Source organism: Sarcophilus harrisii, chromosome 3 (genome assembly GCF_902635505.1).
Source record: "Sarcophilus harrisii chromosome 3, mSarHar1.11, whole genome shotgun sequence".
Lineage (NCBI taxonomy): Eukaryota > Metazoa > Chordata > Mammalia > Dasyuromorphia > Dasyuridae > Sarcophilus > Sarcophilus harrisii.
Window position 1 is genome coordinate 520,853,119 of NC_045428.1, and position 72,089 is coordinate 520,925,207.

Here is a 72,089-nt window from a genome sequence, read left to right on the forward strand (position 1 = left end):
ATCTTGGTATATGGTGTTAGGTATGGGTCTATGCCTGCTTTATGCCATAGTGTCTTCCAATTTTCCCAGAAGTTTTTGTCAAATAGTGAATTCTTATCCCTAAAACTGGGATCTTTGGGTTTATCAAATACTAGATTGTTATAGTCATTGACTGTTTTGTTCTGTGAGCCTAACCTATTCCACTGATCATCTTCTCTATTTCTTAGTCAGTACCAAATGGTTTTGGTGATATCTGCTTTATAATATAGTTTTAGATCTGGTACAGCTAGGCCACCTTCATTTGCTTTTCTCTTCATTAATTTCTTTGAAATTCTTGATCTTTTGTTCTTCCAGATGAATTTTGTTATTTTTTTCTAGGTCAGTAAAATGGTTTCTTGGGAGTTTGATTGGTATAGCACTAAATAAATAGATTAGTTTAAGGAGTATTGTCATCTTTATTATATTCGCTCAGCCTATCCAAGAGCACTTGATACTTTTTCAATTGCTTAGAACTGACTTTATTTGTATGGAAAGTGTGTTGTAGTTTTGCTCATATAGTTCCTGACTTTCCCTTGACAGATTCCCAAATATTTTATACTATAGGCAGTTATTTTAAATGGAATTTCTCTTTGTATCTCTTGCTGTTGGATTTTGTTAGTGATGTATAAAAATGCTGATGATTTATGTGGGTTTATTTTGTATCCTGCAACTTTGCTAAAGTTGTGGATTACTTCTAATAGTTTTTTAGTTTATTCTCTAGGGTTCTCTAAATATACCATCATATCATCTGCAAAGAGTGATAATTTGTTTTTCTCATTACTTACTCTAATTCCTTTAATCTCTTTTTCTTCTCATTGCTGAAGCTAGCATTTTTAATACAATATTGAATAGTAACGGTGATAGTGGGCAACCTTGTTTCACCCCTGATCAAATTGGGAATGGTTACAGTTTATCCCCATTACATATGATGCTTGCTGATGGTTTTAAATAGATGCTACTGACTGTTTTAAGGAAAAGTCCATTTATTCCTATACTCTCTAGTGTTTTTAATAGGAATGGATGTTGGATTTTATCAAATGCTTTTTCTGCATCTATTGAGATAATCATATGGCTTTTGTTAATTTGGTTATTGATATAGTCAATTATACTAATAGTTTTCTTAATATTGAACCAGTCCTGCATTCCTGGCATAAGTCCTACTTGGTCGCGGTGTATTATCCTGGGGATGATTTTCTGTAATCTCTTTGCTAATATTTTACTTAAGATTTTTGTACCAATATTCATGAGGGAGATAGGTCTATAAGTTTCTTTCTCTGTTTTTGTCCTATCTGGTTTAGGTATCAGTACCATGTCTGTGTCATAAAAGGAATTTGGTAGGAGTCCTTCATTCCCTATTTGAGATTACCTATTTCTTGGGAATTTGAATGTATGTTTGCAAATTCCCTACCCACCCTTTCTCTATCCTAAATTCTAGTCTTTCTGGAGAAAGATCAGGTTCATTGTATTTTATTTCTGTAGCAAAAATGAAGTGAATTAACTGTTAATCCAAGTAGAATCATCAGCTTTATCATCCTGACAGAGCACAGGAGTTAAGGGAATGAAAGCAACAGCTGTTATGACTAAACTAGTAAAGGTGATTCTCAGAGAATTCCTTTGATGCCCAGGTCAGGTCCTCAATATTCATTGAATGAATGAAATATTTAATATAATAGAATTTAGAGAATTTACATTTTACTGGCTGTGAAAACATGGACACATATATAAACACAATTATGTGCTGCATATTTTAAGGGAAGCAGGGGAACACTATCATCTAAGAAGATTCATAAAAGTCTCTTTGTAGAAGGTATGCAATAGATGATTAATTGGACCCCTATTTTATTGCACTACTATTTTATTCCAATTGGTATTAATCAATTTGATTAATGGATTTGATTCCATAGAGTTGGTAACTTTAAATTTTGATAGTAGGTATCAGATCTGTGAATGTTAGCTTGTGAATTCACTTGCTTAATCATAGCTAACTAGAAGATCTTCATTTTAAATTTTTGCCTTATTATGACTAAACTCATCAAAGTAGCAGTGATTCAATTACATGGAAAGCCTCCCAGGTATTTTTGTTATGCATGTCCCTCATTATCCCTCTACTGCCCAACATGGGAGATAACCATGAGGATTTGACCAATGAGAAACCTGGTTGCTAGCCTGTGGCTCATTGTGAAGGATTGTGAAGGGTTTTTAATACAAGACAAAGACGTGTTTTTTTTTTTTTTTTTTTTTTTTTTTTTTTAATCCTAAAGACTATAGAGAGCTATTGAAGTTTCTGAGCAAGGGAATGACATCATCAGCCCTGTGCTTTTAGAATATCAATTTAGCAGCTGTATGGAGAATAGATTGGAGGAGAGAGAGCATACAAAGACTAGTTAAAAGGATATCATAACAGTCCTGAGTCTAGTATTGCCATCTGACACATAAAACTCTATCCTTGTCTAAATTCTTAGATTTGTAGTGAGAATTTTGCTGTGGAACATAAAACTATTGCCCTATCAGTGTTGTATGGATCTGTTACTATCAATTCTGTTTCCTGGCACTCCTCCTTTAAAACTAAATTGTTTGACTTGCATTGACTTCCTACTTAAATTTTACTTCCAACTTGGTGGTAGGTAAAAGTACAAAAATCACACCACAATTTGCCTAGTGAATTTAAAAAGCACTTTACAATATACAAAACAGTGCTCACATGAACAATGTGAATGAATTATGTCCTGACATTTTTATTGGAATAGTATCCATTAGGTAGCAGTCTAGCCTTCCGTGCAACTCTAATGGAGACACATCTACTTAATAAAATAACTACTCTATTTAAAAGGAAAGAATAAGAAAAATTCAAAATCAAAATAAAGCCAAGTAAAAGAGAAAATGTCAACAGCAATATTCTTAAAGATTTTTGATCTGTATGTGACAATTGCTCATTTTTCTTATAATTTTCCTATTCTTTTGATTTATCATATTTTCTTTTATATTTTCTCCTATTTCAAATTTCCTTATTTCTATAGAAGGTACCACCAGCATGTCAGTCATCCTACTTTATAAACATGAAGTTATCTTTGACTCTTCCCTCTTTCTTAGCTCCCATAGCCAATTATTTGATCAATTTCTCACTGTCCAATGGTTCTTATATTCTTCCCCTTCTTTCTACTTTTGCCATCCTTACCATGCCCTTATTATCTTTTATTTGAATGATTGGAATTATTTTCTTGCTTCCCTTTCCTTTATAATCTATACCCTCCATGCCAATTGACAAAATAATCTTTATAAGCCAAATTTTTTTTCTGTGCCAGGCTCAAAAACATTAGAGGGTCCCTGCATTCTTCTAGGAAAAAGTATAAACTCCTCAATCCTCTACTATCTCTCTCTAGAGTATCTTTCCATGCTGTCCATTATTCTCCTTTATACAAATTATGTTCAGTTTATCAAGAAACATTTATGAAGCATGTACCCTGTTCCATTCATTATGCAGACATTGAAGACACAAAGATAATTCCAGATCTCAAAGAGGTTATGTTCTCTTGGTGGAAAGGGCATGTATATTAGATAGATAAATTTAAAAATAGACAACATACTCTTTAGGGAGTTGGGAGGCACTAGGTGAGGCTAAGAGAGCAGTCAAGCTAAGCCTAGTGGCTTACCTAACATTTCTAGACTCCACCTCAGCAGAAAGTCTCTTCCCCTCAGAGCTAGTGTTATCTCTGAGATTTTCTTCCTTTAACATTGTATATATCTTGTATGTACATTGTTATTTTCATACTGTTTCTCCCATTAGAATATGAGCTCCTTGGGGTCAGACACAGTTGCTTTTGCCTTTCTTGGTAACCCTAGCATTTAGTCTGGTATTGCAGTAAAAGCTTAATAAATACTTGTTGACTGACTAAACTTGGAAAGACTGGAACTCTAACCTTAACTTGTCTTCAGAAGCAAGATTTTCTTAGTAGAGGTTGTGTCGTGAATGTGAGAAAGACAGTGGCCAGATTTACCCTTAATGCCTTGAGAGGCATTTAAAAAAAATTAAGCTTTCCCTCTCAGATGGAAGCTTAGTTTTTTATAGAGTTCCCTGAACATATAGGAATTTTCCCACAGGAGTTAAGGACCCTGGGTTGATTGGAAGTCATCCCCTTACCTTTCCTGTGAGAAACCAAATTGATTTGCTTTAAGGTTTATGTAGTAACACTGGTACACTGGCTCTAAGAGACTGGGCTCTTCACCTTCTCTGTCTCCCTTGAAGTGGCCTCTTTACTATGGACTCCACACACAGAGGCTGGATTTCCTCAATTACTGACTTAAAAAGGAGAAATCAAGCTTCCTATTTCAGAAAAAAAAATCTTAGTCAACTACAGAGTTCTCTAACTAACTGGAACTCTCCACAAGGATTAGGAAACTACAGTATTCTGGAAGTCAGCTTCTCGTTCTCTAGTGAAAAATCAACTTTCTTGGGTGAAAAACTTACATAATTTCCTTAGCATTTAAAACCATTTAAGAGGCATCGGAACATTTTGGGGTATCCTTTCCTCTGTAGGTAGACCAAAATTTTCATGGGGATCCCTGAATCATTAGTAATCCATTTTTGAGGTCTAATCAAATCTCCTCTAGTTCCCTGTTATTTCAAAGGGTACTTGAAATTTCCTCCATTGGATCCCTGACACTCCAAGGTCATCCCACTGGAATTCCAATACGTTCTTAGGGAAGGTAGAAATTATACCCCAGAAAATGAAGTCAGGAAGAGGCAGCCAGAGAATATATAAGAGATCCATGCTGGGAAGTGACAAAATTGTGAGGGTACTGAAGAATTGATACTCAAGGTACCTGAAGGAGAGGGAAATACTAAAGGCATGGGGGGGAAAAAAACCTAACTAATCTTATTAATACTAGAAAAAAGTGAACCGATCTAAGCGCTACCAACCTATATACTTTCCTATTCATCCAAGCTGTAGGTGTCACAAACCAAACTAACATTTACTAAACACTTTGTGCAATGTCCTAGACATAAATCAAGGATATCTTTGATGAGGGTTTTTGGCAGGGAACAAGCGGGCTTTTGCAATATTCAATGGACCTCATTGTTAGAATTCTTACAAGATGCTAAGTCAGTGGAATTGATAAAGACAATGGTTGTTTAGCAGGGTGCTTAATAGTTCTCTAGATGTACTTAGTATTTACTATAGTTCCACAAGATTCACACCTTTAAGAAAACATATATAAGCTAGGAGCCTCAACCAGGATTCAGTCCGGGAGATTCACAAGCCAGGATTCAGTTGAGGAGATTCACAAGTCAGAGACTGCAGTCAGGCAGAATGAAGGAAGACAGAGAAGTGGCGGCAGCATGTCCTGTGGAGAACACTGAAACCAAGATCCAGAAGGCCTTCAGAAAACTAGTTGAGCCCCAAGTGAAGGGGATAAGATTTTGGAAGAGACAATAAAGGATTGGACTTAAACTCCTGGCTGCATTTGGGGTGATTACTCTGCCTCCAGAAGCCCCCCAAGAAACCTGCTCCCAGAAAATATTATACTTTAGAGAAGAATATTATACCTCATAGTTGCCATTTGCAATGGATTGATGATACAAGGCTCTTATGTACTTTTTATTTGATTTTGAAAAAGCATTTGATTCAGTTGAATAGAAAGCTGCCTTAAAGGCTCTCTTCAATAAATTGCCTCCTATTTATACATTAAAATCATTTAGGATTCCTTGAAAGATAGAATGACAAAAGTTAACCTTTTCTAAGACCCTCTTATCATCATACACTAGACAAAAAACAAAGAGATTTATTTTCTTCATTATGATAGAGAAGTTGATGGGAATACAAAGGTAAAAATGAAATAATCTTTAACTTCAAAGAACTTGAAGTTCTGTGAGGGGGATACAACTTGTGGACAAAGATAATTTGAAGAGTGAAAGATTTCTTATAAAAAATGCTATCTGATTTGAATGCTTAGCATAGTGTCTTAGCACAGTGCTAGAAATATAGTAGACACTTATCCATTTGTTTATTAATGGATCCATTGAGAGGTGAGAGCAAAGGATTCTAAGATGTAGAGGTGAGGAGCATTTGGGTTCTAAGCATGGGATATACAACTTGTATGAAGGTAGGAAACAGAAGGTGAAATTCAGGGAACCACCAATAGACAGACTTCTCTTTAAACAATAGGGTGGTCGTTTGTTGGAATCTTTTACAAAGTGTGAAGACATTGGAGTTGATTTGATCTGATTTTGGGCCAGAACTTGAAACAAGGTATTAGGTGGAACTGATTGAACAATGCTTGTGTTCACACCTTTAGAGAGCTCAAGTATCTAAGTACTCAATGGAGTTCACATGAGAGTTCAGGGCTAGTATGAGAGCTGAATTCACACCTCCCTTTTAGGACCAGAGAGCACTCTGGGAGATAACCTATAATCCCTGCCTCAAGAAGGCGGAGTTAACCTTTGGGAGATCACATAAATGAAGGAAGCTCTTGGAGCAAAGGGGAATTTCTCCAGAACATCAACAGGGCTCTGAGAAAGAACACTCTGGAAGAAAAGACTACTCGCCACAGACTGGAGATTGAGAAGCCACGAGTCGGAGCTGACTGGAGACTGAAGAAAGCAGAGGCAAGAGCCAAGGACAAAGCTACAAGATCTCTTGGAGCCAGGAAAACCACCAACAGTCGTTCATGTTTCATTGGCCCTATTTTACATACTTGGGCTTAGAGAAATAAAATGGCTTGCTAAAATTATCTGATACTAGATTGTCATTGGTGAAACCCTGGGACACCCAACTAGATCTCTGACCTCCAGTCCAGATTCTTTTTCACTGCGCAGAATCTCAATCACTCACAAAGTAAGCATTAAACTAGGGCTGGCTGCAGTATTGAACTTTTCTTGCTTCATTTATTTTGGTATTGATATTAGTTAAATTACTTAAATTTGAGAAAGATGAAAATCAATAGAATTAACTTGTAAAATTAAATTCCCTGTATGCTGCTTTCCCTAAAAATAAGGATTTTAATATCACAAGCTATATTTGCTAAGGAGATCTAAATTAATGGATCAAACTGAACATTGTTTGAATATATAAGAAAGTGCCTCCTTCATCCATGAATGTCAGAATATGTTGGTGAATCTACTCCTAAAGAATCCATTCTGCAAGCTTCAACTGAATTTGATGTCTCTACTTAACCATTTTTATAGATTAAGGAACTGGGCTATGAATGCTATAAAACTTTGCTTAGTTCATGGTCTTCAAGTATGTAAAGGGTTAGGAACTAAAAGATGGTAAACAGCCATTTTCCATCTCTGTTGAGAATGAATGAAATTTATGGTGGAACAGATTGAATACTGCCGTGGCAGTCAGGAAACCCAGGCTGATGTCCCATGGCTGCCACTACTTGGGCACGTAGCTCTGTGTTGGGTTTCTTACATATAAAATAAGAAGCTTGTATAAAATAATTTCTAAAATCCTTCCTAGCTCTAATGATCTATTAACATAATAGGCCCTTATCTGCCATAATCAAATCAAGGAAATATTTATTAAAACACTTGATATGTTCAAGGTTCTCGGAACAAAGACAAACCAAAATTGATTGGAGGATTTAGCAAAGTACTTCTCCACATCATTTAAAGAGGGTTCCTGGTCCAATCTCTTTCAATTTCTCTGATAATACCTTAAGGAGGTTACTTTTAAGTGTGTATGTGAGGGAGGACTGATTTTTTTTTTCTACTTTCTACCCGCCATTGAAATTTACTTAGAAGTGATTAGTCCTAATTGAGAGAAAGTGGGAAGGGGCGGTATAGATCATCACTCTTCTTAGGTAAAAAACAAACCAAAATAAATCATTAACTTTACCTTTTAAACTTCCATAAACATTTCTTAAATTTTATATAATATGCATATTTTTCTACAAGATTATCAAAGTGAACTTTGATATTTAAAAAAAAAACAAACCTCTAAATTTCTAGCTGTTCATTTCATTAATCTGGATGACTGGAAGGATAGTGATACTTTTGATAGAAGAGAGATGAGTTTGGGGAAAATGGCTACTCATCTTATATAAATCACCATATCCCACACACCCACAAGGTGACCTGGGGAAATAGGATGGGGGAATGATGTTGGGAGGAGGAGGATTTTCTCAGTGGCACTTAAACAGCTGCTGTTGTACGGACCAGTAAGGTTATAATTGTCCTAAGAGACTATCAGTAGTCTCAGAATGGGGAGATTGGAAGCTTTCATTGTGGGGGGAAAAGGCAGTGGAAGTTTAGAAGGTTAAGGAAATGTGAGGTTGTATTGAAGACACAGTCCTGTGACTAGCAGGGAGGGCAACATGTGAATAATTTTCCCACCTTCTGATTGTTACCATAATGCTTACAGTTATGCTCCAGCATCTACTTTGGAAACCATTGTATCAGACAGTGGAATTTGTAATGAGAAAAACTCCATTTGAATCCTCATACCTTGGAACCAAGTCATGTCAACTTTGCAGGTCAGTCTCCCTGACAAGATCTCAAAGGGTGAGTAGAGAAAAACCGAAGAATTTATAAAATTATTCCTAGGGGCAGGCAGGAAGAAGGCTCTGATAATAGAGGTCAGTTTAGTTCTATAGTCCCACCCTCTGGAGGAAATTCAGTTAGAAATCCAAGTTTGGTCAAGATCCTGAGGTTAAATTTTCCCTGTAAAATAACTTTTGGTCCATGGCTTTGCTACTGCCTTCTTTGGAGTCAATCTGCCTAGGAAAAAGGTACTCTGCTTTATGATGTCTTTTCCCATACCCCTCTCCCATGGCATGTGGTATTTCTTCTGACTCCATTATACTCCTGACCCTATTTCTCTTCATAGCTCACTAACTCTTTTAGGGGGTTAAGTTCCTTTAAGGATTTAGCCTGTCAGCTAAGGGCTTGCCTTAACCTCAAGGAATGCTTCCTTTCTACTGGGTAATGGTGAGTTCCACTGAGGAACTTGTCTTTCATATACTCACTCTCCTGTTCTATGGGAATTCTTCACATGATCAGACCCCAACATTTAGTGCCTGTCATCATCCGGTATCTACATCAGCACCTCATGCTCATATAGAAAGTAATAGGTTCCTTTTAGTGCTAAATATTGCCTCTTCATTAGGAAACTCAGCAGTAACTACATCAATTCATGAGCATTTTAAGATGGACAAATGGCATGAAAGACGTCATTTATTTCTGGTTCAAGCAGACAAACAGATGGATAGATGAATAGATAGATAGATAAAGCATTTATTAAGTGCTTACAATGTGTCCAGCACTGTGCTAAGTATTGAAAATGCAAATACCAATACAAAAAGAAAAAAGATAGTTCACACTCTCAAGTAACTTACATAATAATTCTAATGGAGGGTTGAGGAGACAATATAAAAGTGAGCTGGAAAGTGTTGAGGAGGGATAAGGTATCTGATTGGCAGCAGGGTAAAAAACATATGAAGAGCAAGGAGTAGAATCAATTATGTTAGCTAATGTTAATTATCTTTTCCCATGTATAATACTGACTACCCATTGCCTGAAGGCCAGGAAGATTACAACTCATCCCTCTCCAGGATTCTCTGGTACTTTTTTTTTTTTTTTTTTTAAACTTGGAGCAATTAGGGTTAAGTGAACTTGTCCAGGGTTACACAGCTAAGAAATGTTAAGTGTCTGAGTCAGATTTGAACTCAGGTCCTCCTGACTTCAGGGCTGGTGTTCTATCCACTGTGTTACCTAGCTGTCCCTGGTTCTCTGGTACTTTTAAGGGAGTTGAGAGTATCTGGGCTCTCCACAAAAAATCTATGACTCCATTGAAAGTGTGTATGGAGGGATCTGATGCTCTCTTGTTCCAGTTAGCCATTAACAATCAGCTTTGCTTTTACAAGAAAATATTTATTCAAAGGTATAATCACAAATATGTAAAATAATCCCCCCATCATGTAGAAGGCATAATATTTCCTCCCTCCTTTCCTTCTATTTCCCCCAAGCCACTTCAATCTTTAGGAAAAGGAGGAGAATTAGGCTCATAGTTAAGCTCATTCCCTAGAGAACCCAATTCAGTTTTGATCCCCAACCACTCCTTTGGTTCTAGGTACCCTGGTTCCTCTGGGTTTCTTTGCTGGATGGATTAGTTGAAATCTCCCACCTTGAATCCCAGTTCAAAGATCGCCATGGCCCAAATCCCTGGATACTGAGATGGAAATATGAAGGAGAACAGAGATCTCATGATCACTTTTCTGAGTCTTGGGGAGAAGAGGACATGGGGGAAGGTATCTTTCCTATGTTATGGTGTTCATATTGTTAATGAATTGTAATCTTTACCTCTAGAAGCAGCAGGAAAGAACATGAAGGGAAATGTATAATGCAAAATGAATGACCACCTTAGTTTCATTAGTTTTAAAAATGCCACCTGTTTCAGTTATACAGTCAATCAAAGGAGGCTGGTCCCACTCATGTGATAAGGGATAAAGAGAACCCTCACTTTAACAGATATGGGAATGCTCAGGCAAGCTCCTTTAGGGGTCTCCATGTTGGGTGAATTGGTCATGTTCCAAAGACCCCATTACACTTGTGCAAGTATTTTATCTTCCTAATGTAATCTTTTAAAGAGCTGATTTTCTCTTATACTATTATCACTCAAAGAATTGGTGCAAGACACCTGGTGCAAGGAGTCTTTGTGAATTTGATTCAATCTAGTCTGAGCTCCAGAGACCAGGTAGGTCTCTATGAGGTAGGAAATCTGTCTTCACCCTAGTTTTTTGATCATGAGATGGACCCTCACCACTTCAGAGTAGGTTTTTGTGTCAAAGAATTACATCATAGTAATTTCCTGATATGTCCCCCTCCCCTTTGAACTCTCTCTTAAAACAAAGATAACTAGTTAAGAAAAAACAACCAATGCAGTGGCCAACTTAGTGCCCTCAGTGCTACACTGCATGCCCAGTCTTTCATGTATCTACTGAGAGAAAGTCAGTATATTTATTTCATCATCTGGATTCTGCTATCAAGACTGGTGATTTTAATTTACCTAAATTCAGTTGCCTTTTAGTGTTGCTGAAAATCCTTTCTTCACTCATCCTCATTAGGATTTACTTTTTTATATATACTTAGCAGTGTCTGTTCATTTCCTTCAGAATTCAAGAATATCAATCAATCAATTAGAAATTTGGAAGAACAAGCTTTGATGACTTTGAAATTTAATTCATTGGATCAAAAGTGTTGGCTGTAGTGCCCCCTGAGTGAGGAGGGCACTGCCCTAGAGCAGAAAAAAGATTTTATGCATTCTGCCATTTGGTCCCTACAACTTCAGGAAGATATTTTAAAATCTATTCTTTTATAGTATCTTGTTTCCCAGCATTTATGTTTTTGAGGTATGGCAAGGAGAGTAGACTCACAGTGACAGAAACCTTTGGGGAAAGTTCATAGTTACTCAAACTTCTGTTGGAACTCTTTGGTGATTTCTTTCTCAACCAGGAAAATAGCAGCCATACTGTCTGCCTGCAGTCTTGTTCATTTTTTCCTCTTCCCCCGAGTTCCCAGTAGGGAAGTCCTGACTTTGAAAAAAGGACAAAGACTGCACTGAAGGACTAAAAGCATCCTCGAATCCATAATGGTATGTTTAAAAACCAGGATGTTCCACTGTCCATTAAGAGACTCCTCCTTGCTTATGATTGGCTGACACCATGGATTAAACATAATAGTTTGTGGGCTTTCTTTCACTTCTGTTTTTTATGGATAAGCTGCAAGACGTGAAGAGTAAGCAGATAAAAAACAGAGGAGACTGACAAGGAAGCCACTTGGAGAAAGAAAGTCATGAGTAGGTAAAAAAAAAAAATCCATTTTGGTCTTTGCCTTGTTAGCTACTTCAATTCTAAAATCCTTTATCTTTTTAAGCTTGTTTTTTTTATACAGTTCTTTTACATCACAGTAATTTCCTGATATGTCCCTCCTCTGATCTCTTGCAACAAAGACAACCAGTTAAGAAGAAACAATCAACGTAGTGGCTAATTTAGTGCCTTCGGTACTTCACTGCATACCCAGTTCTTCATGTCTCTACTGAGAGAGGGTAAGTATATTTCATCATCTGGTCTCTGGTATCAAGATTGGTGATTTTAATTTACCTAAATTCAGCTGTCTTTTAGTGTTGAAAATCCTTTCTTTACTCATCCTTATTAGGATTTACATATATATATATATATATATATATATATATACACAACACAGTCTGTTCTTTTCCTTCAGAATTTAATTTCAGAATTGATTTAATCAATCAATCAGAAATTTGGAGGAATAGGCACTGGTGACTTTGAAATTTAATTCATTGAATCAAAAGATCATAGATTTAGAGCTGGAAGGGACCTCAAGGTCATCTATTTCAATTTCCTCATTTTGCACATGAAGAAATTGAGGCTTACAGAAATTAAGTAATTGTCCAGTCACATAACTGATAAGTAGCAGAGTTTGGATTTCAGTCCAGTCCTCCAGAGAAAGCACTTTTCCCACTGTACTATGCCATCAGTGGGATTGTCAAAGCAAAGGCAGAGAAGGGGAAAAAAAGAGAAATAACTTTGTTTCCCTTTGCTCTTCACTCATTTTCTCCTTCAGTGTGGAGGTAAATGTTTGCGGGGTGCTGGCCACGTATATGTGATTTGAAGCAAATGTTCAAAGTGGGACTTTGATAAAGGGAGTTCCCCAAGTTCATAGGATTTGGTATTGGAAAGGATCTTACAGAATATCTAGTTCAGTCCTAATCCTTTATAGAGGAAGCAATTGAAGTTTTGAAAATTTAAGTATTTTGTCTACAGTCATAAAGGTAACCTTAGCAGACTCAGAATTTGAATTCAAGTCCTCAGACTTTAGATCTAGTGTTTGTGACACTGCACTCTGAATTTCCAACACAATAGAAGAGGTATTACGAGTTGAAGAGTCCTTCAGATAGTTTCTATATTAATCTGAGATTGGAATCTGCCTGAAAACAAGTTATTAATAACTTAAATGTAAGATTTCTATTTCTTTTTTTGAAATTAGAAAGGTTATATCTTCAGAATGTTTTAAATGGTGATATAAGTAAACAACATTTTTAAATATTCATAGAAAGAAGGAATGTCAACAGCCTCACTCATAGTGAAGCTCTAGTCTCACTCATACATGAAAATTACTCACTATGGCATACCAAATACAGTCATCAGCCTTCTCTGGAAGTCTTTCAATGACAAAGGAGATAGATAAGATATCCGGTTCCCCAATTAGATTGTTCTCATTGCAAAACTGGCTATGTGCCAGTCACTGTATGAGGTAATGGGGATATAGAATAAAAGTCATAAGAATGCTAATTCCTGTTCTTACATTATTTTGGGGGTAAATTTTAAGATCTGTTTTTATTACATACATATGTGTATATATATGTGTGTGTGTGTGTGTGTGTGTGTGTGTGTGTGTATATATATATATATATATATATATATATATATATATATAGTTTTCAACATTCACTTTTATAGGATTTTGATTTCCATTTTTTCTCTTTCCCTTTCTCTTTTTGCCAAGATGGCAAATGATCTAATATAGGTTATATATGTACAATCGTATTAAATGTGTTTCTAATTTAATCATGTTGTAAAAGAAGAATCAGAACAAAAAGGAAAAACCATGAGAAAGGAAAAACAAACACAAAAAAAGTGAAAATAGTATGCTTCAACTTGCATTCAGAAGCCATAGTTCTTTTTTTGGATTTGGATAGTATTTTCTATCATGAGTCATTTGAATTTGTCTTGGATCATTATATTGCTGAGAAGTAGTAAGTCTGTCCAAGTTGATCATTTGCTGTTACTATGTACAATATTCTCTTGATTCTGCTTACTTCACTTTGTATCAGTTTATGTAAGCTTTTCCAGGTTTTTCTGAAATTTTCTTGCTCATAATTTCTTATAGAACAATAGAATTCCATCATATTCATATACCACAATTTTTCAGCTACCCCCTAAGTGATGCTGCACTTATATTCTATTGGAAGACAAAATAGCAAAAGGAAGCTGAAATGGAGGAGGTCCCTGCATGAGGAAGCCTGATAGCCAAATCTAAAGAGTGAAACTTGTCTGGTTCATGGGCCCCTCCTCAAAATGGAGGTTCTAAGAGAAACTCCACTGGGGAAAGGAAGGACAAACGGTTATTAAAGGCAGCCAAAGTATGGTGGCAAATCTGGAGAAAGTCCTAATTGTTAAGCAGTTCTTCCTAACATCTCGCTTAAGTCTTCCTCTTTCCTACTTCTACCCATTGCTCCTAGTCCTGCCTTCTGTGGGCAAATACAACTTTAATACACCTTTCACATGACAGCCCTTCAAACAACTATTATCTCTCCTTTATGTTTTCTTCTCCAGGTTAAATGTTCTCAGTTCCTGGCAGCTAATTCAATAAATCCAATAAACATTTATTAAATCCCTGTTATATGCCAAGCACTGTGCTAAATGCTGAGGATACAATTAATAAAAAGAAGGCAGTTCCTACTCTCAAAGAGTTTATAATCTAAAAGACATATGACACAGGCTTATTGCTTTTCACTATTCTGGCTGCTCAACTCTGGACACTCTTCAGTTTATCACTATCCCTCCTGAACTGTGATATCCAGAACTGAATACAATCTTTAGATTTTGTCTTTGAAGGGAGTCTGATTTCTCTCCATGAAATCCAGAAATGTAATTGCTTTGATATCTACCACATTCATTTATTCATTTAACATCTCTTCCATGCAACTTATTCTATGACAAGATGAGAGAATTCCTGAAAATAAAAATAAAGATCCTGTTCCTGTTCTCAAAGAGCTTCCACCCTAGCAATGCCAAATAAAGACCATATAATAAAAATACAAATAAGAAGATTTAAGTGCATAATTAATTGAAGGTGATATGAAATCAGATGCAAGAGCAATCACTTTCAGCGAGAGGAATCAAGGAATTCTATTTGGGGAAGGTACAATTTAAACAGAGCTTTGTAGCTGAATAGCAATAGACAAAGAGGCAAGAGGATTCCAGGAATAAGAAGATAAGCAAGGACAACAGGCAAGAAATTGTGAGATATATTTAGGGAACAATGAGTAATCAGAATTTGGTGAAATAGACAGTCCATGAGGGGAAGTGCTTGGAAGTGTAACTGGACAAAGTAAACTTGAAGAAAGCCACAAGTGCTGGGTTAAAGCCTTTGACTGTTCTCTAATAATAGGAAGCCATTATAATAGGATTCTCAGTTGTATCTCAGGCTTGACTTTTGTGGAGAAGCTACTTCTTTTTTCTCTAACTTGTATGTGTGTGTGCTGTTTTTGCTGACTTATTCGATTTAGTTGTTGGGGAAGGTCTAATCAGAATTGGGTTTAGGAGCAGGCAAGGTAGGCTCAGATACAACTCATGGGGGAATAGTGAAGCAAATGCAACAAGAGTCATTTTAAAATTTATTTTTTAATCTTAAAAAACATTTTAATGCCAGAAAATTATTTAAGATCACCAGAGGATGAAGGGAAAAATGTTGACATTTGTCTTTCATATGTTGTTGATTTATCCAAGAGTTGCCCAAAAGTGTGCTCCCATAACCTCCTTTCCACCCATGTCCTCTCAATGATGGAAATACCCACAAGGCAGGGGAATAATGATATACTCTATTGCTCTGTATATAGACTACTTGCTCTTCATACTCCACCTCTAAATTTGGCTTTTACCAATCTTTAGGGGAATGGAATGAAATAGCATTTATTGTTTACTATGCCAAATACTGGGGATAAAAACAAAACAAACCCAAAACCAAAAAACAAACCCAAATCATTCTTTATTTTCAAAAAGTCCTCATTCTAGTTGGTGAGGGTCAGAGTGAGGAAGGAAAGTACATATACGAGAGTTCAGCTATAAGATGGATAGTAAGACTTGGAGCCATAGTATAATGTTAGGAAGGGAAGATGTCAATAGTCTCTGGGCTGATGAAGTTTAGACTAGAGCCATTGGGGGATTAGCTTACACTAATCTAGTGGGCTCCATCCCTAAAATGGGCTCATAGAGAGATCTATGATTAACATTATTGTTCAGTGTTCATCATTGGTTGTATGTCTATGAAACATGGATCTATGATCTTGTTCACTTAGAAACTCCTCCCTCCTGAGGATTCTCTTTCCTGATGTAGATTTCTTATGATTTTGCATTTCCTTAAACTCAGACAAAGTAGAGACCTTGGGATGGAGAACTTTTTAAGCCAAGGATTCTACTCACTGGTCTTTGAACATGGGGATCTTAGACTATTAGAACTGAAAGGAACTTGAAGCACCATCTTGTTCATTTCCTTTATTTTAAAGAGAAACCAAGGACCAGAGAGAGTGAGTGACTTGTAGAAGTCCACATAGCAAGTTAGTGGAAGAGTAAAAAAGTAGAACCTAGTGTCCTGCCTCCCACTTACAAAAGCAAATTAAAAGATAGTAAAAGTAAGAAAAGAATCATGTCCTTTATGTACCTTTAATACATGCTACTGGGGTGGCTGAGGTTATAGGTAGATTTTCTGAATTCAGGAGTTTTGAGCTGAAGTAAGATGATAAAATACAATGGATGTCTACACTAAAGTTGGCACTAATATGATGAGCCTCTGGGCTTGGGGGGCCATCAGGCTGTCTAAGGGGAGATAAACTAGCCCAGACTGGAAACAAAGGAAGTTAAAAAGGTAGGAGGAGGGAGAGGTACCCAACTCACGAGCATAGTGGAGAAGTCAGAGAAGAAAAAAAAAAAAAAAGAAAAGAAAACTGATATAATTGACTAAAAATTTTCCAAAATTCTGATAAGGGCTATTTTTAAAATAGGGCACTTTTAATCAAGAAAAAAAAATTGTCCAGAGATCTTCTATTTCCACTTTATTTAAAGAGTGTATTTTACTTTTTTTAGCGCAAAATGGAAGAACTGTCCACTTTCTTAGGATTTGGACTTCCACTTTTTTTTTTCTGCTTCAGTAAATATTTCCTTCCCAAGAAGATATGACAGGGTTTCATTGTACAGAAGTATGATAGGCTCTAAATAAAATATTCATATTGAACTTGAAAATCCCTTAAGAACTTTTAAAAATACCACTTATAACAGGATACAATATATGTTGTCAGTTTACTATCTTATGACCACAAATTTAGAGTGGAAGGGACCTTAGAGATGCAACCGTCGAATATTACAAATGAGGAAACTGAGAAGTTAAGTGATCTTTTTCAAGGTCACATGGATAATGTCAGAGGCAAGATTTGTAGCTGTCATATACTCAGAAAGTAAGACAATTTTTCACTATGTCTCAGAAGTATAAGGAAGGAGGATTTCTCATCCCTCACTTCCAACTGATATAGTCACACTTGATGAGTCTTTTATGTGTAAACAAGATGTGTTTAAGATGTCTCTGACTAATCCTATTATCAAGTGTAAATACCTCTCAAACTGAGTCAAGCAGGGAACAATTTTATTGACTGAAAAAATAAATTAACCATGCTTCTGGGGGTGATAAACAGCTAAGCCCCAAGGAGCTTAGGACAGTCAAACCTTGGAGCCAGAGCCAGAGGATCTTTATTCTTATACTAAAGGGCACAGGGCAGAAGCAGATAATTTTATCTTCCTTGTCCTTTTTTACACCTAACATAGAACTTAGAAGGAGAGCTGTTGAACTAGTAGGAGATATTACATCTATTGGAGAAGAGAGAAATATACTACATTTAGAGATACAGAGAGAGTCATTAGAAAGAAGCAGATTCAAAGAATGGGACTTTTGGCAGTCAAGAATAAGTAAAATATTTATAGATAAACAATTATGACCCAATGGAAATGTTTCACCTATCCAGATAAGACTAAGGATTCTACAAAGAAAGAGCCTATTTTGAATTATCTTTGCCATACATGTTTCCTTACGATCATTTAAATAAAAAGACCACTCAAAATATGTTGGGACAGAGAACAAGAATCTAGTTCCTACATAACCTTTGTCACCCACTTCTCTAACTCTTTCTTGAATGCTTTTCTCTTCCCTAAAATCTTTTGCTTTTTAGATCTAATAAAGAAATTTTTCTAAACTTATACTATTTTCCCCTTCTCATAGATATTTTTCTCCCTTCATGCCCCATTCCCAAATTTTCCAAATCTTTTTTTCATTCCTATTGTAATTTAATTTTGTTCCCATTCTCATCACCTCAATGGTATGCATTTTTGAGAGTGTGTCTCAGGTTCATAGGAGGAATATTTTATAACTATTGTTATTATTCCATTTTAATAAGTACTTTATTAAGAGCTAACTGTGTCTACTGGCAGTTGTTAATTAGAAGCACACAGATGGGGACTTGTGAGGAGGAATAATCACACTCAGAGTTCCATAGAGTCTGATGTGTCAGCTACTCTCTAGGACCCTTTCCACAAGTATACTGAGGGACTAACCCAGAGAGGATCCTACAGTAGCACAAAACTGGACAGGACCTCAGAGCTTGTCTTTTCCAATTCCTAGTCACTCTGAGGAATATAAAGATACAAACCACTTAGGAAAAACTTTTGATGGAGTCACCATTTTGGTGGGGGATGGTGTTGAGTGATGAGGTGGGCAAATGGTGAGTAGACATAATTACCTTGGTCAGGGCAAAATGGTGAAGGCAAATTGTGTTAACTTTTTTTTTTTATTTTTGACCTCAGAGCTCTTCAAATGTGTGTTCCCCTTAAACACATGCCTACTAAGTGATACTTCATGCTCTGCACTTTTCCTATGACACATGATTTCTGCCTGTTAAAACTCAACTGATCTCTGTCTCCTCAGAATCTTTCACTTAGATTTTCTAACTTATAAATGAATCTATGCTGAAGTATCAGTGTTAATAAACTAATGAGTTTCCCTCCTAGATAACATATTTGCATCTTAATAAGAGAGTACACTAATTATTGCCTTTCCAAAGGATTCTCTAATGATGGGAATTTCAGAGATTGAGGCAATCTGAGTAAGGATGGAATGGGCAGGCATATTTGTGGGTGTATTGCAGGCAGCTGGTATATGCTATGAGAGCTAATTTTTAAATTTTCAGTGTGAGCTTATTGTTCTGTTGATTGTCTAGACTTATGAAATTGATGGGGAAAGTATTAGTAATGTAGATTAAACTTAAAAGTGTGTAATGAGAGGGGTTTTTTTTGAGCTCATGGTTAAATATTTTCCAGCATACTCCTAGATACATTGTGTATTTTTTAGTCAGTTGGCTTTTTGGTGGCCCTAAAATCATAACCTATGTGGCCAGGTTTGACCCTTATATAATCTTGAAAGAGTAGGACCAGTGGGGTGAGAAACTATATGGCAGTCCTTGGGAGTCACCAGGTATTCAGCCTCTATCATGTGGCCCATTCCTGGTCTAGTAACTGGAACACTGAATTGGATGGATATGAGATAAGAGAATGGCTATGGGGTCTTAAATTAGTCATTATAAATGTTAGATTGATTTCTTTAACTAATATAATGAAGTAAACTCAAGATATGTAAATGTTGTTCAGTAGTTTTTTAGTTGTGTCCAACTCTCTGTGATTCTACTTAGAATTTTCTTGGCTAAGATACTGGAGTGGTGTGGCCTTCCCTTTTCTGGCCCATTTTATAGATGAGGAAACGGAGGCAATCAGGGTTAAGTGGTTTGCTCAGGATTACATAGCTAAGAAATGTCTGAGGTTAGATTTGAATTTAGGATGATGAATCTTAACTCCAGGCTTAGCACTCTATCCACCTAGCTGCTAAGACATGCAAATACATTGTGAACATTTCTCTTCTAATAGAGAGATAGAGAACTATGAGTGTAGGATGTTGCAAACACTCAGAGATTCTATGTTTATAGTTTTTGCTTAACTTTTCATTTGTTAGATTAGACGATTCCAAAGGGGAAAAAACAGAGTGCATCTCGAGAAATTACTGAGATGTGAAAAATAAAAGGAATTAATATGTTTCTTTAAAACGGATATAAGCAGTCCAGATATATATATGGAACAGCATAAGCAAAGACATACAGACATGAAGATGTATGGATAGGTGGGTAGGGTGTATGAGAAATGGAAAAGAGTGCAGTTTGGCCATAGCATGGGGTGTGAGATAAAGCAGGAAAGGCAATGTTAGCAGGGAACCTGTGCCAGGGTAAAGGAAGCTGCATGCCAGAAATCATCTTAGGTTGTTTCCTCATACATTCCAAGAAAAAAAAGGTTTTTAGCAGGGTCCATATTATGTGTGAGCCAGGATAAGATAGTAAGATTCACACTAGTAAGAATGTTTAAAGTTTGCAAAGCGTTTATATATGTTCTCATTTTAATATCACAACAACCCTGAAAGTTTGATTCTATTAATATTCCCATTTTACAGATGAGTAAACAGCTTGAAAGAGTTTGACTTGCCCAGAGTCATACATCTAATAAGTGTCTGAAGCTGGATTTGAACTCAGATAACTTCAGCTGTTCGCCTGATGCTCTATGTATTCTTTGTAAAAGGGAGAGAAAGACCAGATAAGGGAGCTTAGTAGCAGTTCCTCCATGATGGGTGGTTTGATGCTCCCTCCCACTTCCCTCTGGGCTATTTTTGTATGTCCCTGGCTGCTGGCCTTCGGGGAAAGACAGTCAGGAGTCTGTGTGGCTTATCTGTGTCCTGTCATGTGTCTGGGTGTGGGTCCATGGTTGGATGCTCAGTGGCTCTATAGCTGGGACAGGGAATCCAGGACTGGAATGACAAGGATGGGCAGCTGAGAGCAGGATAGCTGACTTGCTAAAACTGAACTAGGGACCCTGTCACTTGGAGAGGACAGGGGAAGGGGGCAGATAGGGTAGCAAATTGTTGAGAGCATCATTGTTTGTCCTTCATTCTTGAAGAGGACCAACGACATCAGAAAGGTGGTGTTTTAAGCTACAAGTGAATTGAATCTAAGTGATGGAGGACTGTGCAAAGTCACCACCCTTACTTTATCCTTTGGAGCCATCTGGGTCCAGTGGACAGATGTACATCAGGATGCCTGGCTCTGGAGGCAGTAGGGAGACCTTGGCCCTTTTAAACTAAGGTCTTTTAATAAGTCTCAGGCAACTGAGGCAGCATCCAAACATTGATTAAAACTAGGTAAGAAATGAGACATAGAATGGTCTCTTTTACCTAGTCAAAAAATATAGGCAAAAGAAATCCAAACCAGTCAGCTTGCATTAAGGAAGCAATGAATAGTTTTGCAAAGCATTAAGGAAAGGGTTGACAGTGAGGAAGTGAAGGCATTGAGTATAGATAACTCCTTAAAAATCATCTTTGACCATCTGTCATGTGGAAAAGGGATTAGATTTGTTAGAAGTAAGGAAAACCTTCTTAACAATTAGAGCTGTCCTTCAGGTCTCAAGCAGAGGCTGAATGACCCCTTGTTCTGCATGATGTAGAGAGGAGATTCTTGGCCAATTTACAAGTTAGACAAGATGACAGCTGAACTGCCTTTCCTGCTTTGAGGTTCTGTGAATAGATATCCTCATATAGCCTTCCCTTGGGGCTATGGGGAAGGAGCTGATGTTTACTAGCAAGCAGGAAGAGTAAGACTGGAGAGCTGAACAAGTAGGAAGAAGGGAATCATTATAGATTTAGAGCTGGGAAGAATCCTGAAGATCTTTGAAGTAATTAAGTGGTACTGTAGATATAGTATTGGGTCTGGAATCAGGAAAATATGAGTGGAAATCTGACCTCAGACACTTACTAGCTAGCTGTGTGACTCTAAGCAAGTTGCTCAACTTCCATCTGACTCAGTTTCCTCAACTACAAAATGGGAATAATAAAAACATCTACTTCTCAGAATTATTGTGAGGATTAAATAACTCCTGCTAGATGACAACTTTTTGGTTTCAGGCCTCCTAAGCACCCTTAAAAATTGTGGACCCCCAAAGAACTTTTGTTTATTGTGAATGATATCTACTAATATTTACATTGTTTGAAATTTAAAATAAGATTGTACAATACCTATGAATTTACTTAAAATTACAATAATAAACCCATTACATGTAATATAAATAACACTTCTAATGAAAAATAATTATTTCAAAACAAAACAAAACAAAAAAGAGTAATAGCATTATTTTGCATATTTTTGCAAATCTTTTTTAATGCCTGATAGAAGACTCTGGATTCTCCTACCTCCTTTTATTGCTATATTGTTGTTTTAGTTGAAGTATGTTAAAAAAAAATTGGCCTCATACAGATATGCAGCTGGAAAGGGGAAGAGTATTTTAATAAACAAACAATATCTTAGCTTTCTTATAAAAATTGTTTTGACCCATGAAAGGCTCTTGGAGATTCCTAGGGGACCACACTTTGAGAACTACTGGTCCAGATTTTTTTTTTTTTTTTTTGCTCAGGGTTCTAGCTTTCTCTTCCTGCTTGGGAGTCAAGCAAGTTTAATTCCTCCCTGTCTAAAAAGAAAGGCTACTTTCATCTTTTACAGACAAGACCTAGACTTAATTCTAGAGAATGATGTGTAGGTTGATGTTACTAATGCCCACCCCTCCACACAGTTTACAAACCTATACTACCTTCATACCTATACTTTGGCCTCTCTGAAAATAAAAAGCATATATATCCATACTCCTAAAATAATATAGGAAGGGAGACTCCAATACCAAGAGCAAGATATCACAAAATATATTTGTAATCGCACTGGCACACTTTGTACTAGAAGATGATTCCATACTAGGGCCCACTGGGCTGAATTTGCAAAATAGAAAATAGAATAAAGTGAAGTAGTTGACTTTTAAGCAATGAAGACAAGAAAGATTAGTATTGTTAGTATCTGTAAAATATCTGTGTTGGAAGAATACAGTCTTTGGGAAATTAAAAAACTTTCCAAATTACCTGTGTCAACTTCTCATAAGAATGTTCCCATTGATACCATGTTATTTGGAAACTTTCTCTGTTTTTGTGCATATCAGATGTCATTGTGATGGGTCATACATCATTATGCTCTATATAATTATCAAAGTTCCTTCTTCAAAAGAACAAACAAAAATTATAGTGTGTAAATAAAAAGCAATTTGGCCTAGTAGATTGAGCAGTTCAATCAATGATTACTACCCCTCCATTTTTTCTAATAAATTCTATTCTTGATCATTAAAAAAAGAAAAGAAACTAGTCAGTATGAGATCACCATACATACGTGCCTTTAGAGAAATAGAAAGTCCAGTTACACATTTCTCTTTCCCTAGAGTTCCTTTAAATTCTCATGGAATAAGGGATTATGGAGTGGGTAAAGAACCTTAAAAAATCTCAGAGTAATTTTTTGGGAAAATTGTCCCATATAGCTTCTTACAACAGAGAAATAGCAAAGGACTATTAGAGTATGAACTCTTTGAGGACAGGAACTGTCTTTTGCCTTTCTTTATATCCCCAACTCTTAATACAAGACCTAGCAAATGTTGCTGTTGTTGTGTTATTTTTAGTTGGACACAGCTCTTCCTGACACCATTTGTCAGGGGTTTTCTTGGTAGAGTGGTTTGTCACATTCTTCTCCAGGCCAATGAGGAACTGAGGCCAAAAAAAAAAAAAAAAAAGGTTTTAAGTGTTCTGCCCAGGGTAGCACAGCCTGCATTTGAACTCAGGAGGATGAGTCTTTTTGATTCCAAGCTCAGTGCTCTATCCCCTGTGCCATCTCACTGTCCTTCTCACCCAAACAGTAGGTGCTTAATGAATGTTAATTGACTGATTGACTATGAAATGTCAAAATGTCCTGGTTAACCAGGGCTGGTTCACTGCCTACATATATCCAACAAACTAAATACTAAAGAAAATAGCTCTGAGGTAGGAAGAAGAATAACAAGGGACACCCAGACATTCAAAAGGAGAAAACATCTAGGATTTGTTGCCAACAAAAAAACAGATGATCTCAATATCTAATCATAAATGCACAAGATTTTAATTACATTTAATGTCATAAATATTACTAACAATGAGATGATACTCAAGACTAAGAAAAAATTAAGAATCTGGATGCTTATACCTTTTCCAAAAGGAACAAGATAAGTTTAAAAAACGGTAGGGCTATAGGTAACATGTTGCTTAAGAATATATTTTCTTTTTTTTATTAAAGCTTTTTATTTACAAAACATATGCATGAGTAATTTTTCAACATTGACCCTTGCAAAATCTTGTATTCCAGTTTTTCCTCTCCTTCCCCCAATCCCCTTTCCTAGATGGCAGGTAATTCAATATATGTTACATATGTTAAATTTAATATATGTTTACATACTTAAACAATTATCTTGCTGCACAAGAAAAATCATATTAAGAAGGGAAAAAGAAACGGAGAAAGAAAATAAAATGCAAGCAAACAACAACAGAAAGAGTGAAAATGCTATGTTGTAGTCCACACTCAGTTCCCACACTCCTTTCTCTGGGTGTAGATGACTCTTTATCACAAGATTATTGGAACTGATCTGAATCATCTCATTGTTGGAAAGAGCCACATCTGTCAGAATTGATCATCATATAGTCCTCTTATTGCCATGTATAATGATGTCCTGGTTCTGATCATTTCACTTAGCATCGTTCATGTAAGTCTCCCCAGGCCTCTCTACAACTATCCTATTGATCATAAGAATATATTTTCATGTGAAGAAATCCAGGGTAAGATTAAATTATGGGTGAAAATCAATGGAAGCACAAACAAGAATGATATTCTCATCAGATTATGCTACAGACTAGCTGGACAAAAATAGAAAATAGATGAGGAAATTGGTAAACTTCACATTAATAGGAAAGTTTGATTATACTACTATACTATACTACTACTTTATGAGTTGTCTTTTGCCAAGAACAGAAAAGCTAATAATTTCTTGGTCTGGTTTAATTTCATCCTGTAAAAGAAGGAAATATTTTATTTTGGATCTGATTGCTAGAGTGGAAATGATGGGTCTCTTTGGAAAAAGGAACAATTCCATTCTAGAATTTATGTCTGTGAAAAGAACATAAGAGGAAAGCTAGACATGATGTGAGATTGAAGGAAACAGATTTTATAGGAAAGATCCCATTGAATAAATTTGTACAGAATGAGTCAACCTAGAAGGAATGTTAAGCTCTGGAGACTGACATTTTGCGTAACACAAAATGAAAGAATACTGAGAGGAAATGATGCTTCATGGCTTCAAATCATGGAATGACAGTCTCTAAGAGCTAAAACTGAAGGTGATCGTTTGGGCAGTGGAGTACAGAGTATTACTACTGCTCAGGGTACCACCATCCTCCCAGCCACCTAGGCTTGCAATCTTGTGTTATCCTCAACTTTCCCTCACTGTGTCTCTTTTTCAACTCTGCCATATTCAATCAGTTGTTAAGTCCAGTCATAACATCTTTCTCTAATATGCCCTCCGTTATCCTCCAACCCTGACAGTGGTCTGATGTAGACTCTCATTACCTGAACTCTGACAATAACCAGCTCATGGATCTATCAGCCTCAAGTCTCTCCCCTCTTCAGCCCATCTTCCATTTAGCTTCCAAAGCCATTTTCCTAAAGCACAGATCTGACCATGTCACCCCACTATTCAATAAAATCCACTGGTTTCCTGTTAGCTCAAAGAATAATCAAGTCCCTGGATTGACTTTTAAAGCTCTTTAGGATCTGGTCCCAACCTACCTTTCCAGTGTAAAATTTCACTCTCCTGAACATATTCTGTAATCTGTCAGCATTAGCTCACTTAGTATTCTTTGAACATGACATCCCTCCCAACTCTGTGTCTTTGCGGTGTCTGGCTGTTGACTATGTGTGGCATCCATCCTCCCCACAAGTTTTCTCTGCCTTCCCCCATTTGCTTCCTGGCTTCTCTCAAGTCTCAATTTAAATCTTGCCTTCTGCAGGAAGCCTTTCCTGGCCTCTTCCCTTACTTCCCACCTGGGCCCTCCTTCTGAAATTATTTTTGATATACTTTGTATATATTTTTACATATGTGATTGTTTTAATTTTACTTATTATTTTGCACATTAGAACAATAAGGCAGGGGATATTTTCACCCTTCTTTGTACCCCTTGTTTTTAGCACAATGCCTGGCACACAGTAAATGCTTAATAAATGCTTGGTGACTGACCATTGTCTTTAAAAATAGATTTTAAAATGTATTCTCATTTTGTTCCTAAAAATAGGCTCACAGGATTACTCTAAGGACTAGGGGGAAGGACTATGGTACAGATATGAGTGAAGAGCTCATGGAAAAAATGAATTATGATTAATCTAGACATTAAGAAGACTAAAGGGAATGTTTGCAGATTGACTCATTTGACCCTAGTTATTAAAGCTTTTACACTGCAGATACTTGGAGGCACAATTATGCATATTTGTTTTATTCATGATTTGTATTGTTCTGGGATACCAAAGCATTTCTAAAGATAATAAATTAACAAAATTTTTGTATCTTATCTCCAAACATCCACTGTTCCAATTCTTCAGGCACTTAATTCTATAGGTAGAAAGTGTCACAGACAGGATTTAAACCCAGAACTCATAACTTTAATTCAGTGCCCTTTCCATTATACTGAACTACTTCTCAATATTTATGTTGTATGTCAGCATTGGTACAGGTATATCAAGATGACACAGTGGATAGTGTGCTGGGCCTGCCTGGAGTCATGAAAAAATGAATTCAAATCCAGCCTCAGACACTTAAACAAGTCATTTACTTTCTGTCTACCTCAATTTCTTCTAATATGGATAAAATTGCACCTTCCCCCCAAGCTTCTTGTGAATATCAAATGAGATAATATCTGCAAAGTGCTTAGTACAGTGCCTGGAACATAGCAGACACTGAATAAATGCTTGTTTCTCTTTCTTTCTTCCATTCAATAGCAATACCAAATTTTAAAAGGAACATTAAAAAAGTTTCCACAATTGCAGTTTTCATAAAGGAATAGTTTGCTATTGGGTAGGTAGTGCATTAAGAGTTATGTGCTTTTAAATAACCTAAATTATACTTCTGGTGCATTGTTAATTAGACAAATAACCCAATTAACCAGAAACCAACCAACTAACAAGCAACTGTTTAAATATGTAAAATACAGCCCTGATTTGGATCATCTCAGCATCTAAAGCAGAGCTGGCAAATTGTAGGCACTTAAAAAGTGCTCGATTGTCTGATTAGAGTAGTCCCTTGATTCTATTTTGAAGGGAAAGAAGAATTTCAACAACTAGAGATGAGAAGTTTGCTTCAGACATGGGAGGAATCTGCACAAAGGTAGTAGAAAAGAAAGATCAAGTGATGTAGTCTTTTTTTTTTCCATTCAGCATATAGTTTTTGGAAAGACCCCGGTTTCAAAATCAGCTGGAGTCAGGAATTCAGGTTAGGGGAAAATCATCAGTCTTTATTCTCGGTGAAGAAAGATGGGGAAGAAATGGGCACCCAATGTGGCAGCTGAGTCAAAACTGTTAGACCAGCAGCCACCGACCAGCAAAGGAGTAGGCCAAGGCCCAACTATCCCAACTTCTTTCTTTCCCTCTCGCCTCCACCCACCAAAATCGTCATTTCCCTTACAACACATCAGGACTTGCCGGAGAGTGGGAGGGCAATTTTTTCAATCATGTATATTAATAAAAAGCCCAATTACTATTTACCCTCACCTACTTGGGACCTCATGCATCAACTCAAACCTAAACATTAATCCCGCTTTCTTTTATTTTTAGAACACGGTGGTCATGCCATCCCTGACTCCTCAGGAGGCAGAGAAGGAGGTGATCACAGCCTTTTAACTTCTCAGAGAAGGAGGGGCACCGGGAGGTGATCCAAGCCTCCCTGACTTCTCAGAAAAGCGGGAAAGTACTAAAAAGGAGATGATCACCCCTCCTGACATCTCAGGAAGGGAGTAAAACAAAAGGAAATGGGGTTGTTAACGGGTTTCTGGGCTGAAGGGTTTTAGCAAACCCATCAGCATGGGAGGTATTAAAACCACATACAATAAACGAAGTTTAGGGGAACCCTCCCCCCAGTCAGTGCAGGTAGTGGTGTCAAACTTTTTCAAGGAGCGGAATAGCAAACAATTTCAACATGGTGCTGGAAAAGATCACCAAAGTCCTAGAAGGAGGGTATGAAACAACAGTCCACAACACCCTTCTTGCACCAAGAGATAGTCCAAAACCAATCTATTTCCATTGCTTCCATGTCAGGGAATCCAATAATCCCCTGATTTTGAAGTCCTGCAAAAGTCTTTTTATGGTTGGGAACCAAGATTCCAGCAGATTTTAAGTCCTGTAACAGTCATCATTTCCAGAAATCAATGATTCCTGAGTTTTCGTCCATGTCCAGAGAATCCAAGTTTCTGGGGTTTTCATCCCATTCCAGAGAATCCAATGATTCCGGGGGTTTTGGTCCTATTCTCAGAGAATCCAATGATTCCTGGAGTTTTCAAATCTGACAATCTTTGATGTCCAGGTCAAACATAACTGCCCGCCTTTCTATGGTGAGCACAATACAACAGAACCCTGATTTTCTTGGGTCTTCTCCTTTGTTTCAGGTCGCCCGCTCTCTCGATGGAAAGGCGTAGGGGCAACAGATTCCTTCTCCCCTGTGAGATACAACAAACCCCTCCCCAAACAGTTACCCTATCTGGTCCTTTCCTTCCACCCACTTTCTGGGTCTCCCCACATCACCTGGCATTATCTAAAGATAGTGGAGCTGCACTGGACACTGACCTTCCTGGGTTATAAACCTGTCTGCTGGAGCCATGCATCTTTGTCAAAAATCAAAAAGAATAGTATAAAGGCTAGATTTAAAGGGTTCTGGGTTCCTGGGCCCCTTTCTTTTTGTTTTTGGAGGAGCTCTTAATATCTCGTTTCCCTCCACTTTCCTGTCCTTGAGGATTAAAAGGATACCGTGGTGTTAAAATTTATACTGCAAAAGTGTCAAAATGTTTTAAGTATAACAGGACCATTGTCTGTTTTTTATTGTTTGGCACACCCATAATGGCAAATGTTGTGGAGGAATTCAGTGACCATCCGTCTCTTTTCGCTGGATTCCAAAAGGAATCCTGAAAGGTGTTACCACAACATGGATGAAAGACAGACACCAAAAGATTTATAATGGTCACATCCATTTGCCAGATTTCATTGGACTCAAACGCGAGGGTTCTTCCCTGGAGGCAGTGTAGGAGCGTGGAAAGGAAGGACCAACAGGCTTTACTATCTCAGCTTCCTCTCTTGTTATTCCAAATTTGCATAAAAGCCGAGCACCTGATGATATTTAGAAAAGGATGCCTGGGCTTCCGGAATAAAGGGATTGACCAAATTAGTTAGAAGGCTATCTGCCCTTTGGTGCCATCAAATATGGGACCTGGAAGTCCACTATGAGAATGGACATGAATATAAGATCTTACCTGGATGTTTCTCACTTGCTCTTGAAGTTTCTTAAAGGTGATATATATTAGAAGCTCAAATTTTATTTGGCTGGGCAATTTTTTTTAAAATTTACCTATGAATAGGCAATCAGATTTAATTTATGTCTCCTGGATAATAATGGGGCTAGAATGATTGAACATTCTGCTGAGGGATGAAAAGGGTTCTGACTACTCTCTTTATAGTTAGATCTGAAATACAACACAAATATTATTTTGGATCATCCGTGAAGATAGTTTCCTTTGAGGAACTTTTAGAAATTTTTTTCTTCAGAACATGAATTATTTGTTAGTTTATTTTAAGGAACCCATTAAAAATTTGGACCACAATAAAATTTCCACTCTGGGATGGTCCACAACACAATTAATTTGTATTGGTATAAAAGATGTTATCTTGTGGTCTTTCCCAGATAATTGACTGCTCGCTTAGTGGCCTTTAATAAAATTACCACAAGCACTGGGTGGGGAAAAGGCTTTTTCTGGTTGTGCCGGAGGTTCAACCACTTATCCACTTTCCTGAAAAAGGACTGCTTGGTGCCCTTTTGGCAAAACGATATCTCCAAGGGTTTTGGTGACTCTTTCAACAATTGGATCCGTTCCTTCCCAAAGCCTCTTGAGCTTTTTTGTAAGCTGGGGTGGGAATTTAAAGCACTGTCTCCCTTAAAATGTCATAACAGTTGTAACTGTAGGTAGTCAAACCCAACACTGGTGCATCCATTGGAATTCTCCATCAATTTCAAAATCATTCAATGTGTTTAGCTTTTCCTTAAGGAGAGTTTTTGAACTGTAAGCACCTTAGGGTATACTTATATCCTAAATATTGAAAAGGAGCATGTCTTTTGAATTTTTTCTGGTGCTATTATAATTTTAATTCCTTATTTTCTATGGTCTTTTGTAGACATCCTCTAACATTTGTTCCTCAGGTGCACATCCCCAAAATGTCATCCATGTAATGTAATAATAACTTTTGGGAATGCTTTTCCCACTGGAGAAAACGCACAACATACATTTGACACATAGTAGGGCTGTTTTTCCCCTGTGGCAAAACGCCATTCATATCTTTTAAAGGCCCTGTTAACCTGGGCACTGAAAAGGAAATCTTTTCATATCCTTCTTATCAGAGAAATAGAATAAAACAATCCTTAATATCTATGACCCAAAGAGGCCATTCTCTAAATGAGTAGGAATGAAGTCAGGCTGAAGAGTTCCCAATAGTTTCCATCTGTTCATTCACTTTTCAAACCGTTAACATCCTCCATTTTCCAGATTTTTTCACAACAAACACTGGGAAATTCCAAGGACAGAATTTTTAATGTCCTTGGTCGTTGCCCTTCTATATCTAAAAGGCCTAATTTTATCTTTACTTAAGGGCCACTGCCTATCCACACTGGTATCAGTTTTCCATTGGATAGGAACATGAAATTTGGCAGGCCTTCAAACACCCTCAAAAAAACCAAGTATCATTTTAACCCAATTGTGTAAAACGCCTTCCCCACAGATTGATGGGGATTTTCAACTATAAAAGGGTAAAACCTGTTTTGCCTTCAAAGTCCATTCATAGGGGCACCAACTTCAGCTGCTATTGATCCTCACACCAGACATGTAGGTGTCTGCTTAATCTTTGTGCTGGGCGTGGACCAATGACCGCCATCTGCACCAGTGTCACCAATTTCCAATGGAAGGATTTTATAGATTGTGAGATAGGTTCCAGTTGTACAAACCTGTCAGTAAATTGCTGGATTTTGTGATCTGGAATAGAATCTGGGGATATCACCAGCGTTATTAGGATTCTGTGGTAAACCTGTGCTACTATTTCTCCTGGTTGATAAGTCCCATTGTCTGCCTGTTTGGTGCTGGGATTTATCTACACATTCCCCAGTTTCCCACCAGTTGGATGGACATTTTTTTGTAGGTACTTAGGAGGTAAAATGGTCAAACCTACTGTGCCTGGAGGCAAGGGATCCATAGGCTGGAGAGGAACGATTTCACCCCTTCCAAGGTTCTCGTTGTCTCAGCTGCTTCCTCATTTCCCTAATTTAACCTTTCTTCCATAGGTTGCTTCCTGGTGATTGATTTTGTAATCCCTTTCGCCATCCTTTGGCTTCCTGGCTGATTGGTCTATTGGGGTTTTGGTACACCTCTGGGTGCACCATTTTGGGCCATCATGCCCCCAAGTGTTTTTGGGGGCCCTGGGGTGGGCCCCCTCATCCCCTTCCTAACCTGTCACATTCTGAGGCCCAATGGAAGCCCTGTTTGATTTTTGGACATGGGTACTGGGTTTGTTCCCCACCCTGTTTTCCATCTGCCTCTATACCAAAAGCTTTCAGATGCCCTACACCACACTGGCATTGACATTCTCTAAATCCCTTGCGGAAGGGACCCGCTACCCATGTTGGGACTTGGGAAGTCTGCATCATGTCTGGCTATAAAGGCATTTGTGCCCACTTTTAACACCCTTAGACCCTCTAAAGGAACATACTTGGGCAGTCCCTAAAATCCTTCTCACACCTCATTACATTTTCCTTGAAGTTGCCTTATTAAAACATCTGGTTGGATTTTTCCCCATTAGTTTTGTGTAAGTCTGCAACGCCCAAAGTCACAAAGGGCTCATCTGGCCCCTTTCCTTATTTTTGAAGGCCTCACCTTTTCATTTTATTTGAATAAGCCCACGTTTGATAGCATTAGCCAATTTTATATGCTGCAGAATAATTAACCTGTGTTGTGCGCTGTTGGAATACCTTGTATGGTCATGGTATCGCATAACACATTTGACTATTTTGTTAGGCTTGTTGACTGGAGGCATTAAACTGGGAAATTACAGGAAGTAAGTGGGCAACTCCCGGATGTCCACCCCTTTTTTGGCCTTCTTAAGCCCCTCTTGCACTGCTCTGATTGGTCCTGTCACCCCCCCCTGCCCTCCTCCCTCCATCCGGGGTTAGTGGAGGAAATAATCACTTCCCTGGGGTTGAAGCTAGGGGAAGGCACCACCCTTGCTCACAAGTTCCATCCCTGTGGGGATATGGTATTAATCTTTCATTGTCTTCCTCCTTAATTTCAATTTGAGAAGTAGAAGGGAGAGGGGTTTTTTCTTTCCTGGGATAGGGTTTTTAGTGCTAACTGGAAATATATTGTATAAATAAAATCCCCGATGGAAATTAGTGAGGACCATTTTCACTGTAATAGGACATCTCTTTTCCAACCAGGGACCAGTTATTAGAATCTTCCTCTTCTACAACCAAGGGGTGGTTTAAATTAACAAATCCTACCTGTTCCCAATTTTAATAACCCATGTATTTCATCAGCTTAAGCATCTTTCTATACCCCTCTTGGGTGGGGTTGGGGTGGGGATGGAGAGCTTTTCTTTTCCCATTTTAGCCAAAAAAAGATTTGGTTTGGTTTTAAAAATAAGTTCCTTATTTGTCCGTTAACAATACTACCCAAGTTCTGGTCACGGAACTTTTCATCCTTGGTCCCCCCGTTGGGCACAAAGAAGAGTATTTTTACAAGTCAGAATTCAGGTTAGGGGAAAAATGTCGTCATTCTCAGGAAGAAGGATGGAGGTGGAAGGGGTTGGATACAATTTGTCATAGTCAGAACCTGACCAGCACCCCAAAAACTCAGAGTCCCCAACCCAGGCCCAACTATCCCAGCTTCTTCCTGTCCCTCTCTGCCTCCACCCACCAAAATCTCATTTCCTATACAACACATCAGGACTTGCACGGAGAGGGCAGGGACCATTCTTTATCCAATCATGTATATTAATAATAAAAATTATTTACCTCACCTACTTGGGACCTCAGTGCATCAACTCAAACCTCAGCCCATTACACAATTTGATTGCTCTTTGGACATAATTCCAAATTGTTTTCTAGAATGGTTGGATCAATTCACAACTCTACCAACAATGCATTAGTGTCCCAGTTTTCCCACATCTTCTCCAACATTTATCAAAGGAAAATGACTTTAGAAGTGATATGAAAAATAGATTGAAAAGTAGAGAACTGTCAGTCCAAATTAGAGGAAATAAGAGTATGAAGTAGGATGGTGGCAATAGAAATATAAAAAAGAATGTAAAGGAGAAAGCTATTTCAGAATGAGAATGAACAGCATTTGGCAGTTGATTGTTTTTGCAGAGTGAAGCAATTGGAAAGAGTTAAAAATGATGCCCAGACTTTGATTCTGGGAGATTGGAAGGAAGTTGTTTTCAGCAACTGAAATGGGAAGCTGGGAATACGTTGTGGGGATTGAGAGTCCATTTTGTATAGGTGGAACATGAGGTGACTACAATCAGGACATCCAGATAGGTAGCTAGAAATGTAGGCTTAGAGTTCAGGAGATTAATTGAGGCTAGAAATAAAAGATTTGATTGTCATCCTCATAAAGATAGCATTTGAAGGTATGAGAGTAGATTGAATTGATAAGAGAAATTAAGAAAAATCAATAATGGCATTTAGGAAGGTGATCCAATTTTTAGGGGTTGAGAGGAAGGAGAGAAATCAGAGTACAAAATCAAAAAGAAATAGAAAGGATAGAAGAGAGTCAGGATAGAGTAGGAGCATGGAAACCAGTTAGTCATCCTTCCCCAGAAACTTTAAAATATCCAAGTCTAATGAGTATGTTTTAAACGGTTAGGACTAAGTGGAGATGGGAGTGAGACAGGAAAAAGGAGAGTCTATATGATCAAAGGAGATAATGTACATAGAACACTTTGCAAAACTTAGAACACCATGTTATTGTCATGAAGTCATGTCTGACCCTTTGTGACCCTATTTGGGAGTTTCTTGGAAAATATCCTGTAATGATTTGCTATTTTCTTCTTCTTTTTTTTTCCACAGATAAGTAAACTGAAGCAAAATGAGTTAAGTGACTTGGCCAGGAGCATACAGTAAGTATCTGAGGCTGTATTTGAACTCAAGTCCTCCTGACTCCAGGCTCGCCACTTCATCCACTGTACCACCTAGCTGCTTCAAAACACTATGGAAGGTCAGTACTTATATTATTGTTGAATTCATAGAAGGGGATAAAATCTATGAAGAGGCTCAGAGAAAAATGAGTAGTAGACTAAAGAATGAGTTAGGAGATAATATCCTAAGTTAGGGGGTGAACGAAGATAAGGAACTAATGAAAGAGAAAGAGAGAATGATCAGAGGTAAAAGAACAGTACAAGGTAATAGATGCCAAACCTGAGGAGAAAGTTTCCAGGAGAGGTGAAGAGAAAATTTAAATCCAAGAGATAAAGATAATAAGAACGAGACCTGAAAAGTTTTAACCAGTTTTAATGTTTATTATCTTCTATTATCTTCCTTATTGTCTATATTGTCTATTCTAACTCTAGTTCTATCTATTCAATTATTCTTCCTCTATTCATAGTTGTAAAAGTATTTTCTTCCTTATTCTTTTAATTTGTTTATGATAGGACCTTTAATATCTAATTCTAGTTCATGTATCCATTTGCACCTTGTTACGGTGTATTGTATGAAGTGCTAGTTCAAACCTAATAACTACTTTCCAGTTTCTCCAGTTTTTGTCAGTGTATCTTTAATCAAGTAAATGACATCTTTGAACCTAGCTTACGAAGTTCATTTACTTATGTATATTGTGCAACTATGTTCCAATATTCTAACTTTTTAATTTTTAGTCAGTATCAATTAATTTATATAATTAATATTTTGTAACATAGTTTGAGATCTGATTCTTTTCTACTTTTTTTTTATTATTTCCATTGAGAATGTCCACTCTCAGATCCTGCAAACTAATTTTATTGTTGTTGTTTTTATTATTATTATAGCTTTTAATTTTATTCATTTTAATATTTTTGTAGCTTTACTGAAAATAGCAATAAATAAAGTAAATTATATTGTGTAGTATTGTTATTTTTGTTATATTGGCATGGAAAATTATCAATAATTAATATTTACTCACATATTTAGTTCTTTATTTTGGGAAAATGGTTTTTGCAGTTATATTCATACAGTCCCTGTATATATCTTGATAGGTAGAATCATAAATTTTTATATATTATGTAATTATTTCTCTTTCTATCTCTTCCTGTTAGCTTTTGTTGATAATATATGGGAAGACTGTTGATTACTTTGGGTTTGTTTTATATCCTGCTACTTTGCTGAAGTTAGTGATTATTTTAATTAATTTTTAGTTGACTTGCTAGCAATGTTTATATAGACCATTTTGTCACTTGAAAAATACAATAATTTTGTTTCTTCTTTGCTGTTGTTTATTGCTTCAATTACTTTTTCTTTTCTTATTGTTATTGCTGGCATTCCTAGTATCATGCCAAAAAACAGTGGTGATAATGGATATCCTATTTTACCCCTGATCTTAAAAGAGAGGCTTTTACTTTATCTTCATTACACAGAATGCTGACTCTTGATTCTCTAGATAGATACCATTTAATATATTAAGGAAAAAAATTCACTTATTTCTATGCTTTTAAAAAACATTAATGAGTTCTTGTATCTTGTCAAAAGCTTATTTTTACATTTATTATTAATGTGGTATATTATATTTATAGTTTTGTCAATTCTTATATATTTGTATCATTTCATTATATAGCTTAAATATTTCCCATTTTTATTAGAGGGACTTGTTATAAAGATTTTTTTTTCTTTAATTAATTAGTTCTTATCTGATTCTACCTGCATTTATTTTCCTTGTACAGAAACTTTTCAATTTTATACCATTAAAATAAATTTTCTCTGTTATTAGCATTTCCATTCCATGTTTTAGTCAAAATTCTCTGCCTAGCCATGGATGTAAAATTTTTTTCTTTTCTTCTTTTCTTTAAATGCTATGAATTTTTTAATTTGGGTTATGTATCCATTTAGAATTTATTGTGATATATGTCATAAGATGTTAGAATAAAGCTAGTTTCTTCTAGATATATTTTCAATTATCCCAACAGTTTTTGAGGAAGTCATTATAATAATTGATATCATTAGTCTTTTCAATCACTATGCAACTATATTTGATTTATTTGCCTAATCTATGCCATTAATCAATTTTAAAAAAATTTTTAACCAGTATGAATTAGATTTGGTGATTTGTGCTTTATATTTTGAAATCATTAGATCTGCCAAATTATCATTACCAATTTTTTTATGATTTCTCTTGAAATTATTGACCTTTTATTCCTTTAGATGAATTTTGTTATAATTTTGCCTCATTCTCTAAAGTAACTCTTTGATAATTTGATTTCCAAGCAGGGAATCTATAAATTAATTAATGTATATTGCCAGGTTATTACACTGGTATTAAAGTTAATTTTAAAATGTTTAATAAAATTCTTTCATAAATCTTTCTAGTTTTTATGGTATTTTTTTCTTTGGGAGTTCATTTGTGTGTTATACAACCTATTTTTCTAAGATTGGGCTACTTAAAAGCTCCTTTTTTGTTATGATAATCTGGGTGTTTTCTATTTTATAAATACTTATTGATTTCATTTGTTCTCATTTTTGCTGGCATTGGTCAAAAATAGTTTCTAAGAATCTTTTCATTTGTTGAGAATTTTTTCTACTTTTTTGATTTGGCAATTTGTTTTTTCTCTATTAGATAAGCTAATCAATCACTTGTTTTATTTTTTTAAACTGTGTTAATAGCTATATGTTTTACATTCTATCACTTCTTTGTTTTTAGAATTTTTATTTTTGTTTTGGTTGAGTTTAATTGATAGTACTTTTTCTTTTAAAGTTTTGTATCCAATATACTGATCTATTCTTCCTCTTTTGTTAGTAAAAGTGTTTGGAAATAATAAATTTTCTTTGAACACAGGAGTTCTTAAACTTTTTGTGTGTATTGGATCCCTTCAACAATCTAGTAAAACTATGAACTTTTCAGATGTCAGTGAGTCGACTCCCGTTTGTTAAATGCCTACTAATAGGCACTGTGATAAGTACTGAACCTACTTTATCTTCATTAATAATTAAAGAAAATGCTAAGTGAAAATAAACATTTGCATTTCCCCCCTCCATCTAAGTTCACAAACACTTTGAATTTATGAACCCAACTTAAGAACTCCTGCCTTAAGGACTATTTTAGCTAAATCCCTAAAGTTTTGATATGCTGTCTCATTGTTAACAAGTTCAGATGAAATTGTCTATTATTTTTATGTTTTTTGATACACCAATTCTTTAGGAATAAATTATTTACTCTATACTTAAATTTCAATGCTTCATTGATAATAACTCACATTACACGAGGTCAGTAAAGGATGCGTTTATTATTTCTGGTTTTTTTTAATTTATTGATAAAATTTCTTTGTATTGGCAAGGACAATTATTTTTTCTGCAGGCAATTGGGGTAAAGTGACTTGCCAGGGTCACACAGCTAAGAAGTGTTAAGTATCTGTGGTTGAATTTGAACTCAGAGGTCCTCCAGACTCTAGGGCTAGTGCTCTATTCACTGTGCCATCAAGCTATTCCACAAAGACATTAAAAAAAAAAAAAAAAACATGATTCATAGTTGAGAAATATAAATGCTTCTTTCTATTTTCATTTAGTAATTTCCAGATACCTATTATGGCAAAGTGACTTTCTTTCACCACATCTGATAACATTATTTTTCTACTCAAATGTGTATAGTTTCCCATTTCCTCTAAAATAAAACATAAATTCTTCTGCTTTGCTTTTAAAGCTCTTGACAACATTATTCCAAATTCTTTTTCCAGTTTCACTGGACAATGCCCACCTCTTCACTTTGCACATCAGAAAAATTATCCTTTTTGTTCCTGCTATTGAGATAATTCTCCATCTACCATCTATCATGGTTTTTTTTTTTAATTAATCATCTCCCATCTTTGGAATGTACTTTTTCCTCACCTTCACCTGAGGATGCCTATCTTTCTTCAGGATATAAACTAAACACCATCTTCTACATGAAGCTTTTCTTGATTTCTCCAGTTGATGATGTTCTCACTCCTAGACTATCTTGTATTTAGCTACTTTATATTTATTCTCTTTATAAACTGTATATACTAATGAATGTACTTGTTATCTCTCTTGTTAGGATATAAGCTCCTTTAGAATATTGATTATTTCATTATACATATATGTGTGTTCTTAATGCCTAGACATGTACCTGTTAGCATAGTCATCACTTAATAAATATTTGCTGATTGAGTGAACGTTTGTGGTCTATTTCTCTCTACAATTTGATCAACTAGAATTTAGGTGCAACACCATTAAGTAACATTATATTATCTCTATAAATATAATGTAATTTCATTTCTTGTTTATTTTAGCCACATTTATTGGTTAACTTTGTCAGAGATCATGATTAATATACCTGCTTTTAAAAATTCACTTGAAGAGTAATAAATTATATTCTAGGCCTTCACTATTAACTCTGTATAACTATCTTTCTAGGTGTTTCTTATAATCAACATTTTATTAGAGTCTATATTCCATTTTCAGCCTTTTTCCATTATTCAGGTGATTTCATCCCAATTACATTTACTATCATTTTATTTTTCATTTTTCATTTATTTTATTGTAACCTTTTATATGTTTTCTCCCTTTTCTACCAACTCTATATTAACAAAGAAGAAAAGGGAGAAGAAATAGAAAAAACCTAATCAATACTAGCAATCTCTAAATGAAGTATTTAGTTCCTATTCCTCCACCCACCCTTTCTTCACTATGACATACATCTTATACTTTATTTCTCCTTTTTTTTTTTTAATCCTCCCCTTATGGTCAGTCACCTGAAGTAGAAACTTGTTTTGCTTATGACGATTACCTTCCTGACACTGTTTTCCCTTTCTTCTATCTTACTCTCTCCTTTCTTTGTCCCTGCCTATTTCCCTTTTTAATTTAATATATTTCTGTACCCAAAGCACATATGTGAATGTGTGTTCAATCTTTCTTAATAATAGTGATAATAATGATGATAATAATAGGTAGCATTTATATGTGACTTTAAGTGTTTGCAAAACAATTCACACATATTAACTTGGTTAAACTTTATCTGATGTCAAAATAAGGGAGGCCATGAGATGCTTGTAGTGTTTTTTTCCTTGACTTGGAAGCACTGGATTTTTTCTATGATATACCTGGATATTTTCCACTTGGGGGTTTCCTTCTTTGGTCATTATTGGTAGATTCTTTCTATTTTCACTTTCTTCTTTGATTGTAATAGATCTAGGCAGTTTTTCTTTTATGATTTATTGAGCTATGGTGTCCAAATTTATTTATTTATTTTTTTTGGTCATGGTTTTTGGTTCATTTTAAAATTATCTTTCTTTAATCTGTTTTCCAGGTTAATTAAAAAATAACCACCTAATATTTTCTCTAATTAATATTTTTCCCTTTTAACTTTGTTCTGGTATTTCTCATCATCTTATGAGATATTCAGTTCTCATTATTCTATTCTAGTTTTCATGGAGTCTACTATATGTAGGGTTTTTGATCATCTATACAACACTGTTAATTACCCTTTAATTTTTTCTAAATTCTCATTTCATTTTTAATTTCATTTTTGTTTGTTTGTTTTGGTTTTTGTTATCTAATTTCATTTTTTTACCTCTTCCTTCATATTTATTTTTCACTCTGATAGTTCTTATAGCCAGCCAGGCTTTTTCTTAGAGTATAGTTTTAGTGAAGTCACTTTCTTCTTTGAGATTTTGTCTTAGGATTTTCTTACCCTATAATATTTCTTCATTGGATTTACTGTTATCTTTTGTTTACTCATATTTTTCAGTTTTAGATTTTGAATTGAGATTTTTGTGTTTGGAACACATCTCTTTGGCACTCTTTAATGGAAAGGGTAGACTGTATTTGGCTCTAAGAAGTCAGCAGATGGGCCTTGTCTTTTCATTCAGTGACCTATCATGTCTGATTCTGTCCCTTCTTCTTATCTTGGCAGGCCAAAACTATAACCTGGCTTCAGGTGCTCACTTATTGAAGCTGATGCAGGCTTATGATTTAGACATTGGTTGCCTTCAGGTCCATTTATAAGAATTCCAGCTGGCTTTCCTCCCATCCCCAACTTTGCCAGTTTCTGATAACTAGAGTTTCTATTGATTTCCCTGGCTTGATCTTTCTTCTGATTTTTTTCCTCCTCTCTTTTGATCTGAGCTATCATTAGCTTTCCTGGTTGGACATCTTTACCAGCTTCCATCTTTTGTTTAGTTTTTGATAGGAAGGAGAAACATATTTCTGCTTTTCTGCTTTTTTGGTTATTGGTCTACCTAACACCTTTTTTAGTTATCTGTTAGGGTTTCAGGGGGAAATTTGCTTTTTAATTGATCTTTCACTTGCCCTCTTTATTGAAAGTTTTGGAGTTCTAGTTTTTAATCTTTGTCTCCCTTTCCCCCCTCTGTAATCTCAGTCTTTTTTTCTGAATTATATGCTACAAGTAGAAGTCACTTCTTTATTCACAAACAATAGGGATAATTTAGTTCATGTTTTACTTGCTGGTCCAGGAGAAAGTCATATAGAATGGTATTTTAATTCTCATTATAACAAAGTATATTGATCACTTTCTCCCTTGTTTCTCTAAGTTTTTGCTTTATTACAGAAAGAAACTCAATACATCTAGCATTATTTACTCTTTATAATCTGTGTTGATTACTTTCTGCTTTTCATGCTATGGCATATTTTTAAGCAGATTTTGATTCATGCAAGGCTAAGTGTTGTAGAGGAAGTAGTCAATCTAAGATGCAGTCTAAGATTATAGTTTCTGTCTGTAATTATCTTATAGCCCATGTGGGGAGACAAGACATAAATACATATGTTGATCATAAGACTTGGATCTTCAAATGACCTTGGAGATAATATAGTTCAGCCCCCTCATAGATGAAATATTAATAAAAATACAAAAAAAGAGATAGCCCTCAGCAATAGTATCCTTGATGAACTAAAAATATAAGCAATGAAAGAACTATTCTTAGGTTATTCTTAGGTTAAATTCTATAGGTTAGAATGGAATAAATTTTTAATGGAGAAAGGGGAACCTGAATTGAGTAGACTTTGTACAAGCAGGGTGAAAAGTAGAATGACTTCCAAGACAGGGGAATGAGTTTAATAAAGACATGACAGTGAGAAAGTATATAATTTTTTCAGGTTATAAAAAAATAGGATAATTTTATGGAATAAAATATAATATTTTATATTTTATTTATTTGGTTGAATTTATATGGTTGAATCATTTCACAATTCCACAACAATGCATTAGTGTCCTGGTTTTCTCACATTTAAGGGAATATGTTTTGATGGTAAGTCACTGAATTTGTTATTATACATGATGAATTTGAAATGACATCAGAAATATTGAAAATTAATGTTTAGCAAGTAGTTGGAGATGTAGAATAAGCCTGGAAAAAACTCAAGATCAGAAAGATTTGGAAGTCATTTGCATGGAAGTCATGACTGAAATTAGGTAAGTAGATGTGACTCAGTTCCTTACATATCTGAGAAAAGAGGCCTTTATCAGAGAAATTTGCTGTAGTAAATTTCCCCCACTTTTCTCTTTTTCTTCTATTTCTGGCTACATTAGCTTTATTTGTGCAAAAATTAATTTCACATAATCACAATTCTGTATTTTCCTTTCCATGATCCTATATCTTTTTTGAATATCAATTCTTCCCTTATCCATAGATTTTACAAATATGTTTTTCAATGTTTTCCTAATTTACTTATGATGACACCTTTTATTTCTAACTCATTTTTCTGTTTTGACCTTACCTTGATATATAGGGTGAGATGTTGATCTATGCCTAATTTCTGTTAAATTGCTTTCTAGTTTTCCCAGCAATTTTTGTTAAATATTGATTTCTGACCCCCAAAATTTGGATGCTTGAGTTTATTCAACACTAAATTACTGTGTTCATCTATTAACTGTGCATCTACTCTATTATATTGATCTACCACTTTATTTCTTAGTCACTACCAGATTGTTTTCATAGTTGTTGCTTTGTAATATAGTTTAAAATCTGTAACTGTTGGCTGCCCTTCCTTCACTTGTCATTGATTTCCTTGATATTTTTGACCTTTTGTTCTTCCAGATTAATTTTGTTATTTTTTTCCTAGCTCTATAAAATAGTTCTTTGGTAGTTTGGTATGGTAATCAATAACTAAATTAATTTAGATAGAATTATCATTTTTGTTATTTTGACTTGGTCTATCCATAAGTAATAAATATTTTTATAATTATTTAGATCTATAGTTGCCTGAAAAATGTTTAATTGTGTTCACATAATCCCTAGTTTTTTCTTGACAGGTAGACTCCCAGGTGTTTTGTATAGTCTGCAATTATTTTGAATGAAATTTCTCTTTCAATCTTTTGCTGCTAGGTTTTGGCTTACAGTTTGATTTGGGTTTTGATAACATACAGATGTGCTGATGATTTATTTGGGTTAATTTTATATTGAGCAAGTTATTGTAATTAATGGTTTTAACTACTTTTTTAGCTTATTTCCTAGGGTCTTCTAAGTATACCATCACATCTGCAAAGAGTGATAGTTTTGTTTCCTTGTTGACTATTTTTATTCTTTCATTTTCTTTTGCTTATTTTATTGCTCTAGTTAGCATGTCTAGTATAATGCTGAATAACTGGTAATAATGGACATCCTTGCTTCACCTTTGATATTGGAATTATTGTTCCTTAAATATTTGGTAAAATTCAGTTGTAAATCCAACCTGTCCTGAAGATTTTCTTAGAAAGTTTTTAGTTGATGGGTTCAATTTTGTTTTCTAAGAGATTTATCTAATATTGTTTCTTCTTTTGTTAATTTGAGCAGTTTATATTTCTATAAATATTCATCCATTTCACATAAATTGTCAATTTTACTGGCATATAATTTGGTAATATAAATCCTGCATTAGTTTTGTTTGTACAAAAACTTTTCAGTTTGGTATAATCGAAATTTTCTATTTTGTGATCAGTAATGATCTCTAGTTCTTCTTTGGTCATAAAGACCTTCCCCTTCCACAGGTCTGAGAGGTAAACTATCCTGTGTTCCTCTAATTTATTAATAATTTCATTCTTTATGCCTAGGTCATGAACCCATTTTGACCTTATCTTCGTGTACAGTGTTAAGTACAGTATTAAGTATGGATCAATGCCTAGTTTCTGCCATATTAGTTTCCAATTTTCCCAGCAATTTTTATCAAACAGTAAGTTCTTATCCCAAAAGCTGGGATCTTTGGGTTTGTCAAAGACTAGGTTGCTATATTTGTTGACTGTTTTATCCCTTGAACCTAATCTATTCCACTGATCAACTAATCTATTCCTTAGCCAATACCAAATAGTTTTGGTAACTGCTGCTCTATAATATAATTTTAGATCTGGTACAGCTAAACCACCTTCATTTGATTTTTTTTTCATTAATTCCCTTGAAATTCTTGACCTTTTGTTTTTCCATATGAACTTTGTTGTTATTTTTTCTAGGTCATTAAAATAGTTTTTTGGGACTCTGATAGGTATAGCGCTAAATAAATAGATTAGTTTAGGTAGGTAATATAAATCCTAATACTTGTTTTCATTTCATCTTCATTTCATCTTGTATATTCATATATTCACCTTTTTCATTTTTCATACTAGTAGTTTGATTTTCTTTTTTTTTTTTAAATCAAATTAACCAATGGTCTATTTCATTGCTTTTTAAAAATAAGATTAGTTACTGTTTATTACTTTAATAGTTTTCTTACTTTCAATTTTATTAATATCTTGATTTTTCAGGATTTCCATTTTGGTGTTTAATTGGATATTTTGAATTTTTTCTTTTTGAAATTTTTTAGTTGCATGCCCAATTCATAAATCTGATCTTTCTCTCTTTTACTGGTGCATAATTTTAGATATATTAATTTTCCCCTAAGTACTGCTTTAGCTAGAACTTACAAATTTTGATGTCTCATATTGTTTCTATAATTTGACCTTTAACCCACTAATTTTTAGGACTTAATTATTTAGTTTCTAATTAATTTTAATATATGTTTTCATAACTCTTTATTAAATGTAATTTTCATTTTATTATTGCTTGAAGAGGATGAATTTAATATTTCTGCTTTACTGTTTTTGGTTGTGAGATTTTTATGCCCTAAAACATGGTCAAGTTTAGTGAAGGTGCCATTTACAGTTGAGAAAAAGACATACCTAAAGTTCTGTCATATCTAACTTTCTAAGGTTCTATTCCATCTCTTTGAGTTCTTTTTAATTTATTTTATGATTATATTTATTTAGATTTCAGAGGGGAAAGTTGAGGTTCCCCACTAGTATAGTTTTCATGTCTGTTTACTCTTGTCATTCACTTAACTTTTAAGAATTTGCATGCTATGCCATTTGGTGTACATAGATTTAGAATTGATATTATTTCATCATCTAGGATTTCTTATAGCAAGATGTAATTTCCTTGATTACCTCTTTAAATTAGGTCTATTTTTGCTTTTGCTTTGTCTGAAATCATGATTGTCATACCTGTCTTTTTTATTTTAGCTGAAGCAAAATAGATTCTGTCCCAACCCCTTGTTTTAATTCTAATGTTTCTGTTTCAAGTGTGTTTCTTGCAAACAACGTATTGTGGTATTCTGAATTCCAATCCATTCTGTTATCAACTCACCAATTTAGACGTGACTGAGGTTTAGGTATTATTTGCCTTCTCCTCCCCATTTTTCCTTTTACTATAAAAGCTATTTCTTATATGCCTCTTTCAAAATTTCATCTTGTTGTTCTTGTTCTTATTCTCCCTTCCCCCTTCTCCTAGAGCTTCCCTCTTTCTCACTAATCCCTTTTTTAAACATCATCTCAACCTAATTGATTAACTCCCACATTCTAAAAATGACAAAGTTACTAGAAGTTACAAAGAAAGATAAACTGTTTAACCTTATTATATCCCTGATGATTTTTCTTTTATGGTTACCTTTTTATGCTTCTCTTGAGTATTGAATTTGAAATTCAGATTTTCTATTTGCCTCTGGTGTTTCCATCAGAAATGTTTGAAAGTCCTTCATTTCTTTAAATATACATTTTTTTTTCCCCTTGAAGGATTTTACTTAGTTTTTCTGGATAGTATATTGCTAGCCTAGTTCTTTCCTATTCTATTTCCTTATATTTTATATTTTAGCCCCTTCATTCATTTAATGTTATAGCCACTAAATTTTATGTATACTGACTATGACTCCACACTATTTGAATGATTTCTTTCTGGATGGTTGAAACATATTCTTTTTGACTCAGGACCTTTGGAATTTGACTGCAATATCCCTGAGTTTTCTCTTTGGGATAGTGATTGATAATTTCTTTTAATTTATATTTTATCCCCTGATTCAACAATATTAGGGCAATTTTCCTGGATAATTTCTTGATATATAATGTCTAGCATTTTTAGTTTTGTTTTATTGTTTCTTGATGTCTTTTAGAGTCATTAATTTTCATTGTCCAATTCTAATATTCAAGGAATTATTTTCTTCAGTAACCTTTTGCATCTTTTTTACATTTGGCCAAATTCTCTTTTTAAAAAGGTGTTATTTTTTCAATACTTTTTATGTATCTCTTTTGCTTGTTTGCCATTTTATAATTTTATTTCTTTGCTTACATTTTTAACCTACTTTCCCCTCTACTGCTCGTAACTGAGTTTGAAGGTAAATTTTTTTTAGCTCTTTCAGGAATTCTTGTTCAGCTTGTGTCCAATTCACAAGTTGTTTGTTTGTTTTTTCCTTTAAGACTTTCCTTATAGCTTTTTTGAATTAATTGTCTTCTTTTGAGTTTGTGTCTTGATCTTCCCAGTCACCTCAATAGCTTTTTTATAGCCAGGTTCTTTTGACATTTAAATTTTTCACAACTGACCTAAACTAAACTTTCAAGTCTTACCATATATTGCTATATATAATTCTCTTTTCATACTCTACAATTCAGTCAAACTGTCCTTTTTGCAGTTCTTCAGAAAGGACCTTCCATCTCCCATCTCTGTGCATTTATATTAGTAGTCTCCTTTCTTGGAATGGCTCCCTCTTTACATTGTTTCCTTTGAAGAGAGACTCAAACACTACATAATGCTTTTACTACTACTGTTGCTACTGTTACTACAGCTACAGCTACAGCTGCTGCTGCTGCTGCTGCTGCTACTACTACTATTAATACTATTACTGCTATAAATTTGCATTTACATTGGGCTTTAAAATTTATAAAGTAATTTACATAAATTATCTCATTTATTTCATCTACATGAAGCATTTTTTGATTCTACCCACACTCATACATCCTTCTCTGGCAAAACTACATTTATTTTTATAATAGGATGGAGAAAATTGGTAAATAGATAGATAGATGGACAGATAAATAGTTTCCCCCAGTAGGATATCAACTTTTTAAGAGCAGAAAGTGTTCGGTTTTTATCTTTATATTTCTAACACCTAGCAGGATGCCAGAACTAAAGTCAGAAATTAATAAATGCTTATTGATTGATTGAAAACTGTTGATTCCCTTTCTATTTTAGACATCAAACTTTTATTGGTGATATTTTATAAACTTGTTTTTAAAATGTATTTATTTAAAACTTAAAAAAAAAAACAAAGTAGAAAAAGAAAACCAAAACCCAAACCAAAAACCATTGTCATGTATGTGTGCAGCAGAACATCAGGGAGGATTCAAAATATATGACAATAAATTTCCATTTCAAGAAAACCTATATAATAACAGAAAAAATTGTATTCAAAACCGTGCATCTTTTCTTTGCTTCCTTGTTATGCATTTTTTTACTTGGGAACTGGAAGAATGGAAGAATCTACCCTGGATAGAATTAGGAAAATTAGGAAGAGGGATAGGCTTGGGGAGACAGGGAAGGAAATGATTTCTCATTTGTTCATATTAGGATAATTTAATCATAATCCTTACATTTCTTTTGACTTAAGTAGAGTAAAATCAGCTCTGAATTGCTCAAGTTATCTGCTTGTTCTGTGAAGAACTTAAGTCACATAAAACAGGTACAGGCAATTCTAATAGCAGCAAGCAAAGACTGAGCATCTCTGCTGAGGCTGTGCATTCAGAAATGAGAATCAAGAATTGTACTTTGAACCAGGAAATATTTAGATTATCTAACTGGTCTTTAATACTGTTGTACTCTGAACAGGCTGGCTCAACTCTAGAGAGAATTGTTTTGTAGCACGGGAGATAGTAAGCAAAACCAAAGGGAAGGCTGGGGTTCAATTGTGATGATCTGGAATATATCCCTTTCTTTTTCTTTTAGAAATCAGGTGTTATGTATGACCCTGGCTGTTGTTTCTCCATAGGGACAGAACGCCAGGATTTTATGTGGCATTTGTATGTGTTATGTATTATATGTGTGGGGTGTGTGGGAGGGCAGAATGGCAGAATCCATTTCTGAGTATTGTAACAATCAGAGAATAATATACATGTATTTATGGGCAAGCAGCAGAAATAACATTTGAACCCAGGTCTTCTGAATTGTTCAGCCCTCTTTAGGCTGAGCTCTGCTGCCTGTCAGGTCTGGCTAGTAAAGACACCCACATTCTCATTTAATGAAGTCTCATTAAAGAGTCCAAATCCATTTTCCCAGAAGATGGCCCAATGGGGGGAGGAGGCTATCTTTATGGTGAAGGCTGACAAATTCATTGTTGATTAATGAATGCCACATTGTTTTCTTTTGAAAACTATATCATCCACAACTCAGAAAGAGAGGATGTGTCACTCTTCAAAGAATTTAATTTTTTTTTCAAATCTGGTTATTGAAAATGTTCCTAATATATATCACTTCACTTTTTTTGTTTTAGTAGGAACACTTTAGGGAACACATCTGAATTTTACTTGGATGATTCTGGGTCTTCTTTGCATTTTATCTCCCGGCCCTCCACCATAGGACATGGTATAAAATAGTTGCTATAAAAATGCTTATTCCCCGTTCTCTCCCCTCTACAGTTGCTTTTACTTCCTTAACACTCACTTATTGTCAGCTTAAAATCTGGCTTCCTTCCCTCCTTCCACCCATCCCAGCTCAACAATATCTTTGAATATTTCTCTATCCACCCTACTAACATCCTTATTTTGGTTTTTGTGACCTCTCACCTGGACTATATTAATAGATTCTTAACGGTCATTCCTGCTACCAATATCCCTCATCTCTAATCTATCCTTTCTATAACTGGCAGAATAATTCTCCTAAAGAAAATGACTGATCATGTGAATCCCATGTTTTAAAAACAAACAAAAACAACTTTCTATGATTACTCATTGTATAGGAGAAAAAGCAAATTAATTAGTCTGGCATTCAATGTTACCTTGTAGCTCCAACCCATTTTTCCAGACTTATTTCATTCATCTTGCTCTCCTTTTAACTTTGTAATATTTCTCAGATTTGTCCTGTTTTCTTCTTTTCTCGTACAGTTTTCCTACTAAAACAAACAAGAGACATGGTGAAGAAAACCTCATCCCTAGCATGCACTCTTACATTTCCATCTACTGATTATTCTTCGCACCCTATTTTCTCCATGAAGCCTACCATGATTACGCTTCCCATTCCCACTTGTCCAATTTTCTACATTTTATTTCCTTCCACGCACTCTACAATCCAGTTGTCCTAGCCCACTTTGCTCTTCCTCATACCAGACACTCCATCTGCCAATCCTGTACATTTGTACTAGCTGGTCCCATTCTTCTCAATTATGACTGCTAGCTTTCTTGGTTTCCCATAAGACTCAATTCTCCCTCCTTCTGCAGATCTTTACTTATTATCCAGACTAGGTAATAGTTGGGACCACAAATCTGGTCTGTCAGTAGACACATCTTTAAACAAATATTATCAATGGATATTTGACTTGGACTAAGGAATGAATAGAAGGGGGGAGTGGGTTGGATTGTCTTTGGAAAGTAATTTTTTATTTTTTCAATTTATTTATTAGTTTTCAACATTTCCTTTTATATTTTGATTTCGATTTTTTTCCTCTGTATCTTCCTCTGCACCTCACTCTCTGAAATGGCAATTAATCTGATAAAGGTTACACAAGTAAAAGTATATTTAATGGGGCAGCTAGGTGGCTCAGTGGATAGAGCACCAGTCCTGAAGTCAGGAGGACCTGAGTTCAAATCTAGTCTCAGACAAACACTTCCTAGCTGTGTGACCCTGGGCAAGTCGCTTAATCCCAATTGCCTCAGCTATATGTATATAAACATATTTCATCATTAGTTATGTTGTGAAAAAGAAGCAGAACAAAACAGAAAAGCCAGAAAAAAGAAAAAAAACAGCAAAAAAGTAAAACTAGTATGCTTTGATCTGCACTCAGATCCCATAGTTCTTTCTCTGAATGTAGATAGAATTTTCCATCACGAGTATTTTGGAATTATCTTATATCATTGTATTGCTGAAAAGAGCAGAGTCTATCAATTACAATAATGTACCACAATTTTTTTAACCATTCCATAATTGATGGATATTCCCTCAATTTTCAGTTCTTTGCTATCACAAAGAGTGCTGCTACAAAGATTTTCATACATGTGGATTTTTCATTTTTTATGATCTCCTTGGGATAGAGATCTAGCAGTGGTGTAGCTGAATCAAAGGGTATGCACAATTTCATAACCCTTTGGGCATAGTTCCAAATTACTGTCCAGAATGGTTGGAGCATATTATAACTATACCTACAATGAATGCATTAATGTTCCAGTTTACCCACATCCTCCCCAAATTGTCTGTTCATGTCCTTTTAACTATTTGTCATTTGGGGAATGACTTGTATAATTCTCTATATATTTTACAAATGAGGCCTTTATCAGAAACACTGGCTATAAAAATTGTTTCCTGGCTTTCTGCTTCCTTCCTAATCTTGTTTGCATTAGCTTTATTTGTGCAAAAAACTTTTAAATTTAATGTAATCAAAATTCTCCATCTTATATTTCAAAATGTTCTCTATCTCTGGTTATCAATTCTTCCCATTTTCACAGTTCTCTTAGGTAAAACTTTTCCTTTCTCTCCTCTAATTTGTTTATGGCATTACCTTTATTTCTAATTCATGTACTCATTTTGGTATATGGTATGAGATATTGGTATATGATGTAAGATATTGTTTAGTTTCTGCTATATTATTTTCTAGTTTTACCAGCAGTTTTTTTTTTTTTACTTCTCCCCGAAGTCAGAGTCTTTGGGTTTAATCAAACACTAAATTACTAAAAAATCATTAAGTATTATGTCTTGGGTATCTAGCCTATTCCATTGATCTACCACTTCTTAGCCAGTGTCAATTAGTTCTAATGATTGATGTTTTATAATATAGTTTTATATCTGGTATGATTAGGCCTCCTTTCTCATTTTTTTCATTACTTCCTTTAATATTCTTGACTCTTTGTTCTTCCAGATGAATTTGGTTATTATTTTTTCTAGATCTATAAAATAATTTTTGACAGTTTGATTGGTATGGCATTGAATAAGTAAATCAATTTAGATAGACTTCTCATTTTTATTATATTAGTTTGACCTACCCATGAGAAATTAATATTTTTAAATTATTTAGATTTGACTTTATTTGCGTGAAATTTATTTTTGGTAATTACTATGTTGTCTTGGCAGGTAGATGCCCAAGTATTTTATATGATCTACAATTATTTTAAAAGGAATTTCTCTTTCAATTTCTTGCTACTGGGCCTTGTTAATAATTAATGGAAATGCTGATGACTTAAATGGATTTTTTAATATCCTGCAACTTTGATAAATTTGGTAATTATTTCAAATAAGTTTTTAGTTGATTTTCTAGGATACTCTAAGATACTTAAATTTGTGTAGTTTTCAGAATCCCAAGCATTCTTCTTTTTTAACCAATATTTTTCCAATGATGCTCTAAGACTGTGAGTCATAGAACACTATACACATCCAAGAAACTAAATCTATAGGTCACTCAAAGAGCAATGGAGAAGAAATTCATAGGGAGCATGAGTAATCAGCAAAGCATTGTAAGTGAAGAACTATGCAAGAATGACTCAATGGATGTCAGCAGGACTATATAATCTAAAATAATGATAGATATCATGTGAGTTAGAAGTATAACAACATCTAGAAAAAGGTATATAGAACATTGGGTAGAACCTCTCTATCTCACCCCTCTCCACCTGCTAGAGGATTATAAGAGGTCATGGAGAAGATTCTCATGAGAAGTTCAGTCATAGATGGATTGTAATCTGTACCTCTGGAGGAAGTATGCACAGATTTACATATTCTTGGAAGTATAAAAATATCAAATTAGTTTCATGCTATTTTTTCTTTTTCCCTGCAAAGTTTGACCAAGATTTAAGTGATTTTTGCACATAATGACTTATATGCATCCTTTTCCTGAAGCCAAATATCATTATATACATACTTCAGCAACACCAGAGGCAAAGGAAAATTTCAAAAGCTTTTCCAGTCTTATTAACTAATTAGAAGGCAGAGAGATGATTGAAAAGGAAAAATTGTTGCAAGCATTTATTCTTTCTCTTTGAACTCTACTAATTGATGGAGAAATTTTTACTTAATTTTGGAGCCAAATTACTTTATATAATATTACTAAAGATTCAGTTGAAAAATGTTTTTCCTTTTCCTTAGCATGAGATTATTCTGATGTATTTTTTAAAAGTAGTCATCATCTAAAAGAGAGCAGGTACTTAGGCTGGGGTGCATTTGAAATGACCACTAAAAGCAGAGGTGCTTTTAAAAAGCATATTATAGGTTTGAGTTTCATCTTCTCACTTGGGAATCTATAGAATTTGCAGCATTATAGGAGTTTTGAATTATCCTTCTTTCCGGGGCCTTATTACTACCTCTTTCATGCAGTATTCCTTGACTCTCACCACCAGCCAACAATGCACACACACACACACACACACACACACACTCTCTCTCTCTCTCTCCCCCCCTCCTTATCTCCTTCCTTCCCTCCTTCTTTCCTTTCCTCCCTCTCTCTCTTTTCTCTCTTCCCTCCTTTCCTTCCTCTCTCCATTTTCCCTCCCTCCCTCTTTTTCTCTCTCCCTCTTTGTACCACCACACCTGAAAAATAGTGGTCTTGAGCTATTTTGTTTATATGGCTTTTTTGCACATTCATAATCACTTTTAGATTTGCTTGTATACAAGTTTTATACTTTCTATCAGATCAAAAGGTCCTTGAGGACAAGTCCCAGACTTTTAAAAACAGACTTCTTCCTTGGTATATTGATTGGTACTCCGTAGAATGAACTTTTTACAAGAATTTGTTGAATGGAATTGAACTGAGCCCACAAAGCTTGCCTTTGTCTCTCACAGGCACCTCACACATTCTGATGAGCTTTTCTCAGCAACAGAAGTTATAGACATTCACTTGGAAAATTTGACAATAATCAGAGGATTAATTTTCCCTTATGCTCTTGTTATGACTTCTCATGAAAATTTCCAGACAAGATCCGGGATGGTGAGTGTATTTTTAGAAACTGGGGTGTTTCTTTCTACTTTCACTTGAAAAACCATATGGTGTTAGAAGCACAAGGTGAGAGCCAGCTCAGATGTCCAGCCAAAGAGAAGAGAGACTATCTATATAATTACCATAATGGTACTAAGGATGTTTGGGTTAGGGATTGAAAGTATGATTTTAATGATAGAAAGAAAGGACTCCCTGGTAAGGAGAGTCTCTTTTCCAATCCAGGTTGGTACCTTCTCTATAATTTATCATCTTAAGAGTATTGTTCACAGCCCTGAGAGAATAAATAAATCTGAGATCACCTAGTCAGTATATGTCAGAGACTGGTATTGAACCCAAGGCTTCCTGGATCTGGGGCCAACTTCTAACCTTTTGCTATGGTGCTTCTTAATAATGGTGACAACAGCAGTAACAGTTTTAATGTAGCTCTTTAAGTTTTCTAAGCATCCTATTTGATCCTCACAGCTACCTATGAGATCGATGCAATTATTATCCTCATTTTACAGATGAGGAAACTGAGGCTGAAAGAGATGAAAGGATTTGCTCAGCATTACACATTTAATAGATGTCTAAGGCAGGAGCAGAAGCCATTTCGTCTCAAGTCCAAGTCCATTACCCTATTATTGGCCCCCTACCTGCCTCATGGTTCATATTTATAGTAGTTTAAAGGTTTAGCAAAAGCTCTTTTCCTCACAACAAACCTGGGGCAGCAAGATGGTGCAATGGATAAAGTACCAGTCTTGGAATCAGGAGAACCTGAGTTCAAATTAAGCCTCAAACACTTGATACTTACCAGTTATGTAATGCTGAGGAAGTCACTTGGATTGCCCCACACAAACAAACAAAAAACTAAAATAAAGTACACTCTAATAATGGGCAATCATGGTTTACTTTCAGTGGGCTAGTGGATAGAATTCTGGGCTTGGAATCTTGAAGATCTGAGTTCAAGTCCTATCTCAGTCACATGCTTGGCTATGTGATCCTGGGCAAATTGCCTAACCTCTACCTCAGTTTTCTCAACTAAAAAATGGGGATATTATTATCCCCATCTTGGATTGCTGTTAGGATTAAATGAGATAATTGGCAATAAAGTTCATTGCAACCCTTATAATTATAGGAATTCTAGTTATAAATATAATAATTATCATCATTATTAATATTAATTAATTAATATTAAATTAGAAACAGATTCACAAAGAGGGAAAAAGAAATCTCTCCTTCAAAATAAATTGAAAATTTTTGTTAACTATGCATTTTAAGATAGTGGTCAATCCCTTGGTATGCTGGAATTATAGTTCTGGAAAATTTTTTGTGTTTTTGGTCTTCAGCATGAATCCCCTCTTCCCTACAGAGAGAAAGGTCAGAATCATTATTATTTTTTCGGTATTCTATCTTCCTTCCAAAAAGCTCAAAGCTTTATTTTGAGAACTTTCAACTTTTAACACAAGCTTTAAATTTATAAGGAGAAAAGATGAAATGATTGGAATTAGAAAAGAAGTAGAAGCAAGAATATGGAATAGATCATGATTAATTCATGTTCCTGTCAAACTGCAGATAATCTGGGTTTCTGGGCCTACCTGCTTATTGTCAGAGATAGCTTCTTGAATTCTCTTGCACCTACTGCAATCTTATGGTCTTGAAAGTATTTCACTCAGTGGGAACTTTTTTTTTTTTTTTTTAACCATTGTAATAGTCAGAATTTTTATTACTCAAACTATTTTTTTTTGCATTCTTGTTACTATTAAAAGTAAATGATATAGAGAATGAAGCATTGGACTTAGAGTTAGAGAGATCTGAATTCACATCTGGTCTCTTATCAGCTTTGTAATTCTGTGCAAGTTATTTAACCTGATTTGGTTTCCTCAACTATAAAATGGAGATCATAATAGCCCCTACCTCACAGGGTTTCTTTGAGGATAATATTTATAATTTGTTTAGTGCCTGGCACATTGTAGGCACTAAGTAAATGTTACATAGTAGATATTAGAATCAGGGGTCCTCAAACTACAGCCCTTGGGCCAGATGCAGCAGCTGAGGACGTTTATCCCCCTCACCCAGGGCTATGAAGTTTCTTTATTTAAAGGCCCACAAAATAAAGTTTTTGTTTTTACTATAGTCCAGCCCTCCAACAGTCTGAGGCACAGTGAAAAGTTTGAGGACCCCTGTTAGATGAATGCTAGGTATCATCATTATTATTAATACTAAGATCAAATGAAAGAATATTTGTAAAGTGCTTAGCACAGTTCCTGACATAGTTGTTACTAGATGAATGCTAGCTATTTTCAATATTTTCATGAGGCAGCAATGTGGCACAGTGGATAGAGCAATGACCTGAAGTCAGAAAGACTCCTCTTCCTGCGTTCAAATCTAGTCTCAGATACTTACTAGCTGTGTGACCCTGGGTAAGTTACTCAACACTGCTTGTCTCAGTTTCCTTATGTATAAAATGGAGATGGAAAAGGCAGACGACTCTAGGATCTTTAACAAGAAAACTCCAAATGGAGTCAGAGTCAGCTACAACTGAACAACAATAATCAATATAATTATTATTATTATTGTTTTTAGGATCAAAAGACAGAATATTTGTGAAGTGCTTAGAATAGTGCCTAGCACATAGTAAGTGCTATATAAATGCTAGTTATTATAATTATTATAACCTTCTTTTTGGTTTAAGTTTTATGAAGTGCTTGGAATAGTGCCTAACATATAGAAGGAACTATATAAACACTAATTAGTATTATTATTATCAGGATCAAATAACAGAATATTTATAAAATGCCTCGCACATAGTAGGTGCTTAATAAATGCTTGTTCCATTCCCACTTCTGTTCCTTTTTTGGTTTAGGCTTTGTGAAGTGCTTAGAAAAGTGCCTAACACATAATAGCTACTATATAAACTCTACTTATTATTATTAGGATCAAATAACAGAATATTTATAAAATGCCTCACACATAGTAGGTGTTTAATAAATGCTTGTTCCATTCCCCCCTCTCCTCCCTTTTGGTTTAAGTTTGTATTAACAGTGTTGGGCAAAGTGCCTAGTGTTTAGGAGATATTCAATAAATACTTATTGACTTGATCTACCCTCCTGTCCAAAATACCAAAATAATTTCTAAAGGGAAATGATTTTGGAGACTTCTGTAATAAGATTATAGACGCTTGCCAACCCAACCCATTGAGTGTCAGCCAGTCACCAATGGTCGCTGTGGTTTTTGCTTATCTACTTGAATCAAGGGAAGATGACTGGGGTTATCTCTAGAGTAAATAATCTATAGTGGACAAGTTGACCTTCATTTCTGTTTTTTAGCCCAGCAAACCTCTCCTCTCTATACTGCCGGTTACCACAGCAGAGATGGAACCAAATGGCAGCTTCAGGGGCACCCAGGAGAACTGCATGGTGGATGACTTCAAGAGAAACTTTTATCCTGGAGTCTACCTGGTCGTATTTGTCCTGGGGGCCCTGGGCAATGGCTTTTCCATATTCATTTTCCTGCAACCTTCTAAAAAGCCCAAGTCGGTGAACGTGTTCATGCTGAACTTGGCTGTTTCGGACTTGCTCTTTGTGTGCACGCTGCCCTTCAGGGCGGACTATTACCTGCGGGGCTCTCACTGGGTGTTTGGCGAAACAGCGTGCAGGATCATGTCCTATTCCTTCCACGCCAACATGTATGTCAGCGTTTACTTCCTGACCGTCCTGAGCATCGTCCGTTTCCTGGCCACCGTGTGTCCCTTCAGGCTCCTGCATGTGACCAGCCTCAGGACGGCCTGGAGCCTATGTGCGGCCATCTGGGTCCTGGTCCTGGCCCCCTCAGGCCTGCTTCTGAGCAGCGGAACCTCCAAGAACGGAAAGAGGGCCAGCTGCTTGGAGATGAACCTTAGCAAGATCACCAGGCTGCGGATCCTGAACCACGTGGTGATGGTGGTGGGCTTCGCCCTGCCTTTCTGCACTCTGACCATCTGCTATCTGCTGATGATCAAGAGTTTGCTCCGGCTCAAGGTTCCCAAGTCTAACGCCCGAATCTCTCACAAGAAGGCGCTGATCACGGTCACCATCGCCCTGATTCTCTTTGTGCTGTGTTTCCTGCCCTATCACATCCTCAGGACTCTCTACCTAATTCAGTGGAGGGAGGGCAGGTGCAACGAACAGCTGCACAAGGCTGTCATCGTCACCATGGCCATGGCCGTGGCTAATAGTTGCCTTAACCCTTTGCTTTACTATTTTGCCGGAGAGAATTTTAAACAGAGGCTAAGAGCGGTATTCAAAAAGGGATGTATGCAGAAAGAAATGCACCAGTCCTGTTTGTACATGGCCAAACAAACGATGCACGAGTAAGAGATGTTTTTAGAGAGCATTTTCCCTATCTTTATCATTCTGTACACATTTCCCATACAACCTTGCATTTATGCCGTTACACTGACAACAAAAAACCATGCATGTTAACTATGATTTATTTTTCATAGCATTTAAAAACATTTCCTACAGACACGCTTCAAGTGATCAAATATGAAAGGGTAAATTGGCAGAAATAGTTCAGGGGAAAGATATGTTTACCTGGGGTAAAAATGGTCGGTGAAAGGTAATTTTTTTTTCTTTCCCCTTTGATAAAAAGGAAACCTCATTGGAGAGGAAATAAGGAATAGTATGCCTACAAATGACATCAAAAATTTTTCTTAAAAAAGTAGTTGTAGGAGGAATGGGATACAATATTGATGTGGATACAGTCATGCTAGTAGAAGTGGTTCAGTTCTCTTGAATGTGAGCCTTGGGAGACTGGCACCATAATAATGGAACTCTGAAGACCACAGCCACAGGATGACCTGCAGAGGATAGTTAGGTGAAATGTTGGGAAAGAAGTGGATCTACCTCCTAAAAAATGGGGAAGAGGATTGCCAACTTTTAGATGTAGTACCCTGGGACTGTCTTATAGAAAATTGTAGTTGAAATGAGGAAGAATTGAAATCTAATCTTGTTTCAGAACCTCAGTAGCTCTGTGACCTTGGACAAGAATCTCAAGCCCTCTCAGTCTGAATTTCTCCATCTGTAAAATAAAGGATTAATAATAGCACTTACCTCGTAGTCTATTTTGAGGATCAAACTAAGAAGTTAACAAGCATTCATTTGACAAGTTAACAAGCATTTGTTAAGTGCTGATAATTAGGGATAAGAAGTGAGTTCTGAGGACAGCTAGATGACACAGTAGGTAGGGCTCTGGGCTTGGAGTCAGGAAGGCCTGAATTAAAATCCAGCCTCAAATTCTAGCTGTGTGATTTTGGGTAAGTCACTTAATCCTGTTTGCCTCAGTTTCCTCATCTGTGAGATGAGCTGGAGAGGGAAATGGTAAACCATTCTGTTGCCTTTCCCAAGAAAATTCCAACTAAGATCATCAAGAGTCAACCATGACTTAACAAATACTTAATATGTTCCGAGTACTGTGCTAAAATCAGGATCAAATGAGATAATATATGTAAATTTCTTTGTAAAACTTAAAGTGCTATATAAATGGCAGCTATTATTAATGATTATTTTTAATCACTCCGTTGGTTATAGCTCTATTATATTTATCACACAGATACACACACACATAGTGTAGGACTATTTGTATTCCATATTTGGATACTGTGACAGATAGACCGATTACATTTTAAAGTGACTCTTAAAGCCATTTCAAATCACCAAGATTATTGATTATAATTTATGGTGTAATGGAAAGAACACTGGACTTAGAATAGAAAGACTCAGATGTGGATTTTAACCCTGACCCTTGATTAGGGATGGAATGGACTTTAAATTGAATTCAGATTTTATCTCTAGTACTTGCTAGTGGTGTGACCTGGATAAGTGACATGACCCTTTTGAATTTTAAATTCTTCATCTATGAGATGGAAATGCCCAAGCCTGTCTTAGCTACCTCACAGGGTTTTTGTGAGTTTCAAATGAGACTTGTATATAAAAAGCTTTGCAGACCTTAAAAATGCCATTTAATATCAGCTATTGTTCTTGAGCTGTCAGTTAACCCCTTTAAACCTCACTTTCTTGAGCTGTTAGAAAAGAGGAATACTTTGGTGCTTTCCAGCTCAGAAATTCTTTACATTTCAATCCCATTTTTTACAGTGGGCCCTATAAAAAGGCTTTCAGATAAATGGAGTAAACAAATCCTGCACAGAAAGAAATGAACTTAGGCTGTCTTTGTCTGCCTTTATAATGATACAAAGCCAAGTTCTTACATTTCAGAAGACCTCTTTCAAAAGTGGCATTTCAGTTGGTTTTGAGTGTCCCTTAATAGTTTGTACTTTGAGGAAGGACTGGTTTGTCTGTTAATAGATAAGAGCTCCTATCAAAGGGGATTTCTCATGTGAGTTGTGGCAGATACAAACATCATTTTCAGAAAAATGTCCATGTGCAAATGGACAGAAGACAGATTAATGTGAATGGCTACTTGCATTAAAATCACAATTTTAATTTTATTTAAACTTTATTAGGAAAGGGAACTAGAGAGAGAACTTTTAAGACCCAGCATAATGCTTAACTAGGTTACTTAACCTCTTTCTAGGCCTTAATTTTCTCATATGTAAAAATAAGAGTGGAACTAGATGATCTCTAAGGTCCTTTCTAGCTCTAAAGTTTTATACTCATATTATGATATTCAATAAAAATTTTCTCAATTAAATTTAACAGTAACAGCTGTAGATCTCTGGGCCAGAAGATATTCCTGATCTCAATTCAAATCTAGACTTAGGTACATACTAGCTGTGTGACTCTGGGTATGTAACTTAACGGCTTTCTGCCTCAGTTTCTTTTTCTGTAAAATAAGGATAATCACAGCACTTAACTCTCATATAGATGAGGATAAAATGAGGTCATGTTTGGTAAAAGTTTATAAATTGTAATATGTTAATTATTATTATGCTAGTTATATAATTGCTATATAATAATAATATATATTATTAAGGAATATTGGATTTGGAGCCAGAGGACTAGATTAAAATTCTGGCTCCATTGTTCACTGCCTAAGGGACCCCATAGCTCATTCTGTCTTTTTGGGCTATACTTTCCTCAGGCTAATTTCCTGTGAGGCAATATGGTCCAATGGAAACTATGCTAGATTGGAGCTAGAGGGCATCAATTCAAATCCAGATTTTGGATCACTGTCTTACTATCAGTATAATCTTGGACCAGTAACTTATTTTCTCCAGACCTTAGTTTCCTCATTGGTAAAATAAAGGGATTGGACTCAATGCTACCTAAGATCCTTTCCCTCTCTTCATTATATTTAGCATCCTATGTCCAGAAATACTATAATCTTTTTATCTTTACTTCATCATTTCTGGCACTTAAAATCAAGTTTGCCTCTTTGGACCAAAAAAAAAAAAAAAAAAAAAGGGAGAACACAAGGTTTTGCAAAAGTGAATGTTGAAAACTATCTTTTCATGTAGAAAATAAAATACTATTTACATTTTTTTAAAAAAGGAAAAAAAAGCAGTTTTCAATCAAAGTTTTCTTTCTAGCAACTTCCAATAAGCAAATTGACAAAAATACTCAATATCTATATGCTAAATTTTAGTTTCAAGTTTGAAAATCTTTGGAAGGGTTTCCAAAATTAGACATACAGTTGAATCCTTAACACCACCAAGGACAAAACTGAACACTAGTTATGCTAGGTTCTGCAAGTTTTTTGGCACCATCTTGCTAAGTCCTAGAACAATCAATGGTTTATTTCTATTTCAGTCATCACTTGTTAAAGAGACATCTTTAGGCTGTGTAGGTGATAAAAAAAGAGCAAAAATGTATCAAGGAGCAGCACTTGGACATCCCATACTCAGAACCTAGTCACCATGGTTCAATAAACCACTGGGTGCTTCCATTGGGTATTGAAGAAAGGACTGAACTAATGATAAGATGCTGTTGTTATCTCAACTGGCTAGTGAACTTTCATGTGACTATAAAAAGAATAAGCTCAGTCAGCCAGTTAGCAGAGTCATAGAGTCAGGGCCCCTTTCCCTTTAAGAGCCTAACTCTAACATTTCTAAGCTAGAATAGATATTTTCATAATATATTTAGACGTTCATCCAAGGGGTTGTTTCTGTGTTTTCATGCATGTGGTCAATCAACATTTATTGAATGCTTTATATCAGGCTGGGCACTGTGCTAAGAGCTGGGATGCAAAAAGAAGCTAAAGATTGAACCTGTCCCAAAGGAGTTAACAATTTAATGATGCATGTGAGAAAATCCTCTCACCTAGAGCTTCTGAATACTACAGGAAATTTTTTTTGATTTTCCCTACATATAATACAATATACACATTATATTTATTTTGAATAAATAGATTAAAGAAAGAGGCTATTTTAATTTGTCATTATTTTTATTATTGAATTTTGTCTTAATGTTCCCATCAGAAGATATTGTGAAGGCTACAGAACTGACTTAAAACCTGCACTGTTTCTTACCTCTGAGTCTCTCTTGGTATTCACTCTTGCCTCTCCTTTCTCAGCTTCAGTAGTTAGCTAATTCTTCTGGTTAGCCCATGCTAACTTCAACTCGATAGCCTCCCATGCAAAAGAGAGATAGTCCTTCCCTTTGCATCATGGCAACATGATGCCATGGACATTTCTGGACATTGCCTGGACATTGCCTGGACATTCCATCAAGACCCAGCACAGAGACAAGGAGGAGTTCTCAGTGGCTCTGGGCTGACTTAAAAAGAACTCAATCAGGAGCCATAGTTTCTTCAAGTCCTGGGAGGCAGACTGAGTAAGAAAATTCAGCTCTTCTAAAACCAGTCTCAATCCCAACCTAGGCTCATTATCAAAAATGTGAAAAACAATTGTTGCTCCAAGGCAAAGGTTGATTATTGTGACCTGTCTGTATTTAAAATTAAAACTCCTGAATATTACCATCCATCAGAATCTTTAAACTTTGTGGAACTTGATTCATCACAAAGTGAAAAAGTCTGTCAAGGAAAAATGAAAAGAATCCCAGGTTTGAATACAGTAGTTACATATTACCTTTAATCTTGAGCTAATTAGCTAATCTCTCTGGAATCAGTCTTCTTATCTGTTTAGATAAGTGAGTTAAAGTAGCTGAGCTCTCAGGTTTCTTATAGCTCTAAATTCTGATTCTGATTTTGATTGCACTAAAATATGTACATTTATTTTTAAATAGCCTTAATTGTATAAAAAGCCTTAAAATATTTCCAGTGTTGGATGCAGTGTGCATTTTATATCCCTTGTGACTATCTATTTTGCCTATCCCTAGTTTCAATTTTATTCTGGGACAAGTTAGCCAGAAGATTGAAGGAATCTCTAGATTTCTTCAAACAGATCTGGATATTTATTAACCTAAAAACAGGGATTCTTAACCTGGCATCTATGAAGTTGTGTATGTATGTGTGTGTGTGTGTGTGTGTGTGTGTGTGTGTGTTTTAGTTTTGATTATTATATCAATATAATTGGTTTTCTTTGTAATCCTCTGAATTTATTTTATGTATTTAATAACATTATTTTAAGGTGGTGTCCATAGCCTTCACTAGAAGGTTAGAGGGACGGGAGGCACACAGAAAATTTCAAAATCCCTGCCCTTGAAATTCAAATATGACTGGGAGAAGATAGATAATCTCCCGAAAAGCCACTTTGGATTTCAGGGAAGACCCACTCCTGCTAGATCAAATAAAATATTTCTGGAGGGTTTCAATAATATGCTTCTCAAGGAAGCTGCCAACTGGTAAGTTGTATAGCTAAAACAGGGAAGGCAATGGGGGGATCTATCTTAATCCTAAGCAAAACCTGGCTTGAAATAAAATGGTATTGACCCATCCTAGAAGAGGCTGGCCAAGTCAGTTCAGGTCAACTGGATCTAAATGGAGATGTTAGTAATCTCATGTGAACTGATTGAACACACTAGTGGGTCTGTGTTCATGTTCACTTACAGGCAGGGCTGGTTCAGTCTTTTCCCTCCACTTTTGCCCTGTTGTGTCTACCAGCACCATTCCCCTCACCTGGTGGGATGTGTACAATAAAAGGGGGCCTAATTCCAACTTGTACAGAATTAACACATTGATTGATAGGGAAGCAGAAGTGGTACAACAGGAAGAGCACTGGGTCTTTTGTGTTCCCTGGATTCAGAGAACTAGGCTTCAAATCTTATATCTGCTCCTAATTACTGGGCAAGTCACAACTACCTCAGGCTTCAGTTTCTTCATCTGTAAAATGAGGAAATTGGACTAGATGGTTTCCGAGGTCTCTTCCATTTCTAGAGCTATGATCTTGATGAAGGTAGAAATTTTCTTTTTTTTAGCCTGGAAAAATTACAGTTAGTTAGAGAATGGGGAGAAAGGGAGCAGGACATTCTGGGCTCAAAGTTGGCCCGATTGTAGATGTTCTCAACCTGATGGTCTAGGAAATGCACTCAGGACAGAGGTGTCATGGTGATGGGACCCTCTACTAGAGTCTTCCTTCTCTGCTCAATGATTTTTAGGGGTAAGGGTCAGACGACTGCTCTCTTCCTTAAACTTGAGGAATAAGGGGAAGAGGTTTGTTTCTGACCACTTAGGCCATCTATGATTCAACACTGAAGAATACTCTAATTCAGAAGTGTTAAATGTCACCCACAGGCCACATGTGACCCACAGTGGTCTTCAGTGGGGCTCAAACCAGATTAAAATATAATTATGGAAAGATTTAACAAAATAAATAAAAACACAATAAGACATAGATAATATTACCTTTTAAAACTAAGTCAATACAGGGTAAGCATTACCCTTAAATTACACTTAGATTAGTGGCTCCTGTTTCAACTGCTTTTAATTATTTGCTGAGATGGTAGAACTGATGATTCAGTTAACATACCTGTTCAATGTAAAAAGCACTTATTAGCTGGAAGCCTATTTGGCTGAAGTTTTCTGATCTCTGACAAATCAATATCCAAAGATGGAACCATCTAGGTGGTAGATTTGTGATCTGTAGCTATGGCTACACTGACACGACAGAGGCTGACAGCAGAAGCATCATCACCAATGGATATAGAAAGACAAGTTACCCAAAGGACTGTGGTAGCCTTAAGGGGCCTGATCTCTTGTGATGGAGAAAAGTGCTAGTCACAGATTCAAAAAAGGCTTGGATCCTGGAAGCCTGGCTGAGCAACCACATAAGAGAAATACACCTAAAGAGAACTTTATGAGAAGTAAACAAAGGGGAAAAAAAGTCCTCCAGTCAGGAGTTGAGATATCCTTTTGTCATATATATCCTCTGCATATAAATTTCCTTATAATTTTATTCTAAATTTGTGCCCACTCACCTCACATTATTTCTGTATATTTGGAGGAAAGCCTTGCTCTAGCATTTGAGTAAATGTCTTTTCTAAGACCTATTTAAATCTAGTACTTGCTTTTTTAAAGAGGAGCATAGTAGTGGGGACTCAGGAGTTTCAGTTTTGAGAGTTTTTACACCTTGAGGGTTACCCCTAGAATTCTGAGAGAGTAAGTAGTCAGTCATACTCTGGGGACTCCAAAATTCTAGTGAGAGTTTGAGTTGGGGAGGTGGTCCCAGAGGGAATGCTCTATGTGTAAAACTGACACTATCACAACACTTGGGAGCACTGACATATCACAATAATCTGCTCCAACCCCAGTGTGTACTGCCACTGAACCAAGTGCCACACACTTAATACAAAAATAAGGCTAGGAAGCCCTTGACCAAGTAGTGCTGCCGCTCAGCCTCAGTCTCTCCCTTGCATGCACATCCCTGTATTCACAAGATGCTTTTTCTCAAACGCACATTTTTTCATACCCAGCTAGAGCATGGTCTCCACATATCACATACAGTAGCCCCTTTGCTATTCTGAAGTACCCTTTAAATATCTCAGCAGAAATGTCAGTCTAATCAAACGTTCTCTGAGTCCGTTTTCTGACAATAGCCTAAGAAATCCCTCTTCTGTACCGCACAAGGCTAATTGAGCATTCTCTGATACCTCCTAGCTCTTTAATGTCCCTACCTCCTTTCAAGTCTGAACTTCCTCTCTCTTTTCTAGAAAAGGGGGCAACCTTGCCTTTCCACTTATTTTGGGATGGGGAGAAAAATGAACTTACTGACACTTGCAAAAGTTCCTCATTCTTTACTTTAAGGAGTTAGAAAAGTCCATCGTTTTCTATTGGGCTGATAAGTCGGAGTGGAAAAAGCCCATTAGGGCCTGTCTTAGAGAGTCTCACTCCAGCATTGTCTGAATCTTCTTCTGAATTGTCCTCTTCTCACCCCAACTCTCACTCCCCTGCCTGGTCAGCTTCTTAACTTTCCTCAAAGATCTCAGTATTCCTGAAAGCCACTCAGATTATTTTCTCTGTTCTCCCTTCTTTCCTCCACCTGAAATGGTCTTATGCAACTCTCTCCCCAGGAAAGGATGAATATTGGTCAAATCTTTTCTGTACAGAAGGGTCTTCATCTTAGCAAGGAGCAATACCTTCCCCCAGCATTTGGAATCAAGCTGCTTCTATTCTAGACTTACAGACTTACTAGGCATCTGAGACCTGCTTTTTGCCAATTTGCAGTAGATAAAAGAAAAGTCAAAATGGTATTGGTTTATCTCTAGTCATGTAACAACTCTCCCCTTCTCCATGACTTTCTGGTGGTTCAATTATCACACTTGCCAGTATTCTGGAATGTAGGGCCTTGGTGATTTGAACTCATTTAGGATAGATACATGTTTTCTTGCCATCTCTTCATTTGGGGACATTCCATTCACTTATTAACCATCTATTTCTCCTTGGAAAAGAATTTATCTCCCCTCCATAATCAGTTATCATTATCCCTTCCTCTTTTCCTAGCCTAGCTAAAAAAATAAAACAAAGCCAAAAAAACCCCTCCTTCTTTGTTATTCTTGACATCACTATTATTTTTTTAACTAATTAATTTTGCTGAGGCAATTAGAGTTAAGTGTCTTGCCCAGGGTCACACAGCTAGAAAGTATTAATTTTGACATCTCTGTTCTTAACTTCTTTTCAGTTTTGGTGATTTTAACACTAATCTTAGAGGAATGTGTCAATCCTCTGTATGCAAATTCTGTTACAGGTCTTTGCTTCTATATCCAGTATTTACTTTTTAAAAATGGAACTTGGTTGATGAATTCCCCATGTAACTACCATCTCAGCCTCTGTATGTCACTTTTCCTTTTCTTTTTCATCAGAATCCTTGGACTTATGCCAGTAATTTATTTTTGTGAATATACCATGACTGTGGATTGCCCTACCCTCACAGTAATTTGATCAGTCAAGGTATCTTGCCTATAGACTGGGCAAACATTTGACTCATCCATCCCTGCCAACTATTGTCCTACATCTCTCTCTTCTCTCTTATGGCTGAACTCATTAAAAAGGCTATCTATAACTAATGACTCCACTTCCTGTATTTTCCCTCTCTCGCGCGCGCGTATCTTTCTCCAGTCTGGCTTTTGACTTCATTATTCAATGGAAACTGTTCACTTAACAGTGATCTCTTAATGGCCATATCGAATGACTTCTCAATCCTCATCCTTCTTGTCATCTCTACAGCCTTTGACATTATCAGTCTTCTTGATACTCTCTCAGGGGTCCTCAAACTATGGCCCGTGGGCCAGAAGCAGCAGCTGAGGATGATTATCCCCCTCACCCAGGGCTATGAAGTTTCTTTATTTAAAGGCCCACAAAACAAAGTTTTTGTTTTTACTTATGTGGTTACAATACCGGCCCTCCAACTGGTATTCTGGACTGAGGGACAGTGAACTGGCCCCTATTTAAAAAGTTTGAGGACTCCTACTACTAAGTTTTTTGCAACACCACTTTCTCTTGGTTCTCCTTCTACCTATCTGACTATTCCTTCTTTGTCTCCTTTGCTAGATCTTCATTCAGTTCATTCTCAATAACCATGGATATTGCCCAAATACAGACCACCTTATTTTCTCTCTTTATGCTGTTGCATTTGACAGTCTTGACAATTCCCATGAATTTAATTATCAACTCAATGTAAATGATTCTGCCAGAAGCTTTCCTCAGTCCTTTGAATTCTAATGTTATCTCCCTGTTGATTATTTTCAATACTTTGTATATATTGTGTTTGTCCATAGCTGTTGATTTCCCCATTGGATTGTGAACTCCTTGAGAAAAGAAGGTGTTTTGTTTTAGTCTTTTTTCATATTTCTTAGTATGGTGCCAGGCAAATAGTAGGTGCTCAAGGAACATTTGTTGACTTGACAAGGGAGGAAGTGCCCTCTGGAGACCTTCTGGAGCAAATGACTGACAAACTGGGCATAAGGGGCCAAGGTGGAGAAGCAGAGGTTGTAGGATTGCTGATCAGATCAAGATTAGGGAAGGAAAGGGGCAGCTAGGTGGTGCAGTGGATAGAGCTGGAATCAGGAGGACCTGAGTTCAAATCGACACTTATTAGCTAGATGATCCTGGGCAAGTCGTTTAACTCTGATTGCCTTACAACAACAAAAAGATTAGGGAAGGAAATCAAGGAGTAAGAACCAACCATGTTATGAGTTTTCCCTCTCCACTCCCATGTTCCAAGTGGGGCAAACTATGTGATAGAATTTTACAATGCTCTTTCTCTAAACTTCTAAAAATCTATACTCTCCAAATTTACCAAATCCTTTCTTCATCCATAACAAATTCTAAAATGGAGTGATTGCTTCCTCCCAAGGTTCTGATTATTTCTATTTTAGCAACCCTTTTCCCCTTATTGGTCAGAATCATGTTCAGACTAGCATTTCCCTTCATTTCTTGCTCTTGGAAGAATAAAATTACTATTAATACAAATCAAGAATTTATTGCTGCTTTGCTTTTAATAAAGAGTTGTTACCCTACCTGCTCTGGCTCCTTGCTGCTTGGAAAACCAGTTAGGGTTCTCTGATACCCTGTATTATATACCGATATATACAGGGTCAGGTATACAAACCAAACATTTACTAATAACAAATCCATAATTTCATGACCCCCACATTCAGTTACGAGACCCTATATGGGATTGTGACCCACAATTTAAGAAACTGGGCTATAGTACAGTTCCAGTTCTAAGTCCCAAATCCACTTGGAGTTTGAAGCCTGGATATCCTGGTTTCTCAGGGCTTCCATATGATTGTGCCATCCAGCCTACAATCCTGGCTCCCAAGTCACCATGGCTAGAAGGATTCATAGAGATTCTTGCTTGAACTTGAAACAGAAAAGAATAAAATAAACAGAACAGAAACATACACCCCCAGGCGAAGAGGAGCCTTGGAATCCCTGGCAAGAAGTGGTGGGAAGGAAGATTTTTCCTCTCTCAGTTCGACATCTAAGCTGTAGAAGAACTGTGATCTTCACCCTCTGGATGTAGCAGGAAAGGAAAAAAGATAGTGACAGACCTGGTCTGGCCAAGCCAGTTTTAAAGATGAAACCTGATTCATCCAATACATCCAATCAAAGGACCAAGGAGCCTCAAAGTTAGGCCATCTGAGCATGGCTAGGCAAGTTCCATTACACATTTTCCCTTGTCTAAAATTTGCCATCCCTAGAAAACAAGCAAGGATGATTTTTTTTTTTTATATAATCATCTCAAATTCAGTTCCTTATCCCATTACAAATTCTCCACATATGTGTCTAGCTTAGCCTTCTAAGGCCTTTTTCAGCCCTCAAGAAAAAGAAAGACTAAAAATCTAACCAAGAAAAAATTTTCTAAGCTGAGCTTTCCAAACTACTGGAGCTCTCTCCTGAGGTATTTGGAACCTGGGATCAATTGATTGTCTCCCTCCTCCATTCCTACATGAGAAAAATGTGCCAAGTAGAACCTCTTCCAATGATTCTTTTAGTACATAAGACGACCCAACTGAGATCTGAAAAGAAAAATTTCTCCTTTTACTAACGGGGAATAGAAAAATTCTCTAAGGGTTCCAGGCAATTTCTACTTGGTTCCATATCGCAAAGGGTACCCAGAATTATCCCATTACTACTGCTGGTCAGCCAACTCCCAGTTTCTTAAACTATGATTTGTAACACTATTTGGGGTTTTATAACCAAATGGGGAAGTCATGAAATTATAATTTATTATCAGCAAATGTTTGATTTGTATACTTATTTGAATACCTACATACCTAGGGTCACAAAAATTTCTTAGCCAAAAATGGGTCCCAAATGGATAAAAATTAAGGAGCCCTGAGCTAATTTATCAGAATTGTAAGACAAGTAGACTAAGCTAGGAAATAGCAAAGAATATCAGCTCCTTGTGCATTTTAGGTATAGTCATAATCACCTTAAGAAGTAGGGCATTTTGTTTTTATACAAGGCAACCAGTCTTGGTCTGTTTAATACAAAAGAACAATATGAACGTTCTACCCAGACAGTAGCAAAATAGTTGTAACTCAGGAACTTTTACAAAGAACATTTGCTTCCAAAGGTATGAACAAATTCCCAACATGTGGGAGGCAAAATAATCCCCCTCCCTCTACCTCTGTCTCTGGGGAAGGTAAACAGATTAGATTCCTAATTCAGCACAGCTCCTATAGAGCACAGTTCCAGTTCCAAACCCAAATCTTGCCTCTGGCTCTAGTCCCAGGTATCCTGGCTTTTCAGGATTTCCATGCCAGGTCACCATGACTCCAACAACAGGTGAAGATCACCTCTTGCACTTGAAACGCAGGAGGACAAACACAGAACAGGAACCAACACCCCCAGGCCCATTTCTTCAAGCTTAGGTAAAAGACAGGTAATCAAAGGACAAGAAGTTCTTTTTAGCTCATGGTATCTGTTTTTAGCTTTATGGTATCTGTTCTCGGTCAAGGAAAGATGGCGGAAAAGGGCAAATTAGCCCAGTCTCACCATTTTTAAAGACCCACCCATGTGGTAGGGGACATACCTAATGTCCATTTTAGATTAAACTAGACTTGTCCAAAGGCCCCACAAGGCTGCTCTATATTTAAACTGGACATGATCACAGAAGTCTGGGCTACATAGCAATTCCAGATTTCTCACATTAAACTTAATATCAGTACTTAAACAGAACTCAGTAATATAGAACAGTATCAGTATATCAATATTTATACAGAATTCAATAATATAAACATTTTAACAAGCAATCAACAAATGAAAAGTTTATAAAATTATAGCATTAAAATAGATTTTTGAGGGAACATTCACCAGAAGGAAAAAAAAAACCCTGTATATTTACAGTCTAAAAATAATTTGTCAAATTTCTCTGAATTCTTAATCTAGGATATCAAAAATGAAAATAAAAAAAATTAGGGGTTCATACAAATGAGAACTCAATTTTTATCTTACACATGTAACAGTGACTACCCTGATCCTCACTGCCTAATGGCCAGATAAATTATCTTTCACCAACCCCCCCTACCCCCAGAAATATCTGGTTCCTTTATGGAGATTGGGGTGTCTAGGATCTCTGAAGAAGGCAGAGAACTTGGGTCTGGATGGTTGAAGTCATTTCATAATATATTAAATTTATAACAGTGCCAATTTTGTGATCTGTTCCCCAAACTTATTCTTTTTCTCCTTGTGGCCAGGTGAATTGCTGCTCACAAACCCTAGATTATTTCATACTTTGGGCTAGCTCTTTTCACCAATTACATTATGAGTCAATGTTCATAACTCCCCTGCCTCTCACCCCCAATGTTATGGACAAATGGAAGCAGCTACCACATTTCGAGTAATACTTCTATAGTTATATGACTTTTTATTGTAACAAATGGGTCATTTTGTTCTTTGTAAAATTTTGTTGTAGTAATGCAATCTATACTTTCACTTAGTGTCACCTTTCACACAAATTTTGGTCTTTATTCCCCAGTTATATTCCTTCAAGCATAACTCCTACTTAGAACTATCCTTGAGGGATAGTCGGTTTTTTTAGGTTATACATGTACAATCATTTTAAACATGTTGTGAAAGAAAAATCAGAACAAAAGGGAAAAAACATAAGAAAGAAAAAACAAACAAACAAAAAAGGTGAAAATATTATGGTTCCATCCACATTCAGTCTTCCTAGTTCTTTTTCTGGATGTGAACGGCATTTTCCATCCCAAGTTTATTGGAATTGTCTTGGAATCACTGTATTGCTGGGAAGAGCTAAGCCTATTAAAGTTAGTCATTGTACAATGTTGCTCTTAACATGTACAATGTTCTCCTGGTTCTGCTCACTTCACTCAACATTAGTTCATGTAAGTCTTTCCAGGCTTTTCAGAAATCAACCTGCTCATCATTTCTTATAGAACAATAGAATGGAAGCCACTCGTAGATCTCCAAGCCATCCTACAAATTAGCAGATGACCTGCATCAAACCTTTGGCAAATTCCTATAGGAAGGTGCTCAGGTGTGTTCCATCCAGCATCTCTGCATTGATTGTCCCATGAAGGGTCATATGAATGGAGTTCTTGCTGGTGATCCAGATGATGACTATGAATGAATTGCTGATAACTTTAAGTAGGTATTGAGTGCCGTGGCATTCTGACTTCAGCATCACTTTTCTTGCTGAATCATTTTAGTTACGTCTGACTCTTTGTAACCCCATACAGCATTTTCTTGTCAAAGATACGGAGTGGTTTGCCATTACCTTCTTCAGATATTTTTTACAGATGAGGAAATTGAAGCAAACAAGTGACTTTCCCCAGATCACACAGGTCCTCCTGAACTCTAGTGCTGGTTCTCTATCCACTGCACCAACTAGTTACCAATTTCAGCATCACACCTGATGACATATGTACTCAGTCTTAAATGTTCCCTTGGAAAAACTACACCTGGATTCCTTGACCTCTGTACTTTTTTTTTCTCCTACCTCTCTTGATATTCTTAACTAACAGAAAAATCTGTGGTCAGGGATACTTCAGATCTACAATATTGAAAAGAGGTATATCTAATATCTGGCTTCTTGGGAAGAAAACCTAATACTTATTGGGAAATTGCCCAGAAGCTGACCTGGGAACCTTCAGAGAGTTTTCAATTCCTTTATTGGTGAGAGTCTTGCATTGCCAATATTCCAACAAACCAAAATTTCAGACCTCAATGTGTGTCCAGAATTATGGTGGTAATCTCAACAGATTTCCTTTTAAATACAATACATAACAGTCCCCTGTCAAAAGGGACCTGTAGAATATGTTTACATATATTGGATTTAAACATATATTTTTAACATGTATAACATAAATCGGATTACTTGCCATCTAGGGGAGGGGATGGGGGGAAGGTTATGCAAGGATCATTGTTGAAAAATTATCCATGCATATGTTTTGAAAATAAAATCTTTAATTAAAGAAAAGGAAGCTGTAGAAAAGTCCACGTTGTCACATAGCTACCTGTTTTATTCCTCATGACCACTATGAACTTTGTGTGCTACTGAATGACTCCTA

General features: G+C 36.0%; 1 protein-coding gene and 1 long non-coding RNA gene across 3 annotated transcripts; both read left to right on the plus strand.

The window, feature by feature from the left end:
* The first annotated feature begins 11,456 nt into the window (after positions 1-11,456).
* Positions 11,457-34,241, plus strand: LOC116422761. Of its 2 annotated transcripts, none has more exons than XR_004233284.1 (3): positions 11,457-11,817; positions 11,925-12,062; positions 34,198-34,241. It is a non-coding gene; the product is annotated as an uncharacterized LOC116422761 (long non-coding RNA). The 2 variants fall into 2 exon arrangements; XR_004233283.1 differs by having other exon boundaries at positions 11,457-11,813; positions 11,909-12,062.
* Positions 34,242-34,297: 56 nt separating this feature from the next.
* On the plus strand, positions 34,298-57,990 carry CYSLTR2 (cysteinyl leukotriene receptor 2). Its single transcript, XM_031961939.1, has 3 exons — positions 34,298-34,345; positions 52,587-52,731; positions 56,046-57,990. The coding sequence occupies exons 2-3, from the start codon at positions 52,693-52,695 to the stop codon at positions 57,069-57,071; spliced, it is 1,065 nt and encodes a 354-aa protein (XP_031817799.1). The 5' UTR covers positions 34,298-34,345; positions 52,587-52,692; the 3' UTR covers positions 57,072-57,990.
* Positions 57,991-72,089: the final 14,099 nt, after the last annotated feature.

Coding starts and splice junctions, on each gene's coding strand:
- CYSLTR2 (XM_031961939.1), top strand. CDS start 52,693: ATGACTTCTCATGAAAATTTCCAGACAAGATCCGGGATG. Junction 52,732..56,045: donor TCCAGACAAGATCCGGGATG/GTGAGTGTATTT, acceptor TCTGTTTTTTAG/CCCAGCAAACCTCTCCTCTC.